At 41.0% G+C, this 71,005-nt stretch overlaps 5 protein-coding genes, 1 non-coding gene and 2 gene segments (V, D, J or C); 5 read left to right on the top strand and 3 right to left on the bottom strand.

The window, feature by feature from the left end:
- Positions 1 to 5,713: 5,713 nt before the first annotated feature.
- LOC112542682 (U6 spliceosomal RNA) lies at positions 5,714 to 5,819 on the bottom strand. Its single transcript, XR_003086335.2, has one exon. It is a non-coding gene; the product is annotated as a U6 spliceosomal RNA (small nuclear RNA).
- Positions 5,820 to 20,884: 15,065 nt separating this feature from the next.
- On the top strand, positions 20,885 to 28,633 carry LOC103064170 (vomeronasal type-2 receptor 26-like). Its single transcript, XM_088141969.1, has 4 exons — positions 20,885 to 21,175; positions 26,686 to 26,913; positions 27,102 to 27,228; positions 27,726 to 28,633. The coding sequence occupies exons 1-4, from the start codon at positions 20,885 to 20,887 to the stop codon at positions 28,631 to 28,633; spliced, it is 1,554 nt and encodes a 517-aa protein (XP_087998095.1).
- On the top strand, positions 21,621 to 22,424 carry LOC148215863 (vomeronasal type-2 receptor 116-like). Its single transcript, XM_088141957.1, has one exon. The coding sequence runs from the start codon at positions 21,621 to 21,623 to the stop codon at positions 22,422 to 22,424; it is 804 nt and encodes a 267-aa protein (XP_087998083.1).
- Positions 28,634 to 37,108: 8,475 nt separating the features above from the next.
- LOC148215864 (vomeronasal type-2 receptor 26-like) lies at positions 37,109 to 38,771 on the top strand. Its single transcript, XM_088141970.1, has 2 exons — positions 37,109 to 37,856; positions 38,746 to 38,771. The coding sequence occupies exons 1-2, from the start codon at positions 37,109 to 37,111 to the stop codon at positions 38,769 to 38,771; spliced, it is 774 nt and encodes a 257-aa protein (XP_087998096.1).
- Positions 38,772 to 40,182: 1,411 nt separating this feature from the next.
- Positions 40,183 to 42,294, top strand: LOC103063923 (vomeronasal type-2 receptor 26-like). Its single transcript, XM_025176102.2, has 3 exons — positions 40,183 to 40,314; positions 40,503 to 40,629; positions 41,393 to 42,294. The coding sequence occupies exons 1-3, from the start codon at positions 40,183 to 40,185 to the stop codon at positions 42,292 to 42,294; spliced, it is 1,161 nt and encodes a 386-aa protein (XP_025031870.2).
- A 9,118-nt stretch (positions 42,295 to 51,412) lies between these two features.
- LOC103052937 (vomeronasal type-2 receptor 26-like) lies at positions 51,413 to 56,871 on the top strand. The gene is made up of 4 exons (XM_007437628.2): positions 51,413 to 51,703; positions 54,504 to 54,731; positions 55,398 to 55,524; positions 55,967 to 56,871. The coding sequence occupies exons 1-4, from the start codon at positions 51,413 to 51,415 to the stop codon at positions 56,869 to 56,871; spliced, it is 1,551 nt and encodes a 516-aa protein (XP_007437690.2).
- Positions 56,872 to 63,564: 6,693 nt separating this feature from the next.
- Positions 63,565 to 66,252, bottom strand: LOC103050337 (immunoglobulin heavy variable 3-30-3-like). The segment is given in 2 exon segments: positions 63,565 to 63,887; positions 66,249 to 66,252. Coding segments are annotated over 2 exon segments (327 nt in total).
- Positions 66,253 to 66,489: 237 nt separating this feature from the next.
- LOC103050090 (Ig heavy chain V region 3-like) lies at positions 66,490 to 66,804 on the bottom strand. The segment is given in 1 exon segment: positions 66,490 to 66,804. A coding segment is annotated over 1 exon segment (315 nt).
- Between the last annotated feature and the right edge of the window lie 4,201 nt (positions 66,805 to 71,005).

Here is a 71,005-nt window from a genome sequence, read left to right on the forward strand (position 1 = left end):
CTGGTGGGATTTTTTCCTAGTTAATCCAATTCCTATAGTTTTGCTACTTAACATACGAAGAATTTAGGGGGGGAAAAATAAGCAGATGATAACACTCAGTAATGTTTAAGTAATGTGTGGGCCACTTTTCAGGATATTGAATTAGGAAAGAAAACTAGGTGCATGTTCATTAAACTCCTTGGGTTGTTTAGGCATCAAGCTAAGCCAATATCCATCAAGCATCATATACATAATCTCATTTCCCCATATGGGATCCTTTTGGATAGTTTGCTGAATCTTCTTATCACAGGCTTTTGATATATGCTGGTGTACATGGTAAAAATTGTGTGTGTGTGTGTAATTTTTTTTTTAAACAAAGGTAAAAGATAAACATGAAAAAAAATACAGATGAAAAATAGGAAAGGAAGAGCAAGAAAGAAAAAAAGGTTGAAAACAATAGAATAGACAACAGAACAATAGAATCAACAAATAATAGAAAGCAAAGGAAAAGGAGAAGAAAAGACACTTCTGATCTTCTTTACAGCGGTCATAGACATGCCGGATATCATTTTCACCCTTCAGAATTACATCACATAATTATGGGTCTTCTCCCCATATATAGCCCTTTTTAACTGGTAGATCCAGAAATCACCAGTTCATTTTTATCCATGTTCAGCACAAAGTCCATAAAAGGTTTCTTGTCTTTTATAAAAGGAGTTGTTGTTCCTTCCCTAATCAAACAAGTCAATTTAACAATTTTTGCAAGTTCTACCATCTTCACCGTCCACTCCTGTTGTGGGATAAAAATTATATTTCTGAAATCAATTCATCTCTTTTTACATGGCCCCAATAGCTCTTGTTTCATTGTGCTGAGTCAGGAACAGAAATACACAGATGAGTCAGCAGCTGTCACAGAGTTCAGCTGGAGGTAGAACTCATTTTTCGACTCATCTGCAGAAATGGTGGCACAGCTTTTTACAGAAGCAGCGTACCATTTGCCTCCACTGTTGACATTTATTGCTGAGACCCATTCAAGACCCTTCCCAAGTGGCTGTCTCATCCAATGCCATTCGTTAGGTACAGAGATGGAGAAACCTCTGACTTTACAAACTAAGTTGAGAAGATCTCCAGGTCTCACCACTGCTGGTCCAGATTCAGTCAGCTGAATATCTGATAAGACCCCTTGAAAAAGAGAATGGTGTTTATAAACATTGCAGATTAGCAGAAGCACAAAAAGGGGAAAGTTAGAAACCAAACAGCCTTCTTCTCTTCTCTTCTCTTCTCTTCTCTTCTCTTCTCTTCTCTTCTCTTCTCTTCTCTTCTCTTCTCTTCTCTTCTCTTGTTGTCACCTATTTTGCTTTGCCAATTTTCTCTTTTTCTCAACATGCAGAAACAATAATAAGTAACTATACAGTGGAAACCTTAGTATTAAGTATTCAGCTTAAGACAGAAACCTTTACTGTACAACAAATCTTTTGATGTAGTTTTCAGTTGTTTATTAATGTTATATTCAGCTTTGGATGTAAACTATAAACAATCACATGTTTTGTTAACATCGACATTTCAAATCATAGTTAACACTGGAATAATAGCTTTTCTTTTTTTCCCCGTCTTTAAGGGTCTAGGTTATCTAACCATTAGAGTGTTAATAATCTCTAGTCAATACTGTATAAATACCAGTGTATCAGAATAATAAAATGTATTGTGTATGTCTTATAATAATGTAATAAAATAAATTAAAGGAAAAAAGAAAAAGAACAATTTTCAACCAAGAGATCACATCGTTAACCCAACAAAGATGTCTTTATTTCCCACAATGAATGCATTGCTTACATCTTGGAAGGACTGTGAAAGAAAATTCAAAGAACCCTAACAGCATAATGTCAGTATAAGAGAGGCCTTTAAACTCAAGATGAAAAGCCCTCCTCTTGGATGGGCTTCTATTTCAGGTGGAACATTTCTAGTGATTCTGTAGGAATTCACATGAGCTCCTCCTCCAGTGGTTGATGGGAAGTAAAATAACTCTTAAAGCTTGTTAAAGGATTTGCTCATGGATCTCTTTCTCTCTCTGTCTCTGTGTCTTTCTCTTAAATCAGTGATAGGTGATTAAAGGTTCCAGTTCCAAACACGGATTTAGCTCCACTTGGAATGCATGCAGTAGGTGGGCAAGGAGCTGCATGCATTCCAAGTGGAGGAAAGGTGGTCTACCTGTCCTAAGTGACTCTTTATGGATAAAGGAGTGGAATGGTTGATAACAGCTCTCACTTCATTTCTGGTTCTCACATTTTTAACACAAGAAAGGTGAATCAGAGTGGATACAATGTAGGTCAGCTCTGAAACATTTTGGCCAGTATTTTATTTTTTAATTTATTTCAGCAATTTATATGGCCACCCAACTCATTCACAGTGACTTTGGACAGCTTACAGGAGTAGAAATCCCAAATACAAAACCCACTACACCCACCCACCCCCCTTGGTGACAACAACACATTTACACTAGCCATTTGATGGGGTCTGGATCAACCTGCAATCCCCAGGCCCGCTGGCAAAACCATGTCTTCAGGGCCTTGCGGAAGAGCATCAAGATGGAAACCAGTCTTATCTTGCAAGACAGAGCAGCAGTCATAGGTCAATATGGGGAGAACTAGAACCAGTAAAGTTAGCAGGGAAAATCTAGGGTAGTCATATCAAGATGTAATATTTCTTTTCAGTCCTGTTTTTACTCAGTTTTATCATTTAGATCCTTAGTTTTCCTTCTTTTTCTCTCTGTTTATCCCTTTGCTCAGATTAATGATTGCAATCTTTTGTATGCAATCTTCAGTCTCAGCTAACTTGATGCAGCTAATCTATAGTCTAAGTGTTGTTCCCCCCCCCAGCCCCTTTGTTGCCTTTCTTTAAATAATAAATTTTTTAAAATCCTTTATTATTTCTCACACCACAGTTGGATTGCTTTTCCTAGTTCTGTACATTTCAGGCAGGGACATCCATGGAAGGCCCCAAAAGAGAAGAAGTTATGGCTGTCCTCTTGACATTTTTGATGCCCCTGATTTAAAAACTGCTTGGAATTGGTAATGGTGCATATTAAGGAAAAGTGGGGAAGACTGGAGCTATTATTTAAAAGCTTATTTCTAGCAGATTTCCTCTTTACTGAGTTTATATGCTACTCCAGTTGTTGACTTGAGTGGTTTACATACCCAACTTTCTGAAATAAAAACAATGCACAAGAAAAATGTATGTCTGCATTTATGATTTATAATCCTTATGTCATTATCATTATAATCATTATATAAATAATTGCCACAGGCCACCCATTACACTGCTTAGCCAAGAAACAATAAAATGTTTATGACAAATACATCATCATTCCAAGAGGAAACATCCTCATAAGTTATCCAGCTGTATGTGAAGTTTTATCCTAGAAGGATGTGACCTTGCTGTCTAGCTCAAGTTGTGAGATAGGACAACGTTATGCTTGTTTGTTGAAAATCGAATACTATATAATTTTGCTTGGGGTCTTCAGTACAAAACCCTTCCTTTATTAATAAATAAATGGCAACACGATGCCTTCAGTCAAAACGCTTATTGAAGGAAAATACTGTCATATGCAAGTAATTTATATAGTATACAGGCATCCATTCATTCTTAAACATAATGAGTTTCCCCATTCGTCTTCCTTCTTGGCTTCTCACCCTGCTTGACTCTCTAAGATCTTGACAACTTGTCCTTGTCTGTCACCCTCATCCAGCTGCAGAGGCAGCAGGAATGGACTGTGGGCCTCCAGCTTCTGCTCCGAAGAGTCCTCTGAGGTTTTTGTACAAGTAGGAAGGCAGATGCTCTCACTGTGTCTCTCGTACAAAAATAGACAGCAGAGTCTTCAAGCTTTAACTCGTTCAACTGCAGACTGGTTGTAGCTTTAGCATTATCTCTAGTTTGGACAAATCTTCCTGCAATGGCGGGGTTATACCAGGGGTTAGGTACACTAGGAATTCGGCACAGCCATTCCAGTCCCTTGTCTGGCTGTTTACGAACCCAACTCATATAATAGTTTCTAAAGTCAAATCCAGAACCCTTGCAGGTGATCGTGAGTGAGCCTCCAGGCACCTGTAGTCCCCCTCCAGATTGTAGCAGCTGAATTTCAGAGTGGCAGCCTGAAAACGAGAAACTTAATGAGCATCAGGGGAAACCTGGACAGAAAACAGAGCACATTCTGTATCTGTATGTATGTATGTATGCATGTAAGTATTCTGGAAAAAGATTCTACCTGAGAAAGCAGCAGAGAGCAGGAGAAGCTTCATCCAAAAAGTCATCTCCCTGATTGCGTTGGAAGGAATACTGTTGGGTTTCATTTGTTCACTTTTCCAGGTCTGGAGGCTTTATGGTTTTGGCGACTGCAAGGTTGGATTGGGAACTTCATCCTTTAAATAAGGCGAAGTGGTTCAACTGATTTGCATAGGCTCCTTTTTATAAGGACACCATCTAGGCTTTGCTTTTGGATTCTTACTTTACCGTAATTGTGTCTTTATCAAAAGAAAAAAAGCTCTAGAGAACATCTTCACTATGTGGCAGTCAGACTCCTGGTGTGACAATGCACCAGTGTAAAATTATACCTATATTAAAATTGCTGCATTAGTTGTCAGTAGGTTTCCAGGCCCAATTCAAGATAGTACTTATTGCCTATAAAGCCATATATGGCCCAACACCGGGATATCAGGTAATGCCTTGAAAATCTGAACCTGTTCATCTGCTCCAGTCATCTAGGGAAGATCTGCTCTACTTCCTCCCTCCTTGCAAGGTACGTGGGGGGTGGTAGGATGGCAGGCCCATTCTGTGGTGGTGCCACCCTATGGAATACTTTTCTTCTAGAAATACAGTTCCCACTTTGTTGATGTTTTTCAATCAACTTAAGACAGTTTTATTTCAACAAGCCTTTGGTCCCAACTGATCGATTGTGGGTGCCTATCATGGATTTTATTTTATTTTATTTTATTTTATTTTATTTTATTTTATTTTATTTTATTTATTTTATTTATTTTATTTTATTTTATTTTATTTTATTTTATTTTATTTTATTTTATTTTATTAGGTTTCATTCTGACCTTGCTTCTCATGCTTCTCCTTCTCCTTCCTTCATTTGTATCTGTTGATGTCCAATAGCCAGAGTCATTCAGCATTGGAGCAGGTTATAAGTACCATTAAATTAAAAAATAATAATAATAATCAAGGATTGATATTCTCAGGTTTTATAAGGTCTTCATAGATTCTCGATTTCCAGGAAAGTCATCTTAATATCCTAGAAGGAATAAAGCTATTATGTACTGCATGAGTGAAGAAAATGTCTGTTGGTACAATGAGATGAAGATAAAACTCACTTATTGATTAAACTCACTTATTGATTTCACCCATATTAGACGGATTCTGAGCAAAGAATTTGTTCTCATGAATGGAACAAAACACATTTTCTCAGTGAACTTGCATCATAATGGATCCTCCATTTTTATTTCACAGCAGAAGGGGGAAAATATTGCTACAAAACTAATGGGGTAGTCTGGCTGAAGGATGCAAGTACGAATGTTACTTTTGCCTCTCCCTGTGAGCTTATGCCAAATTTCTTAGCCTGCCTCACTAAATAGGCTTGTCTTGAAGATAAGCCATCATCAAAGCAGAACTTGCAGGAAAGCAAGAGGACCACCCATTGAACATAGCCAGGGCTGGTGGGAAGCAATGAAGGTTTTATAGAAACATGGAACACTTCGTGAATGTTCATATCATCTTTAAGCAACAGCCACAATAATCTTCTCTATACCTTTCCAATTTTAGTATTTGTGCTACCAAATGTGGATGCTAATGCTAACATGGGTCCTCCATTGTGTCTAATTTGCATGAGGAGATTGTTCGCTGCAGAGATCGGAGGATTTCAGATCCATCAAAACTTTCCAAATATTTGGTCTTGAAAATGTTGGAAATAGGAAGAGAGACACAGATCTGATCTAAGAACATCAGAAATGTTAATATTTATTGATTTATCTCCTATGTTGTTGTTGTTATTGTTATTTTGCCTAATAAAATTGTTACTAAATCCCTATCTAGTATGGTGGTTGAATTTTTAATGGGTAATCCCTTTTTTATCACTTTCACATTTGTACTATTCATTATCGAAGCGAAAAGACTAGGCATACTTCCATTATAATTCAAGGATATTGACTCAGAAGAGTTGTGGATTAAGAGAAAAACATTACCAGAAAAACACTAAGAAGAAAGTTGTTGTTGTTTTTTAACTGTAAAAAAAAAGGCATCACAGGATCCCTCCTGAGGAGAAATTGGCTTTGTTCTTTTGAGTATGTCTCCTGGTTTTATGTTATTATAATGAATGATTTTGCTTTTAATTTTGATTTATATTGTTTTGAATCCCAATTAAACATTGGGGAGCTGTAAACCACTCAGAGCTGGATGATTGGAGTGGACTGCAAGCCTTGTAAGCAAACAGATTAGAAAGTAAATAAATATTGAGTTTATTACTTCAATGAAACCATTTGCATGTCCGTCTCTGGATTTATCTTCTTCTTCTCACTTCCTTACATAATTCCTGAGGATCATTCAGACTTCATTAGTTGGCATTAGTTTAACTGATTTGGAATGGGAACCTTTTGTTAAACATTTGATCAATAGTCTTGGATCTATCATTGGTTAGACAACCTTTAATTTTTCCCCATTGTATCATGAGTCTGTTAGACCTCCAAAAGAGTTAACGGTGTCTGTGGCGAGAAGCTTCAAATAAATTATGTGCTTTTATAAGAAACCACTGCAAGATACATCAGAGTAGATGTTCAGTCTTTACATTTTATGATTCTATATTCTACTTCAAGTAAAAATATACTCTTGTACCTCTGAATTCCCTCCTGCTCAGGCTATAAAGAAAATACAAGCAGAAGCAGTCATTCACTACTTTTATATCAGCATCTGGGAGCCTCTTAGAGAAAATAGATGGTGTACCTGCTTCTGATCACTGTGGTCATTCAAGAATTTGGGTTGTTCAAGAATTTGGGTTGTTCAAGAATTGGTTAATTTATGCAGACACTAATCTGATGAAAGTGGGCCTCATCTCCATGGAGCATAAGATTAGCTTTAAATAGTCTTCTGTTTACATTGTCTTAATAGCATACACTGTCTTGCTGAGCAAGAAACACACCACCAAGTTAGCAGCTGTCAGAGAATTCCGCTGGAGAGAAAACTAATTCTTGGAGGTTCTTAAAGAAATGGTGATATGTCCGTGAAGGAAGGGGCATATATTTGATCTTGTAGACATGTATGTGGATGCAACCCAGTCCAAACCTGTCCCTTGAGACTAATAGATCCACTGTCAAGGATCACGTTGAACAGAGATTATTTCACACAGAAGCAAACAAATGGATCATTGATCAAATCAACCCAGAGTTTTCACTAGAGGCACAGATGACCGGGCTCAAATCATCCTACTTCAGACACATTATGCAAAAACTCTGCTTACCGAGGCATTAGAGGGATATCTGAAGGACAGTGAAGAAGTTGCATGAAGGCTTACTGAATACTGAAGAGACCAGACTAACCTTCAAGAAAAACCAAATGAAGGATAGAAAAGAGACATGGCAAGACAACGTATTACATGGCCAGTACAAAACAAAAAACAGAACACTGGTATGCAAAACAAGACCTGGCAATGGCTAAGAGCAGGAAAGTTGAAGAAAGAGACGGAGGGGCTAATTCTGGCTGCACAAGACCAAGCCTTAAGGACAAATGCCTACAAAGCCAGACTTGAGAAGACAGCAACAGACAGCAAATGCTGCCTCTGCAAAGAAGCTGAAGAAACAGTGGGCCACCTAGTTAGCTGCTGCAAAAGATTGCACAGAATGACAACAAACAATGGCATGACAAATTTGCAACAATGGTTCATTGGAATATCTGCAATGATATTGGCCTCCAAGCAAGAACAAAACAGACAAAGTAAGTGAAAAGGAAGAAGCTACAGTGCTCTGGGACTTCAGAATTCAAACAGACAAGCACTTGTCACACAACACCCCAGACTTAGTAATTGTTGATAAGAAAGACAGGTCTGGATAGTGGACACTGCAATACCTGGAGACAGCAGAAAAGAAGAAAAGGAACTGAAGAAAATCACAAAATATAAAGACCTGCAAATAGAAGTAGAATGACTGTGGCAAAAGAAAGCAAAGATCGGACCAATAGTTATAGGTGCCTTAGGTGAAATCCCAAAATATCTGGAGGACCACTTGAAGACCATTGGCATTGAAAATACGTGGAATAAAGGATTAAAGTTCACTCTTAATTATACATTAAAAGAAAAAAAATGTAAAATGATGTACCATTGGCATTTGACACCAGATAAATTGTCAAAGATGTATAAAGGAATTTCAACTGTTTGTTGGAAATGCAATCAATGTCAAGGTACATTTTATCACTTATGGTGGACTTGTGAAAAGGCTAAGAAATAGTGGAATATGATATGCATTTTGATTCAAAAAGATTTTGAAATTAGACCTGCAATTGAAACCAGAGACTTTTCTTTTAGACATGATGGATATGTAAGGTTTGCCCCGTTCGACAGAGAAACTCTCGTGACACGTGTGGTTCACAAAGAAAATTACTCATGCGTAACGTAGTAGTCACAAGCAAAGCCAGGACTGGCTTGGTACAATTGCATCACTTGTTATATTCCCCCCTTCCCGCGCTTTTTTCCCGCCCCGCGATCACGTTGCAGCTGCGGATTATGGGCCCCCAATAATCCCCCTTGATTGTTCATGATGGCAGGATCGGTCAGGGTCTATTGTCCTTGATTGCCAGTCCCCCTCCGGCTGGGTTGGTTCCTCCCCGTTACGTGCAAGCCCGCGGGTTCTGTGCTGCGTTGCGATCTTGTTTCGCTGCCTGCGGCCCCGTTCATTGCTGGCTCGCGCCGTTATCAGTTTATAGTTAAAAGCTTCCGCTGCGGTTTTCCGGTCTGGCTGGGCGCAGGTGGCCCGTTAATTAGCGGCGCTTTCAGTTCCTCTTTTCCCCGCTAGCTACCGTCGGTGGATTCCGCGTGGTCTGGCTGCGAGCTTCCCTGAAGCCCCGTGCTTCCCTGAAGCCCCGTGCTGACCGAACCTGACATACCGCCCCCCTGAAGACAATTCCCCCCCCCCGGCTCTATTTTGGCTTCCCGGGGTATTTCTTGTAAAAGTCCCGCACTAGGTCTGGTGCCCTTATGTGGGTTTTACTCACCCATTCGCTGTGGGACTTGGGAAAATGTTTCCATTGCACTAGGAGCTGGGTCTGCCCCTTGTGCCTCCGGGCGTCCAGTATCTGGTTGATCTCGAAATGCTGCTCCCCCCCGACCATGATGGGTGGTGGCACTCCCTCTGTCTTGTGCCAGGCGTTCCCCGGCTGGTGCAGCTTTAGCAGGCTGCAATGAAACACCGGGTGGATCTTTCCGAGGCTTTTCGGGAGCGTCAGCCTGACGGTTACTGGATTGATGACCTCTGCAATGGGGAACGGCCCCACAAACCTCAGGCTGAGTTTTTTCGATGCCTGGTGCGTTTTTAGGTTTTTGGTTGACAGATACACCTGGTCCCCCACTTTCCACTGCTCCTCGGGGAGCCTCTTGTGGTCCGCGTGTTTCTTGTAGTCGGCTTTGGCTCTTTGCAATGCCGCGTGCGCCGCTCGCCGGGTCGCGTCGATTTGGGCGAACCAGGCATCCAGGGAGTTGATCTGGGATTCCGGCTGAGGCAACTCCGGCATGGGGACAAAGTCTCTCCCGGTGGCTACTTTGAACGGAGAGAACCCGGTACTCTTGTGGACGGTGTTGTTGTATGCCACTTCCACGAATGGTAGTAGCTCTGCCCAATCGTCCCGTTGGTGCCCCACGTAGCAGCGCAGGTACTGTTCGAGCCCCCCGTTCAGGCGTTCCGTGGCTCCGTCCATCTGCGGATGCGCCGCGGAAGAAAGGGCTTGTTTCATCCCCACCCGCTTCTGGAACTCCCTCCAGAACCGCGCGATGAAGTTGCCGCCCCGATCGCTGACGACCCGTCGGGGTGCGCCGTGGAGCCGGTAAACATGTTGCACGAACAGTCTCGCCAACCCCTCTACCGTGGGGCCTCGCCGGCACGCTACAAAGTGCGCTTGTTTAGAGAATAAGTCCGTAACCACCCAAATGGCGGTCTTCCCCTTACTCTCCAGGAGCTCTACTATGAAGTCCATGGCGACCTCTTGCCATGGGCCGTCGGGTTCCGCTACCGACTGGAGTAGCCCTCTAGGTTTGCCTTTGGCCCCTTTCGCCGTCGCGCACACCGGGCAACCCCCCGAGTACGCCTCCACGTCCTTACAGAGCGTGGGCCACCAAAATTGCCGCCGGATTAAGTGGAGCGTCTTTACGAAGCCATAATGCCCCGTGCTCCGGCTGTCGTGGGCTCTTTCCATGACCTCCCGTCGGCAACCCTCGGGCACGTACAGCTTTCCTTCGTGCCACCACAACCCCTCTTGGCTGGTTAGCGCCTCTCGGTTCTGCTTGAGCCAAGCATCCCGCTCCGCCGCCTCCGCGAACCCTTGCCTTACTTCAGGCACCGCGTCCCGTCGCTCCCCCTTGGTCTGGCTTCGGGTCACCGCCTTTGCAGCCAGTCTGCTGGCAGGGATGATGGAGTCCACGATCTCCTCCCGTAGGCTGGCGTGCTGGGGCATGCGAGACAGTCCATCTGCTAGGAAGTTGCGCTTCCCGGGGATGTGTTTTAGTGTGAACCTGAACCTCCCGAAGTACTGGGACCACCGCGCCTGTTTGGGGGATAGCTTATGCGGGGTCTTCAGGGCCTCGAGGTTCTTATGGTCCGTCCACACCTCGAACGGTTCAGCTGCCCCCTCCAGTAGATGCCTCCACATGGCCAGTGCCCACTTGACTGCGTACGCCTCTTTCTCCCACACCATCCACCTTCTCTCCGTCTCGGTGAATTTGCGGGAGGCGTAGGCGCATGGGTGGATGGCCCCCTCCGGGCTGGGCTGGAGCAGGACTGCCCCCGTTGCCATGTCTGACGCATCTACTTGGATTATAAACCGCCGATCTGGGTCAGGATGGCGCAGGATCGGCTCTGCTGTGAACCGCCGTTTTAGCTCCTCAAACGCCCCCTGGCATTCTGCAGTCCACGCAAGTGCCATGCTGGGCTTGGGGGGTTTCCCAGTGCCCTTGGTCTTCAGTAGGTTGGTTAGGGGAAGGGCGATTTCGGCGAAGTTCGGGATAAACTGTCTATAGAAGTTCGCAAACCCTAGGAAGCTTTGGAGTTGCCTCCGGGTTCGCGGCGCTTCCCAGCCCAGGACATCCTTCACTTTCGCCGGGTCCATCTCAATTCCCCGGCTGGATATTCGGTAGCCGAGGTAGACTAGTTGCTCTCGATGGAACTTGCATTTCGATAGCTTCGCGTACAGCTGTGCCTTCAGCAGTCTCTGGAGCACCGTGCGCACCAGGCTCATGTGCTCCGCCAGGGTTTCGGTGTAGATGAGGATGTCGTCCAGGTAGACCAGGACGCCCCGATAGAGTAGGTCGTGCAGCACCTCATTTATTAGCTGCATAAATACCCCCGGGGCCCCTTTTAATCCGAACGGCATCACGGAAAACTGGTAGCTTCCAAGCGGCGTGTTGAACGCCGTCTTCCACTCATCTTTTGCGCGGATCCTGACTCTGAAGTAAGCTTCGCGCAAGTCCAGTTTTGTGAACACCCTCCCCTTAGACAGATGCGACATCAAGTCCTTCATCAGGGGGAGGGGGTATTTGTACTCCGTGCTGATTGCGTTCAGCCCCCGGTAGTCCACGCACATTCGAAGTGAGCCATCCTTCTTCTCCCGGAATAGTACCGGGGCCGCTAATGGCGACTTCGCGGGTTGGATGAATCCCCGCGCCAGGTTTTTGTCTATGAACTCCCGCAGAGCCCCCATTTCTCTCCTTGACAGGGAGTACATTTTCGGCTTAGGCAGGGTCACCCCTGGCTCTAACTCGATGGCGCAATCACTGGGCCAGTGTGGTGGGAGCTGGTCGGACTCCTTCTCCCCGAACGCTGCCGCCAGGTCTCGATACTGCATCGGGATTCCGCCGCCCGTCGTGGGTTCCCCAGGCCCGGCCTCTCTCTTTGCGGTTGTCTCGCCAGTCGCCGCTGCCTCCCCACGCCTCGGGATCGTTGCGGGTCTCCGGGGTCCCGGCGCTGCTGCTGCTGCTGCTGCCGGCCGGGTCTCAGGCTCCATCTGCTCTCGCTCCATCTCCCAGTGTCCCGGACCCTCCACTTGCCCGTCTGTGGTTGCGGCCGCACCCGTCTCCACGGCTCGGTCCCCTCGGCTCCCACACTTCGCCGGCCTGTCGACCCCGAACCGCACTGCCTCCGCCGTCCAGTCGACCCGTGGGTTCCGTCGTCGCAGCCACGCCAAGCCGAGTACCACCGCGTAGTCGGCCACCGGGACCACCACAAATCTCAGTTCTTCCCGGTGACTCCCGATCGTCATCTGGACCGGCTTGGTGTAATACTGAGCTGGCCCCCCCCTGCCAGCGTGCCGTCTAGCTGGCTGAATGCAATGGGCTCCCGGAGGCGCCTCAGCTGTAGTCCGAGCCCCGAGACCACAGCTGGGTGCATCAAGCAGTGGGTGCAGCCTGAATCCAGTAGCGCCCGCAGCTGTGCCTCCCCTCCGGATCTCACCCCCCGGATGTGTATTCTCACCCGGAACGGAGGGCAGTCCTCATCTCCTATTGGGTCCGCGCGCCTCGACTCCTCTGCTCGCACTGGGACGCCGTTCAGTGCGAGCGCGCCTCGTTTCCCGCTGGCTCTGAGTCCTCTCCGGAGGACGCCGTCTCCGGGGTCGACCACCCCCCGCGTCCTTTCTCGGTCACCGCTGCCACTGCCCCCTTCCGCGGTCGGTCGCCGGCCCTTTTCCCGGTCGCACGCGGGGGCTTGACTTCAGGCCGTGGTGGGGCTCCTTCCTGCTCCGTCGGGCACTGCGCCGCTCGGTGGCCTCTGCCTCCGCATCGGAAGCACAGGTTCAGGGCTCTGGTCGCCTCTCGCACCCCGGTGGACTGCCGCCGACTGCTCCGCCTTTCCTCGGGGGTTCTCTCCCTCGGCTGGTCCCTCGTCTGGTCCCGTCGCCTCGCGCTCTGTTGGATCTGCCGCCACGCCGATTCCGCCGTTCCGGCCAGCCAGATCCAATCTTTCACTGTGGACGGGTCGTCCCGCCCCAGTGCCCGCTCCAGGATCTCTGGATTGAGCCCCCTCTTAAAATACTTCACCCTCAGGGACTCCGGCCAGTCCGTGAGCTTCTCTGCCAGTCTCCGGAACTCCAGGGCGTACTCTGATACCGACTTGCCCCGCTGTCTGAACTGCAGGATGTCGTCCTCCGCCCGCTTGGCGCTCAATGTGTCCTCGAATCTGTCCCGGAGCACCTGCATGAAGTCCGGGAAACTCCGTAGTTCCGCCGCGTTGGCATCGTATAGTCCGATCACCCAGCTAGCTGCTTGACCATCTAGCAGCTCGGCCACGTAGGATACTCTATCCTCATCCCTAGCGAATAGGTGACCACCCCTCTGCATGAACCCCCTAACGTGCGTCAAAAAGTGCGGCAGCTGTTCAGGGTCCCCTGAGAACTTCCCAGTGATACCTCGAAGTATCAGGGCGTCTGCCGCCCATCGGTCCACCGATCGGGGCGTCGTGGGCGGTGCCGGCTGAGGTGCCGGACCGCCACCCCTGTTGCTCGCCCCCTCGCTCACCGCAGGTGGTCCCACTCTCTGTAGCAGGGTCTGGAGCATCGCCTCCATGGCGTCTAGGCGCCACTCGACTCTCTCCTCTAGTCGGGCGAACTTCTCGTCCCACTCGCGGTTCCGGGACCCTGAACCTCGGGTCATCATGACGCCTGAACCGTCTGGCCCTTGGTTCACGCCCATCGACCACCGCTCGGCTGGAGGGCGCCCGGTCCTGGCCGCTGTCCCGTCGCTCCCGGGTGGCTCCGACCGTCCCTCCTCGAGCCTGGGTTCCTCGTGCTCCAGCTGACCCACGGATTCCTCGTCGCTGGTCATGCCTGTATTGGAAAAGGAAACGCTCCTCGGTGGTACCGGGTAGCGCTAACGGTGAGTCCTGGCTTTATGTAAGGTTTGCCCCGTTCGACAGAGAAACTCTCGTGACACGTGTGGTTCACAAAGAAGGTTTACTCATGTGTAACGTAGTAGTCACAAGCAAAGCCAGGACTGGCTTGGTACAATTGCATCACTTGTTATATTCCCCCCTTCCCGCGCTTTTTCCCGCCCCGCGATCACGTTGCAGCTGCGGATTATGGGCCCCCAATAATCCCCCTTGATTGTTCATGATGGCAGGATCGGTCAGGGTCTATTGTCCTTGATTGCCAGTCCCCCTCCGGCTGGGTTGGTTCCTCCCCGTTACGTGCAAGCCCGCGGGTTCTGTGCTGCGTTGCGATCTTGTTTCGCTGCCTGCGGCCCCGTTCATTGCTGGCTCGCGCCGTTATCAGTTTATAGTTAAAAGCTTCCGCTGCGGTTTTCCGGTCTGGCTGGGCGCAGGTGGCCCGTTAATTAGCGGCGCTTTCAGTTCCTCTTTTCCCCGCTAGCTACTGTCGGTGGATTCCGCGTGGTCTGGCTGCGAGCTTCCCTGAAGCCCCGTGCTGACCGAACCTGACAGGATAAACAGATAGAAAGACAATGTATTTCTTTATATGACAACTGTGGTGAGACTTTTATATGCACAAAAATGGAAGGACTCACAAATATCTACAGTTAAAGAATGGGTATTGAAATTAATGGAATTGGTGGAGATGGTGAAACTGACTCCTTTGCTCAAAGAGAGGGCACTGTCTAGCTTTGTTTCTAATTGGAAACCACTCTTAGATTTTTTGTTGATGCTCAAAAAATGTAATTTTGATCTTGGGATTTGATCATTGATGTTATAGAAATACCTTGTACAAATTATATGTATTATTGAAATAGATTGATTTTAGGACTTTCTTGAATACTAGATTAAAAACTATTTTTATTACGTAAACTTTTAGATATTAGAGTAAGAGGCAAATATATTTTACATTTATACCTGTACCAAGGAAAGTTGGAAGCTACTCTTTCTTTTCTATGTCTTTTTTCTTTTCTTTCTTTTTCTTTCCTTTTTCTTGATTTTTCTGTATTTTAACTCTTTTTGAAAATATAATAACAATTAAAAAACAAACAAACCAGACCATCGGCATTGACAAAATCACCGTGAGTCAATTGCAAAAGGCAGCTTTACTTGGAACAGCTTCCATCCTGCAACGATACCTTTAACACCATCAAACAACAACATCTGCCTATCCCAGGTCCTTGGGAAGGACTCGATAGGTGGACCAAAATGCCAAATCCAGTCTAAACATCTGGCTAACTGTGCGACTAACAATAAAAATGTATTAAAAGTATATGCTACCTGATTTCCAACAACTCTGGATGGTTTACAAATTGTTAAAAATATTTAAAAAGAAACACACACACACACACACACACACACACACACACACAAAAATAGAAAAGAACAGAGATAGCAGAAATGAGAAAAGCATATAGGAACAAAGAAAAAAAGTTCCTGGCATACTTGGGAAGGCCAGGTCTTCAGGTTTTCAGGACCCTTCAAAACACCAGTAGAAATCAAAGAATCCTGCATTCAGTGATTAGCTAACACCAGCAGCTTCATTACCTTGATACAGCTAGAAAAGTTATTTCATGGCAAAGAGAGAATCATATCGATATACTGTATATATCAACAGGTGATTTGTCTACTGCAGAACATTGGAATCCATCTCTCTGTCTGTCTCTCTCTCTCTGTCTCTCTCAATCATCTATGTATCATCTATCTATCTACATCATCTATGTGATGATCATCATGTATCTTTCATCTATAGATAGATATAATCAGAGGTCCCTAAATCCTAGGCCCCTGTCCTTGCATTTATTTAAGCTAAAGGACTTTTGACTGCTCTTTTCCTTTGCTTCATACTGGAGTCATCCTTTTTATATTTACTGAATGGTTCTACCTGCCTGCCTGCCTGCCTGAGAATCCCTGGTTCCCTCTTCACCAGCTCCACACCTTATGCTTTATAGATGATGCTGAATGTTGGGTTAGAGCATTTTCATACAGAGCTAAGCTACCTACTCAAAGCAGGATTTTTTGCTTGGCTTCCACTTCCCTTCTTCTCACTGTGTATCTCTGGTACAGTAATATATCGCTGTGTCCTCAGCTTTCAGGCTGTTCATTTGCAGAAACATCAGGCTATTGGAATCATCTCTGGAGATGGTGAATCGTCCCTTCACTTTATCCGAGTAGTAAATGGGACTTGATTGGGTACTTATATAAGCCACCCACTCCAAAGGTTTTCCAGGACTTTGTCTCACCCAGTACAAATAGCTGCTACTGAAGGTGAATCCTGAACCTCGGCAGGAGAGACGGATGGACTCTCCAGGTCTTTTCACACCCCCTCCAGACTCCACCAGCTGGACCTCAGATTGGGCACCTGTAAAGAAATACTGTTTAATATGAGCCAATGTACATTAGCAGTTGAAATATAACAGCATCCTTGGATGGAAAGAAGTACATAAATCATCTGTAAAGAGGGCAAAAAAGAAAACAAATGGCAACCAAAATATCATTTTCTCCTCTTACTCTGGAAGAGATTCACTTGAAATGATTCCTGGAGGTGGAAGGAATGAGGACTGGGCGTAGTGATTTAAAGAGGAAATTGCATCTACATTTGCATAACCCTCAGAATAAAAGAGAAACAGAGTCCATACAACCATATCCAAAAATCTCCTGGATCAGGCCAAGCACACATTATAATAGGCAAGCATAGATCACAGTCAATCTGTCTTGATAGGATGTTCACATTTGTGATGTGGCTAAGGGTTAAAGAAGAGTCATCCTACACTGATTGGAGATTTCACTTCAATGTAAGAAGGGAAACTTTCTTAATTTCTTGTTGGAGTGTGTGTGTGTGTGGGGGGGATTCTCAATGGATGAGAAAAGTGTTAATTGTCAAGAAGACATCTCGGGAAGCAACACTCAACATAAATACAGCTACAAACTTCAATCTTGATCTGTCTACTTCATTTTTCCCCATGGACAACAGACATTTCTTTTTCTACAACACTGCTGCCCCCTTGTGAAAGAAAAAAATAGAATGAAAATAATTTTAAGGCCTCTTTTTGCATGTAAAACTCTTTGCATGTAAAATAAGGAAACAGTGGCTTCTAAGATAGACAGTAATTTTGCTATATCAAGGAAAAGATGGTAAGTCAAATCCCCCCTTTTTAACCACTAGATCTTGAGTGCATCCATGTTCTTCTGTTTGATTATTAGTGTCCCAGTTTGTGGCTAGAAGAATCCAGTCTAATTTGCTGGTTCTAACTGAATGGGAAGACAGGCATGCAGAGAATATAAACATGTATGTGTCATCAAAATATACATGGAGGAGTAGAGATAAGAGAAACACTCAAAAAGAGTTTAAAAGGTTTGAGATTCTGGCTTGTTCAATAACTATTGACTCACTTTTATTTAACTTTATTTTATTTATTTACCTTTATTTACCTTTCCTGAAATCCGGTAGAGATTGAAAATCTAGCCATCTTTCTCCTTGTCTCAAAAGAAGAATCTCTCAGAGACTTGCCTCAGAACCTCGGATATGTGAGGAAAGTTCCATGGTTTTCCTAAGGTGGCAGTCCTGATATAGGTATTGAAGTCCCTTGAATTGCTGAACCAGTGCTATACCAGAAAAACTCACAATCTGCTTGGTGTGTCAAAGAACTCATCCATATGAATCTGACTCTGTTAACTAACCCCTTCCCTCCAGGAGCATGTCACCAGGTTAATTAAATAATCAATCATTAAAAAAAAAAGCAATAATTTGTCTTTGCACTTATTGCTTCTGAAGAGTCCAAATGAGGAGACGTCTTTAGATGGCAACTTGATCATTCAGCTCCCCATTCCTTTTACGACTTTGCCCAGATGATTCATACAAGTTGACAAGAGTCTCCAGGAGGCTATTAATCAGAGCTGGGACTTTGAGGAGGCACAAAGAATTGGTGGCCCTCAAGAATCCCCAGAGAAGCCTGTAGTATACATGGATCTTCATTGTTACTTATTGTATGTCAATGATTTCTTCTTCTGTTGGACACAGTGGATGGTTCTCAATTTTTTCTATCTTCCTTCCCACCAATCTTTCCAAGAACTTGGAAGTCTTAGTGGCATACAAACAAAAAGCCACTTTTTCCAAGAAAGGTTTTTTTTTTAAGGTTTATTGGCTTTCTGTTATTATATTGATTGATTATGATCTTTTATTCAGCTCACCTAGACTGCTTACACATTGCACAAGTTCGGAACTGCAAAGTAAGAGAAGTTAAAAAAAAATAAAAGCTGTTGCCACAGGAAATGTATTAAAAATACATTTGTATGAAAATACATTTGTAGTTCTGTGTCGTTATGGGATAAAGTCATCAGGTTTAAATGTATTAGTAACAATACATTTGGAAAGTATTGAATTAGGCCTGAATTTTTTTAGGTTGCAACTAACTTAATTCCTGGAACTAGGGAACTGATTTATATAATCAGGAACTGCAATAATTTTCTCTGTCCTTTTTTAGCAGAGGCATTTGTGGTGCTAGAAATCAGGCCTAAGGAAATCCTTATGGAATCCCTGTTCCATAGATGGCACTAGATTACTACCCCTTATATCTCCTTAAACCTGCTTATTGATCAAGAAGCTATCTCTCTATGATGATCTTGTCTTCATTCTTCCCCCCACCTTTCACCAAGTCCTAATTAAACAGAGTTTAACACCTCTTGTTTTCTCAATAACTATGGCCACAATGGATAAGACATTGAGTTAGATCAGCCTAATTTCATATTAGTTAGATCAATACTTCTATTGTTAGTCAAAATGATTAAAGAGGATGCAGATGGCAATCCAATAACTTTGGGGCTATCAATTTGCAAAGTGCTTGAGTAGAGCAATAAATACATCAACACCATTATGAACAGTTTTATTCTACTTTAAAGACATGTCTTAAAATGCATGTTTGTATTGCTTCTCTTTGGAGAAAATTATGGGAAAGAGACCCAAAGTCAATGCTCCCAATAGATATGCCATTAGATTAAAAAGTTCTGTGTCGTCATGGGATAAATTCATCAGGTTTAAAGTTGCTTGCCTTGGTCCAACTGCACCCATGGGCTATGCTATTCCGTTCATGTTTAATCAATGGGATCATCTTGGAACTCATCTCCCACTGGCTGTTCCATCAGGGACACCATCAGGGACACAAAAAAGCATATCTACTACCGATGTGTTGTTACTAATACCCGGCAGAGTTAATTGTCTCTCACTATAATTACCCCATCATTATAATCAGTTTGATCAATCAGAGCTCTACTACTTCTCTGGAAGATAATAGCAGAGAAATCAATATGCAGTTGAGAAAGAGTTTATAAAATACAGGTATTCTTCAGAACAGGATTTAGGGGAAAGAGGCAGGGCAGGGCTCTGTACATTCTGTACTGTTCTTCCCCAGCTTAAAAAGAAATGAATTCAGATCACTGAACTGTTTTGCCTAGGTTTTTGGTTTATCTGCGTGTTTGTCGTGCAATGTAATATCCAGAGACTTTGCTGCTTTGTGTCTAAACTCACAGGTGACAAAACTGGAATCAGATATAGCAGACTCTGTTCTCCAGGAAAACGCAGCTGCAAGGATGGTGAGAGTCCTGGCGCTGTTCCTTTTGCTGTCTCTTGAAGAGTGGAAAACAGCGACCAGAGAGTGTCCTCGAACCAGGTTCCTCACAGTTCCTCATGACTGGTATCAGCCAGGGACTCTCCTCATTGGTGGGATGGCTTCCCAGATCTTTTATGTATGCAACGAAATTGACTTCAAAGATTATCCTCCACAAGTCATGGGCTTTGATCTTCCAGTGTAAGGAATTCAACCCCACTTGCTAAATCAAGACTTTTTTCAAATTCTACAAATGTAAAGTATGAAAAAAAAAAAAAAGCAGAGCTACAAAAGAAATGCTTCCCTGTCTTCCACCCCACTCTTACAGCATGCATCCGGATTAGCTTATTTCTAAGTCAATTTCTGGCATTGTTTACATTGGCCTCCTCCCTTCATTTCAGCTCTAGGTTTTTGCTATTCTTCTCTCTCTTCTTCCTTAAAAAGTGTAGCTCATTGTTTTCTTAATCTTGCTGAATTTACAGCATTCTGCTAAGTGGGAGAGACTTGAAGAAGTTTTGTTAAATCTGTGAAAGCAATATCCTGGGGCTGGAAGAATCTTAAGAACTTGAAACTCACGGTCAGGCAGAATTAATTATTGTCTGCTTTTCTGTATCAAGAATGTTTTATGCAATTTAATTGGGAAAAGAGGAAGGAAGGAAGGAAGGAAGGAAGGAAGGAAGGAAGGAAGGAAGGAAGGAAGGAAGGAAGGAAGGAAGGAAGGAATTCACATTTTAGAGGGCTGTTTTCTATCATCCTAAGAAACAAGGTTTGCAGTTCAGGATGGGGAATATCCTGTACTTGAGAACTGCTGAGTCAATATGTCTGTTAGGTGAACTAAAGATTTGTAGTAACCTAATTTTTTAAAAAATAATGAATTTATTTAGACTTGGACACATTTTACCGATTTCTAAATGCCTATTTCTATTCAGTTAAATTTTACAACTGCATGTATTTCAACCGTGTGATTTCCCCTTATCCCCTCCATTATTTTCTCCCCTCTTAATCATTCATCCCTTTTGAAACATCTGATTAATCTTCATAGTGCAATCACACTGCATCTTCACAAAAGTTGGGCCACCCATAGTGGCCTTTATCCATATCATCAAATTCATATCTGAAAAGGTTTCTAACTCTATATCCAGAATGCTGACCAAATTCTACCAGAATGTTTTGGCATTGGTGTTTGCTGTAAATACAATCAACAAATCTCCTACAATTTTGCCAAATGTCACACTGGGCTTCCACATCTATGATACCTACTATGATGACGCAATGACCTATCGTAGTCTCCTGGATTTGCTCTTCAGATTACACAGATTTGTTCCCAACTATGAATGTGAAGCCCCCAAAAACCTAATTGCTGTAATTGGAGGACTTGGATCTGACGCCTCCTTTCACATGGCAGATCTTTTAGGACTCTACAAGATCCCACAGGTGAGGTTGATGCATAGCAGCAGGGAATGGATTTTGATACTTTTACTAATCTCATGACATCAGAGAAGTGATTTTGTGGTTTTGAAATAGGAAGGAGGAGCTAGGAGGTTAAGGAAATTAAGGTTTGTTCTATGTTCATGGAAGTATAAAAGATAAGGGAATAGATATAGAGAATTTGAGAAATAAGGGGTCCTGGGATGATCAGGGAGGTTCAGAAGCCTGCTTCCCAGTTCAGGTTCACCATATTTCCCCATCTCTGTTAAATAAGTAAAGGAGAAATATTTATTTTCAATGAGGATAAATAGCCAGATAAGGGTTTCCTTTCTGCAGGTATGATTCATTTATGAAAATGTCTCACTCCTATCTTTATTTTGTTTTTAAGCTCACATATGGATCGTTTGCCCCTGAAGATATTTTAACAGCTGAGATTCCGACCTTTTATCGCATGGTCCCAAATGACAGAAACCAGTACATGGGAATTATCCAATTGCTTCTGCACTTTGGCTGGACATGGGTAGGTCTTTTGACAGGAGATGATGATAGCGGAAAATATTTCTTGAAAACCATAGAAGTCTTGTTTTCCAAGTATAGAATCTGTTCAGCCTTCATTCAGGTGTTCCCACGCCATGGTCGTGTCTTTTCCCAAACTGATATGGGTAAATTTGGAAATCTCCAAGTCTCTATTATGGATCAGAGGGCCAGAGCACTTGTCATCTATGGTGATGTTATGAATCTTATGTGGTTAAATACCTTTAGTACTCTTCTAGTTTCTGAAACCACGTATTTTGGAAAGGTGTGGATCATGACAGCCCAGATGGAATTTGCAGTCACAGGTGTGACTAGACGGATGGATTATCAAATGTTCCAAGGTGCCATGTCCTTCACAATTCATTCCAATGAACCTCAGGAATTCCAGCTGTATCTTCAGAAGATAAACCCATACCAACCTCAAGGAGATGGTTTTGTCCAGTTGTTCTGGGAACATGTTTTTGAATGTTCATTTCCAAATTCTGAGGAGTTGTTGGAGGAGGATGAATTATGTACTGGGAAGGAGAACCTGGAGAAGCCTCCTCGGTCTGTTTTTGAAGTGAGGATGAGTGGACACAGCTACAGTATCTACAATGCTGTCTATGCAGTAGCCCATGCTCTCCACGCAATGCACTCATCAAAGACCAGACACAGAGCAAGAATGGGTGAGAAAAGACTTGACTTTCAAGACATGCAACCTTGGCAGGTAATATTCCCATAACAGAACGATATGCTTTGCATGATCCCGCTGCTATAAAATGAAACAGCAGACCACTTTTTCCAATAATGAATCAAATATATATTAATGATTAGAATTAATACTAGTATCCTCAGGTATTTATGTCCATAATAGCTTTCATGGGAAACCAACTGCTTAACTGTTAAAAAAGAAAATGATCATCAAATAATAATCATTGTCAACTATCACTGACTAACATTTATTGTCCAGCAGCAATATGAATGGTTAGAATAGAATGCTTAAGAGAAAATGTAGCAAAAGCAATAAAATGAAGTCATTGGAAAAAAAAAACCTTCGCAGGATTAGGAATGAAAAACCAATACAGGGAAACAGCCTTTCTGAATGGTTTAATTGTAGAAGAAATTTCAAGATTTTGGTGTAAGCATGGAAATGTGCCTTATACACTCATCTGCCACATATACAAGAACAAAATAAACCTATGATAAAAATCACTTTTTCTGATTTTTTTTTTCCAAAGTCTTTTTATATTGTGGAGTCCTTGGGGTTCTCTGAGCTTGGTTGTTTTCTTGCAAATGTTTCATTACCAGGCTAAGTAACATCTTCAGTGCTAGAATAAATGGGGTTTGCTCTCTGTTTATATACAGTAGTTGCCCTAACAGTGTTAATCGGAGTGTGGGTTTTGTTTTGTCTTGTTTTGTTTTGCTCTTTGGTAGTTCCTTGATTAGGACATTGTTTACTGCTTGATTGCTTGTTTGGTGTTAATCTCTGCTTATCTGGGTGATGCTTGCTGGTGAGGAGATGTTCTGGCCTTTGTTTCCTTTCCTTTGTCTCTTTTGAATAGTTTGTTAGAGATGTTGTTTATCTCTCTGTTCCTGTTGATGGCTGACTTGTCTGAATGCCAAGCTTCCAGGAATTCCCTCACATTTTTGGAATTAGCTTGGTCTAAGAGGCTGACAGTTTCCCAGTTGAAACTATAGTTAAATCTGTGGCTGGCGTGGGTCTTCCGGGCTGTGTGGCTGTGTTCTGGAAGTTTTGTTTCCTAATGTTTCACCAGCACCTGTGACCGGGATCTTCAGAGAGCAGGAGCACAGACAGGAGCAGTTCTGTCTGTGCCCAGGATGATGTGACCCTGTTGTGGGTATTTATAGAGATCTGGGGGGTTAGGGGTGTGTGTGGGGTGTTTGGGTTAACGAGTGGCTGCTTGTTTTGATGTCAAAATATCTGTGTATCTTCCTGGGGATTAGGCAGGGTTTTTTCTTCTCTAACAACTCAATAAAAGAAGAAAAATCCTGCCTAATCCCCAGGAAGATACACACATATTTTGACACCAAAACAAGCAGCCACTCGTTAACCCAAATCCCCCACACCCCCACACCCCCCCTAACCCCCACACCACATACCCCAATCCCCCCCCAGATCTCTATAAATACCCACAACAGGGTCACATCATCCTGGGCATAGACAGAACTGCTCCTGTCTGTGCTCCTGCCCTCTGAAGATGCCGGTCACAGATGCTGGCACAACGTTAGGAACCAAAACTTCCAGAACACGGCCACACAGCCTGGAAGACCCACACCAGCCACTGTATTCCGGCCATGAAAGCCTTCGACAATACATATGGTTAAAACTGTTTTTTTTGTTTGTTTGTTTGTTTTTGCCCAAGAGAAAAGAAAATAAAACTTTGCAGGAATGTTGGTGGATATTCCCTATCATTTTCCTCCCTCCTTCCTTCCCTTCATGATTGCTAACATTTTCTCCTAAGAATAATCAGGAATGTCACTTGCTGACCTTGGGAGCAAATTCAGGATAGGAATGCTTTATGACTAAATGATAATCTCTTGAAGCCAAGACACACAAACTCATAAACTCTTCAATGTACAGAATTTGTGAAGCAGATTCTCCTTTTACTTATGTGGAATTCTATTGCAAAACCTTGGTGAAGAGAAGAGAAGAGAAGAGAAGAGAAGAGAAGAGAAGAGAAGAGAAGAGAAGAGAAGAGAAGAGAAGAGAAGAGAAGAGAAGAGAAGAGAAGAGAAGAGGTCATTTGATATGTTTGTGGATTTAACTGTAATGTGAGTTCAACTGTACTGTAGTCCCTGGCAATCGGGAAACTGTTTCATGGCAACAGGTGTTCAAGATTCCCTGAAATCTGCACTTAGAGAAAGTAACTGACCTGAAGTCCCTTATGAGCTTCCATATGAAGGATGGACTTGAACCTGCATCTCCTCAGGGCTAGTCCAATGTTTTAAACATGCTATAGCTCTATGGTATTTCTTAAAGCAATTATAGCTTCACTACAACATGTATTTATGAGCTAGCAATGTGTGTTGGCCTGGTTTTCTAAAAATAAAGGGAGGATTATTCTGGCTCTTGGGCTGAAAGGGAGCACCTGGACCAAAGCCTGCAGTCAGCTTCCATTGGTAAAGGTGGATGTGAACCTGGTTTCTCCAGTCCAATGCTTTAACCATTTTGGTTCTACAAGAGTTCATAACACAATTATTATTGTTTCACTACATCATATATTTATTATTACAATCTGTGTCAACCTGATGTTTGAAAAACATTCTGATTGTTGGCTAAATTTCTATATAGCTTTTTGGCCAGGAGCTTAAGTTGGCATCCATAGCACAGTTTCCTCCTATCTCCAGTGAAAACCCCTGTGAGATACATTGACTTGAGAGAGAGAGAGTGCCTCTCTTGTTAATATCATAGCAGCCCACTGTTAGAACTCAACCTATCCCTCTGCTGGTGGAAACCTTTGCATGGGAATTGGGAAGCTGTAATTGTAGCTGATGGGAGAGGCTAGATGTGAATCTCTCCCAGGCTCCATGCAAGTTCTTACATCCAAAGATATTCTGCAGCTGAGTGTGAACTAGAACCTGATTTCCTCAGTGTCAGTCCTACACCTTAGTCACTTCCCTCTATCAGTGGTTTCTTGTTTTGTTTGTTTTCTTTTTTTAAAGGAGAATTTATCACTTATCCTTCCTTAAACTCATCAAGAAGGGCAACTAGAATTCATTATATTGTGCATGAGTGTTCAATACAACATTGATTTCAATCTACCAGATAACTAAGCATTCTCACTGCTTAAAGAACAACAACATTTGATCACGGTCATAGGCTGTAAATTACCCACAAAAAGCAACATCCTCTTGATCTATACTATCAAAGTTAGTCCCATTGTCAGTGCCAATTCAAGACTATACGGGGCCCTAGACCACATTGACAGATGGTGCCACCTGCTGCATGAAAAGATTTGCATTTTCAGAATGATTCAAAAGTAGGGACAGTGTCTGTGCCCCCTATGTTTGGCATTCTAGGCCAGGGCCTACTTGGCCTTAGGCTAAAGCTAGCCCTGCCCATTGTCTCATGATGATGACCTTCTGAAGGCATAGTCTTAACTCTACAGAGCAGATTTTGGCAACTCGATAGTATTTCTGGGATCTTCCTAACTGAAATGGACAATCACCTTCCAGACCTGAAGCTGAAGTGAGCTGCATTTGAGGAAAGTGTATGCTTTTTAATAAAATTGGTTAGTTGGAAAATCTGCTACCTGTCAGAGCTACTAGGTAGAGATGGCCAGAAAATTAACTCTATGGGAAGGCTTTAATTGAAATTGGCTGTAATAAAAGAATCTTGCAAGCCTGATTGTGCTGGACCACCTACTCCTTCTTAGAGTTAGTGATCAGGGAAGCTTTTATCTGAACCACTTTCCAAATGTTATCTGGCCGTTTTGGACTTTAAATAATGCTTTGGCCCCTTTTGCCATTCCATCCATCAAGGTGGAAATCTTCCATACTCTCTGCATAAACCACCCATGCTTTTGGTGTGGGACATGTATGCCAATCAATTGGTAGATTTGTAGTCTGCCCAAAGCCTCAGTAGCTTCGGGGCATCAGTGCATTTTTCACAAGTGTCCACCTGTCTACCACCCAGAGTAGGAGAAGAGGGGCAAGAGAAGATACCCATGGGTAGGGTGAGAAGCAGGGAGAGAAGGAAGAGAAGTGGATCTTCAGCTTTTTCTGCTAGGAATTCGTTCTACCCCCGCCCCTCCTTTTGCCTAGGTAACTTACAAAATATGCCTAGGTATATGCATAGTTTGGTCAAGGTCATCTTCCTTACTCCTTTAACTATCACACTGCTTCAGATTTTTTCTATGATAGACTAACACAGCTCTTCTCCTATACTATCTCCTAGATAACAATTGAACTTCAAACTTCTCATAGATTGACATTGTATTCTTAATTATACTATCCCTCTGTTGTTTTTATCTTCCTCCCAGCTACATGCATTTCTTCGTGACATTTCATTCAACAACTCAGTTGGAGAGAATATATATTTTAATGATAGAAGGGAAATGGTTGCTGCCTTGGATATCATGCACATGATTTTATTTCCAAACAACTCCTTCCATAAAGTCAGAATTGGGCAGGTGAAATCAATGGCTTCTGAAGGAAAACAAGTCTTCATAGATGATGAAATGATTCAGTGGCCCAGAACCTTTAATCAGGTATGTATTCTTAGATTTTCTTGTCAGATTTTCCCTCAGTTAGATAAGCCATCTGGGCTAACAAATTTTCATTGCTGCAAAATGTGTCAGTGTCAAGAATGTTGCAGGGCTGGGATAAATTCAGTATTGTTGCTGCTTAAATTTTCTTAACTCCTCACAACTTGGACTCTTTTGATTTTTATGGACAGGTATGTCCTATTTCTGTGTGCAGTGATTCATGCCAGCCAGGGTTTCAGAAGCAAAAGAAGGAAGGGGAGAAATTTTGTTGCTATGATTGCTTGCCCTGTCCAGAAGGAAAGATCTCCAACAAGACAGGTAGGTGACATGGAACCCTTAATGCTTTTTCTATCCTTAGGGTTCTGTAAAGTGGTGTCATTCCACATCTGAGGATTGGCTTGATCCAGACCAGGGAAGCAACCCAATTTGAGGTGTGTCAGAGTTTAGAGGTAGGCAAGATTGAAAAACAGGAACTGCTGGGACTTCTTCTTCCTGTTAAAATATTATAGCAGAATCTTGAAAGTCTGTCACAGTTTTTCTCTAGTACTACTCATGCATAACAAAATCAAGGAACAGTTATTGCTTTTTGTAGCATTCCTGGAATGGCTCTACTTACTCTGAGAGTCAGTCTGATCTTCCATCATAAGTGGTGTCTTGACTTTTAATATGAAGATGTGTAATTTGATGGCTCTTACACAATGTTGAAGTGAGCTGAATTGATTTGGCTTCTAATCCAGTCAAGCTATAATGCGACATTATTATTTCTGAGATTTCTTTTCTTTTCTTCTCATTTCTTTTCTTTCTTTTCTTTTCAGACATGGATGAATGTATCCAGTGCCTAGATGATCAATATCGAAGCCTGAGCAATGATAGCTGCTTCCCCAAAATAATCACCTTTCTTTCCTATGAAGAACCATTGGGAATGAGTTTAGTCTCAATTGTTCTTTGTTTTTCACTCATCACAGCCTTGGTGTTTACTACTTTTATTATATACAGAGACACTGCCATAGTCAAAGCAAATAACCGAGAACTCACTTATACTCTTCTTTCCTCCCTCCTGCTTTGCTTCCTCTGTTCTTTCCTATTCCTTGGACGGCCCCGCAAGGTCACCTGCCTCATCCAGCATGTTGCGTTTGGCATCATCTTCACTGTGGCAGTTTCTTGTGTGTTGGCCAAGACTGTCACTGTGATTATTGCTTTCATGGCCACCAAACCAGGATCCAATATGAGGAGATGGGTGGGAAAAAGACTGGCCAACTTCATTGTCCTTTCCTGCTCTCTCATTCAAGCTATCATTTGTGTTGTATGGCTTGCCATTGCTCCCCCATACCCAAGGTTGGACATGAAATCCCTGACGAGTGAGATAGTAGCAGAATGCAATGAAGGATCTGCCTTCATGTTTTATTTTGTCTTGGGCTACATGGGACTTCTGTCCATCATCAGCTTTGTAGTGGCTTTCCTAGCTAGAAAATTGCCAGATACTTTCAATGAAGCCAAGTTCATCACTTTCAGCATGCTCATGTTTTGCAGTGTTTGGTTGACCTTTATCCCAACCTATTTGAGCACCAAAGGCAAATACATGGTAGCCGTGGAGATCTTCTCCATTTTAGCCTCTGGGGCTGCCCTGCTTGCCTGTATCTTTTCTCCAAAATGTTATATTATTCTGTTCAGACCTGAGCTGAATAATAAGGAGGGATTAATGAGGACAAAGAATAAGCCATAATAACTGCATCCTGTTATATAATGTAGTGGTTGCCAAATTTAAGCTCTGGCACTCAACATACCATACTATTTCAGCATCTCCAAAGGTTTCACTATACGTTTCTTTATGGATATTTTTGTGAAAAAAATATAATCGTATGTTGCATAAGATTGGTGGCTGTACAACTCTTTTAAATAAGTGAATGAAATAATACATATTTCAAACACAGGACTGGATGAAAAAGTGGCAACTGCTGTTGTCTTGTTTCCACAATGAGAACTGCTGTTAAATTTCACACAAAATCAAAACTGACTCTCAACACTTTAAACTAAAGATTTAGCCTTTGTGGTGAGGTATTGATTTCCCCCCATATGACAGGAAATGACCAGGAGATTCTTGGCTTGTTCAGATATTGGACAATGAGAACCTCTAACTGGGTTCGGGTGTTTTCATTTGGTGTTTTTATTTGATGAGATCTTTCATTGTTGTGCTTTGTTTTAAGAAAGAGATAGCATGGAAAGGTCTAAATAAACAAATAAAGCCAGTAGAAATTTTTTCTGATGGTCAAGTCTATATTACTGAAACAGGGAAGAGTGCAGAAATCAACCATGCACCAAGGAGAGCTGTCACTAATCAGCCAATCCCAACAAGACATGCTCCAACTTCATTTAACCGTAGCAATTTTATTTACCTCTAAATGGTAATTAATAAAATGCAATGGTTTGGGGAAATGTGATGTCTGTGGAATGCATGAGGAAACAGCAAGGGCACTACATCCTTCAGGAAGCTCCTTGACTGCTTGGCTATTCACCGCTATTTTGCTTCATGGATGCTCAAGTCTTCTCTTTGAGATTCCACAACACAATGTGATTTTGACAATTTGGAAGGTAGAGAGGGTGGGAATAGTGCACAAACCAGGGGTCAAATATCCACCTACATCTTCACTCTATACAATTTAACTGATGTAGATTGCACCAGAAAGTCCCACATTCAGTAACTAGCTAACAGCAGCAGCAGCATCAACTTGAAACAGCTTGAAAAGTTGTTTCACTGCAAACAAGGGAGAATCAAATCTATAAATAGGAGATCTGTCTACTTCAGGAGAAAGGAGTCATGTTGTAATGTATCAATTCATCCATTTACAGTGGGGCTTAAAAGTTTGTGAACCCTTTTCAATTTTTAATATTTCTGCTTAAATATGACCTAAAACATGATCTCTTCTCACTAGAAGTCCTAAAACTAGATAAAGAAAACCCAGTTCAACCAGTGAGTCAAAAATATTATGCTCGTTCATTTATATATTGAGGAAAATGATAAAAAGTTACATATTTGTGTCTGGCAAAAGTATGTGATTCAATTCAGGGATCAATTTAGGGATGTTGGTATACCAGAATAATTATGTTAAGATATGGAATGAAATCAAGTAGGAATGGTAAGATGGGGAGAAATTACAATCGTCATTGTGGGGGGGAATGTCTGTGATAAAAATGAATGTTTTGCAAAGAATGATATTTTTGTTTCAAACAGTACCTATTATTTTTAATTAATTTTTATTAATTACAAAAAAGGAAAAAAAAACACAAAAGTGCTTTAACATAAGAGTGACTATAACAACAAAAAAGTAAATATATCAAACAATACCTATCATGACAATTGATGTACCATTTAAACAATGGCAGAAAGATTTATCTAAGTTTGTATGGCAAGGGATAGAACCAAGAGTTAAATTTAAAATACTTCAAAATGCAAAGGAACAAGTAGGATTTGGACTGCCTGATATGAAATTGCATTCCACAGCCTGCTACATAGACTGGATGAAAGAGTGGGTTTTGCTGAGAAATAAGAAGATCTTAGAATTAGAAGGCCATGATCTGAGATTCAGATGGCAGGGTTTTCGATGATATGATAAAATTAAGGTTAATGGAGAGTTTATGAATCATTATCTTAGAAGCGCCATATGGAGAATATGGAACAGATATAAATCCAGACTGTGCCCAAAAATGCCTTTATGAATCTCAGCACAAGAAGCATTTTACAGGAAAGGAACCATAGGTAAAGAGAAATAGTTAACTTATTGAGCATTGTTAGAACAGGAACATGGAGAATATAAGATGAAATCAAGAGAGAAATTGGCTGCAGAGGGATTTACGTAGTTTTTAATGGTTTTTGTAGGCATCATTAAGAGAACGATTTAAGGTAGATAATAGGACATTTGGAACTGAGCTGCAGAAGACAGAAGTTGAACTATGTACAAATGATGGAGATGTAATTGCCAAAATTTACAAACTTTTACTGAAATATGAAATGGAAGAAGAACAAGTGAAACACTCTATGATAAAATGGACTAAGAACTTTGGACACAGCATACTGATAGAACAGTGAGAAAATATGTGGTTAAAAGGATCAAAACATATATTATAACTTAAAAAATACTTTTTATAAAATGATGTACTGTTGGTATATGACTCCAGAAAAATTGTCTAGAATATATGAATGTACTTCAAATTTATGTTGGAAATATGGACATGAAGGGTCCCTATATGATGCCTGGTGGACTTGTAAAAAAGCCAGAAATTTCTGGATTCAAATACATATAACGATATAAAGAGTTTTAAAGATCAACATTCAACTGAAACCAGAACTTTTCTTGCTGGGATTAATGGACAATCAGAAAAGAGCCGTGGAAGATTATTCTTATATATAATTACTGCTGTGAAACTATTATATATGCAAAAATGGAAAGCCTCTGAAATAGCCACAACAGAGGAATGGTTGGAGAAGGTGACAGAGCTAGGAACGATGACAAAGTTAACATGTTTGATTAGAGAATGACCAACAGCTATATTTATCAGTGACTGCAAATCCCCTCATGTACCTATTGCTGAAAAGAGAAAGAAATGAAGTTGTGATTTCTGGCTTTGAAAATTAGAAAAGGTAGCTTATGGAAAGAAGGAAATTGTGATGTAACTTTAGAGAGAGAAGGTAAATTATAAATGCATTTATAACCACTGTCAAAAAGATCGGAAACCTCTTCTTTGTAATTTTTACTTTTCTTTCTTTTTCTTCCTTTCTTCCTTTCTTCCTTTCTTCCTTCCTTCCTTCCTTCCTTCCTTCCTTCCTTCCTTCCTTCCTTCCTTCCTTCCTTCCTCCCTCTCTCCCTCCCTTCCTTCCTTCCTTTGCCTTTTCTTTACCCTTTCCTTTCCTTTCCTTTCCTTTCCTTTCCTTTCCTTTCCTTTCCTTTCCTTTCCTTTCCTTTCCTTTCCTTTCCTTTCCTTTCCTTTCCTTTCCTTTCCTTTCCTTTCCTTTCCTTTCCTTTCCTTTTACTATTTTCTTTCTTACTTATTCACTATTCTTCCTTATTTGTTTCTTTTCTAATATTTTTATTGTTTTTATCTTGTTAAAACTATCTTCAATAAAAAATGCATTTAATAATTCAGGGATGTTGGTGGACTTCCTCACATGAACTGCCCACTTCAGGTCCTTCCACAATATTTCTATAGGTTTAAGGTGCAAGCTTTGATTGGCCATTCCAAGATGTTAATTTTCTTCTTCTTTAACCATTCTTTGGTATTATGACTTGTGTGTTCTTGCTTCATGAACCACTTTCTCTTGACCTTCAGTTCAAGGACATGGATCCTGATATTTTCCTGAAGAATTTGCTGTCACCATTCACAATTCATACTTCCATCAATGATGGTATGCCATCCTGGTACAGAGACAGAAAAGCAGGCCCAAGCCATGACACTGCCACCACCATATTTCACAAATGGAGAAGGTTCTCATGCTGGAATGCAGTGTTTACCTTTCACCAAACATTATGTTTTTCATTTAAGCCAAAAAAGTTCTCTTCTAGTCTCATCCATCAACAGAATATTCTTCCAATAGTCCCAGAAAAGTGGGAATTATGCATGGGTCCTCATTGTTACCCACTGTATGGCAGAGATCTCTTCTTCTGTTGGATACAGTGAATGGTTCTCAACTTTTTCTATCTTTCTTCCCACCAATATTTCCAAGAATTTAAGAGTTACTGTAACATCACAAATAGCCAAATTTTTTAGAAACTTTTCTAAAGGTTTCTGGGCTTTATGTTATTATATTGATTGATTATGATCTTTTATTAATCTCATCTAGACTGCTTACACATTGCACAAGTTGGGAAATGCAAAGGAATAGAAAATAAGTTCTTTAAAAAAAAAAAAAGACAGGAAACCTGAAGCATCTGGAAAGTATTGAATTAGCCTGAGTTTCTTGAGGTTGCAACTAACTCAATCCTTGGAACTAGGGAACTGATCTATATAATCAGAAACTGCAATAATTTTCTCTGTCCTTTTTTAGCAGAGGCATTTGTGGTGCTAGAAATCAGGCCTAAGGAAATCCTTATGGAATCCCTGTTCCATAGATGGCACTAGATTACTACCCCTTATATCTCATTAAACCTGCTTATTGATCAAGAAGCTATCTCTCTATGATGATCTTGTCTTCATTCTTCCCCCCACCTTTCACCAAGTCCTAATTAAACAGAGTTTAACACCTCTTGTTTTCTCAATAACTATGGCCACAATGGATAAGACATTGAGTTAGATCAGCCTAATTTCATATTAGTTAGATCAATACTTCTATTGTTAGTCAAAATGATTAAAGAGGATGCGGATGGCAATCCAATAACTTTGGGGCTATCAATTTGCAAAGTGCTTGAGTAGAGCAATAAATACATCAACACCATTATGAACAGTTTTATTCTACTTTAAAGACATGTCTTAAAATGCATGTTTGTATTGCTTCTCTTTGGAGAAAATTATGGGAAAGAGACCCAAAGTCAATGCTCCCAATAGATATGCCATTAGATTAAAAAGTTCTGTGTCGTCATGGGATAAATTCATCAGGTTTAAAGTTGCTTGCCTTGGTCCAACTGCACCCATGGGCTATGCTATTCCGTTCATGTTTAATCAATGGGATCATCTTGGAACTCATCTCCCACTGGCTGTTCCATCAGGGACACCATCAGGGACACAAAAAAGCATATCTACTACCGATGTGTTGTTACTAATACCTGGCAGAGTTAATTGTCTCTCACTATAATTACCCCACCATTATAATCAGTTTGATCAATCAGAGCTCTACTACTTCTCTGGAAGATAATAGCAGAGAAATCAATATGCAGTTGAGAAAGAGTTTATAAAATACAGGTATTCTTCAGAACAGGATTTAGGGGAAAGAGGCAGGGCAGGGCTCTGTACATTCTGTACTGTTCTTCCCCAGCTTAAAAAGAAATGAATTCAGATCACTGAACTGTTTTGCCTAGGTTTTTGGTTTATCTGCGTGTTTGTCGTGCAATGTAATATCCAGAGACTTTGCTGCTTTGTGTCTAAACTCACAGGTGACAAAACTGGAATCAGATATAGCAGACTCTGTTCTCCAGGAAAACGCAGCTGCAAGGATGGTGAGAGTCCTGGCGCTGTTCCTTTTGCTGTCTCTTGAAGAGTGGAAAACAGCGACCAGAGAGTGTCCTCGAACCAGGTTCCTCACAGTTCCTCATGACTGGTATCAGCCAGGGACTCTCCTCATTGGTGGGATGGCTTCTCAGGTCATTTATGTATTTAATGAAGTTGCCTTCAAAAAGATCCCTTTGCAAGATATGGGCTTTGATCTTCCAGTGTAAGAAACTCACCCCCCCCCCTTCCCAGATCAATTGTTACTACCAACAGTCAGATATGGGAAATAAAAGTGGAAAGCAAGTAACACCCACCTCACCCTTGTTACAGGGTATATTCAGATTATCTTAATTTTGTTTGTGTCAGTGTCATTTTCCAGCTTGTTTACAATCTCCTGCTATTTTGATATCAGCTAATTTTTGTTCCCTCATTTCCTTCTTGGCAAATATTAACTCGCTGTTATTTTCATCTGGCTGAACTTGCAGCATTTTGTTAAATTGCAGAGAAAGTGAGAGGTTTTGTTACATCAGAGAAAGCAATGCCCCACGGCTGGGAAGACCAGACGAATATTGATGAAAAAGACTTCAAAATTGACATAGTTGAGATTGATCAGCAGACAGAATCACCACTGCTTGCTTTTCTCTATGAAGAAATTCATTTGCAATTTAGTGAGGAATAAGGAGAGAGAGGAAGGGAGGGAGAAGAATAAAAACTGGGGGGGGGGATTTACCACTAACTGTCCCCAAATTTAATCACATTTTTGAGGACTGTTTTCTATTCACCTAATAAAAATGGGTCATGATTCAGCTCTTAGGAAGTCAGTGTCTGCAGGACTTGGAAAACCCTTTCCCTGAGAATTGCTGAGTTGATTTGTGTGTTTGGGGAAGGCTTTTAATATCACATATATTGTAGTTGGAAGCATTGTACTGATTTCTGAATATAGATTTCTATTCAGCTGCATTTCACACGTGCAAATATTTCCACCTTGCCCTCTCTCTTTATCTGCTCCACTCTGTTGACCTTCTGATTCATCTTCGTTCATCTTGGTCACGCTGCCTCATCCCAAGAGACGTGTTGACCTTTATCCATCTCATCAAATTCATACATGAAAAGACTTGTAACTCTATTTGCAGGATGCTGACCAAGTTCTATCAGAACGTGTTGGCTTTGGCGTTTGCTGTAAATTCAATCAACAAGTCTCCTACAATTTTGCCAAATGTCACGCTGGGCTTCCACATCTATGACACCTACTATGATGAGAGGATGACCTATTATAATCTTCTCAATTTGCTCTTCAAATTACACAGTTTTGTTCCCAACTATGAATGTGGAGCCCCCAAAAACCTAATTGCTGTAATTGGAGGACTTGGATCTGACACCTCCTTTCACATGGCAGATCTTTTAGGACTATACAAGATCCCACAGGTGAGATGGATGTATTGTTGTTGTTGTTTAGTCGTTAAGTCTTGTCCGACTCTTCGTGACCCCATGAACCATATTGCACCAGGCCTTCCTGTCCTTCACTGCCTCCCTGAGTTTGCTCAGTTTCATGCTCATTGCTTCAGTGATGCTATCTAACCATCTCATCCTCTGCCGTCCTCTTCTCCTTTTGCCTTCAATCTTTCCCAGCATCAGGGTCTTTTCCAAAGACTCCTCTCTTCGCATTAGGTGACCAAAGTATCTGAGCTTGAGCTTCATTATCAGTCCTTCCAATGAGCAATCAGGGTTGATTTCCTTTAAGATTGACTGGTTTGACCTCCTAGCAGTCCAGGGGACTCTTAAGAGTCTTCTCCAGCACCATAGTTCAAAGGCATCAATTCTTTGTGCTCAGCCTTCTTTATGGTCCAGCTCTCACAGCCATACATTACTACTAGAAAAACCATAGCTTTGACTATGCGGATCGTTGTCGGCAAGGTGACGTCTCTGCTTTTTAATATGCTATCTAGGCTTGTCATAGCTTTCCTCCCAAGGAGCAAGCGTCTTTTAATTTCATGGCTGCAGTCTCCGTCTGCGGTGATCTTGGAGCCCAAATAAATGAAGTCTGTTACTGCTTCCATTTCTACCCCTTCTATTTGCCAGGAATTGATGGGTCCAGATGCCATGATCTTAGTTTTTTTAATGTTGAGTTTCAAGCCAGCTTTTGCACTCTCCTCTTTCACCCTCATCAAGAGGCTCTTTAGTTCTTCTTCACTTTCTGACATTAGGGTGGTATCGTCCGCATATCTGAGGTTGTTGATGATTCTCCCTGCAATCTTAATTCCGGCTTGTGATTCTTCCAGCCTGGCATTTCTCATGATGTACTCTGCATATAGGTTAAATAAGCAGGGTGACAGTATACAGCCTTGTCGTACTCCTTTCCCTATTTTGAACCAATCGGTTGTTCCATGACCGGTTCTGACTGTTGCTTCTTGTCCCGCATACAGATTTCTCAGGAGACAGGTAAGGTGGTCTGGTACTCCCATCTCTTTAAGAATTTGCCACAGTTTGTTGTGATCCACACAATCAAAGGCTTTTGCATAGTCAATGAAGCAGAAGTAGATATTTTTCTGGAACTCTCGTGCTTTCTCCATGATCCAGCGAATGTTGGCGATTTGATCTCTAGTTCCTCTGCCTCTTCAAAACCCAGCTATAGTAACAAGGAAAGGATTTTGATACTTTTACTAATCTCACGATCGTGATGGAGATGGCTTTCCAGTTTTGAAATAGGAAGCAGACATGGTAGGAAAATGAAGTTTGCCCTGAGTTCATGGAACAACGTATGATGAGGTACAGATTTAGTGCACTTGAGAAACAAGGGCTCCTGCGATGATCGTGGAAATTCAGAAGCCTTCTTTCCAATCCAAATCAGCATATTTCCCCATGCCTATTAAATGAGTATAGGAGATTTTTAATTATTATTATTTATTTTCAACAAGGATAAATAGTCAGATAAGGGTTTCCTTTCTGCAGGTATGATTCATTTATGAAAATGTCTCACTCCTGTCTGCACTTTGTTTTTAAGCTCACATATGGATCGTTTGCCCCTGAAGAAATTTTAACAGCCGAGATTCCAACCTTTTATCACATGGTCCCAAATGACAGAAACCAGTACATGGGAATTACCCAATTGCTTCTGCACTTTGGCTGGACATGGGTAGGTCTTTTGACAGGAGATGATGATAGTGGAAAATATTTCTTGAAAAGCATAGAAGCCTTGTTTTCCAAGTATGGAATCTGTTCAGCCTTCATTCAAGTGTTCCCACGCCATGGTCGCGTCTTTACCCAAACTGATATGGGTAAATCTGGAAATCTCCAAGTCTCTATAATGGATCAGAGGGCCAGAGCACTTGTCATCTATGGTGATATTATGAATCTTATGTGGTTAAATACCTTTAGTACTCTTCTAGTTTCTGAAACCACGTATTTTGGAAAGGTGTGGATCATGACAGCCCAGATGGAATTTGCAGTCACAGGTGTGACTAGACGGATGGATTATCAAATGTTCCAAGGTGCCATGTCCTTCACAATTCATTCCAACGAACCTCAGGAATTCCAGCTGTATCTTCAGAAGATAAACCCATATCAGCCTCAAGGAGATGGTTTTGTCCAGTTGTTCTGGGAACAGGTCTTTGAATGTTCATTTCCAAATTCTGAGGAGTTGTTGGAGGAGGATGAATTATGTACTGGGAAGGAGAACCTGGAGAAGCCTCCTCAGTCTGTTTTTGAAATGAGGATGAGTGGACACAGCTACAGTATCTACAATGCTGTCTATGCAGTAGCCCAGGCTCTCCATTCAATGCACTCATCAAAGACCAGACACAGAGCAAGAATGGGTGAGAAAAGATTTGACTTTCAAGACATGCAACCTTGGCAGGTAATATTCCCATAACAGAACAATATGCTTTCCATGATCCCGCCACTATAAAATGAAATAGCAGACCACTTTTTCCAATAATGAATCAAATATATATTGATAATTGGAATCAATAATTGCATCCTCAGGTATTTATGTCCACAATAGCTTTCATGGGATGCCAAATGCTTGGCTATAGAGAGAAATAATATGATCACCAACTAATACAAGTAGTCCTCATTTAGCAACCACTATTGGGACCGGAAATTCAGCTGTTATGCCAATTGGTCACTATGCTCTTAATTCTGCTTTCCTTTGGTTTACTGACCTGTGAAGGTCATAAATATAAGGACTGGTTGCAAAGTTGCTTTTTCATCATCGTCATAAATGCAAACGGTTGCTAAACAAAGAAGGTGCTAAATGAAGATTTCCTGTAATCACTGTCAACTGATGTAGACTAATATTTATTGTCCAGCAGCAATATTTTAATGAATGGTTAGAGTATAAGGCTTACGAGAGAATCTAGTAAGAATCAAGTACCAAAATCATTAATAAAGAAAAAAAAAAATCTGGCAGGATTAGGAATGAAAAACCAATAAAAGGAAACAGCCTTTCTGAATGATCCAATAATACAAGAATTTGGTGTAAACAGTGAAAATGTCCAATCTTCTATATTCATCTGCCAAATGTACAATAACAAAATAAATTTCTGATGAAATTCATTCTCTCTCTCTCTCTCTCTCTATCGGCAGATTTTTCTCACATTACTGTTCTGTTTTGTTTTAAATCAGTCAAAGAAAATATTATAAAAATTTGCCGGAATGTTAATGGAAATTCCCTACCACTTTCCTCCCTCCCTCCCTCCCTAGTTGCCAACATTTTCTCCTACCAATGACCGAGAATGGCACATTTTCACTTTGGGAGCAAATACAGGATAGGAAAACTGTATCATTAAATCGCCATTTCTTGAATTAAACTGTGACCATCTTAAGACACATAAACTCACAGAGTCTGAACAGTACAGAATTTGAGAAGCAGATTCTATTTTACTTACATAAGTTCCATTATTTATTTGATATAGATGATAGATAGATAGATAGATAGATAGATAGATAGATAGATAGATAGATGATAGATAGTGTAGATAGATGATTCAAGATAATTTTTAATGAACAACTAATTTTTTTTTTTTTAAATGCCAATCTCTTACAGGTTTATTAAAGGAAACTGAAAATAGTTAGGTCTCCAAGAGAACATAGAGGCAATTTGTTTGAATTACAATACCCATGTTTTGAGATAGATGATAGATGGATGGATAGAAAGATAGATATGGGGAGAGAGAGAGAGCGAGAGAGAGAGGAAAGAGAATTAATGGATAACATTTCAGTCTAATTGCTGTTATCAGTCAATATTAGCTACTCTGAGTTTTGTTATTATCCCTTGGGTTATTTATTTTTTGATTGTTGTGGTTTATGTTTAGTTTTGCTAATTGTGTTTTATGTACTATGGCCTCTTATCACTACTTCTTTTACTCCTTTGATTTTATCTATATATAAGACCCAAGATGCAGACCCAAGGTGCAGACTGTGTAGAGAGTCCTCAGAGACAGTCCAACACATAGTGGAAGGGTGTTAGATGCAGGCAGGAACAGCATACACTGAATAGCACAACCAAGTAGCTGGCTTTGTGTACAGGAACATCTGCAGTGTATGGGCTGGACCCTCCCAAGACCAGATGGGAGATTCCACAGAAGGTTGTGTAGAATAACAGGGCTAACATCCTGTGGAGCTTCAGGATCCAGATGGACAGGCTGGTACTGGCCAATCAACCAGACATCGTGGTAGTAGACGAGGACCAGAAGACAGCATTGGTGATAGACAGAGCATTGATACAGCAATTCCAGATACCAAGAACAACATGTTATCATAAATTACCCACAAAATTAAATAATGTATCTTCTTCACCCATACCCAAGTAGGTATCAAAGTTAGTCCCATTGTCCCATAAGAGTGACCTTCTGACAGTGTAGCTTGATGTTAGACAGCAGAATCTGGCAACTGGATAGATGTCTTGCAAATCTTCTGATCTGATACAGACAATAACTTGCTAGAGCTCAGTTGTATTAAACTTAATTGCATGTCCAGCATGCTATGGATTGACATTCTACTCTTAATCTTCTTATGGCTTTATTGTTTTTCTCCTCCTCCCAGCTACATACATTTCTTCATGGGATTTCATTTAACAATTCCGCTGGAGAGAACATGCATTTTAATGAAAAAAGAGAAATTGTTGCTGGTTTTGATATAATGCACATGATTTTATTCCCAAACAACTCCTTCCGTAAAGTCAAAATTGGACAGGTGAAACCAATGGCTTTTGAAGGAAAACAAGTCTTCATAGATGATGAAATGATTCAGTGGCCCAGAACCTTTAACCAGGTATGTATTCTTAGATTTTCTTGTCAGATTTTCACTCAGTTAGATAAGCCATCTGGGCTAACAAATTTTCATTGCTGCAAAATGTGTCAGTGTCAAGAATATTGCAGGGCTGGGATAAATTCAGTATTGTTGCTGCTTAAATTTTCTTAACTCCTCACAACCTGGACTCTTTTGATTTTTATGGACAGGTATGTCCTATTTCTGTGTGCAGTGATTCATGCCAGCCAGGGTTTCAGAAGCAAAAGAGGGAAGGGGAGAAATTTTGTTGCTATGATTGTTCGCCCTGTCCAGAAGGAAAGATCTCCAACAAGACAGGTAGGTGACATGGAACCCTTAATGCTTTTTCTATCCTTAGGGTTCTGTAAAGTGGTGTCATTCCACATCTGAGGATTGGCTTGATCCAGACCAGGGAAGCAACCCAATTTGAGGTGTGTCAGAGTTTAGAGGTAGGCAAGATTGAAAAACAGGAACTGCTGGGACTTCTTCTTCCTGTTAAAATATTATAGCAGAATCTTGAAAGTCTGTCACAGTTTTTCTCTAGTACTACTCATGCATAACAAAATCAAGGAACAGTTATTGCTTTTTGTAGCATTCCTGGAATGGCTCTACTTACTCTGAGAGTCAGTCTGATCTTCCATCATAAGTGGTGTCTTGACTTTTAATATGAAGATGTGTAATTTGAAGGCTCTTACACTTCTTCTTCCTGTTAAAATATTATAGCAGAATCTTGAAAGTCTCTCAAGTTTCTCTCTAGTACTACTTATGCATAACAAAATCAAGGAACAGTTGTGGTGGTGGTGGTGGTGGTGGTGGTCATTATGATTATTATTATTTCTCATAGTTTTCTCTTTCCTGGGATTTTATTCTCTTTTCTGGAATGCCTCCGCATACTCTTTCCCCTCCTGATAGTCAGTCTGAACTGCCATCATAGGTGGTGGCTTGACTTTGCAAATGGAGACATGCAACTTTGATGGCTCCTACATAATGTTGAAATGAGCTGTCTTGATTTGGTTTAATGCTCTAAGCTGTCATGGGTCATTAACATATTTGAGCTTTTTTTCTTTCCTTTTCCTTTCAGACATAGATGAATGTATCCAGTGCCTAGATGATCAATATCGAAGCCAGAGCAATGACAGCTGCTTCCCCAAAATAATCACCTTTCTTTCCTATGAAGAACCATTGGGAATGAGTTTAGTCTCAATTGTTCTTTGTTTTTCACTTGTCACAGCCTTGGTGTTTACTACTTTTATTATATACAGAGACACTGTCATAGTCAAAGCGAATAACCGAGAACTCACCTACACTCTTCTTTCCTCCCTCCTGCTCTGCTTCCTCTGTTCTTTCCTGTTCCTTGGACGGCCCCACAAGGTCACCTGCCTCATCCGGCATGTTGCATTTGGCATCATCTTCACTGTGGCAGTTTCTTGTGTGTTGGCCAAGACCATCACTGTGATTATTGCTTTCATGGCTACCAAACCAGGATCCAATATGAGGAGATGGGTGGGAAAAAGACTGGCCAACTTCATTGTCCTTTCCTGCTCTCTCATCCAAGCTATCATTTGTGTTGTATGGCTTGCCATTGCTCCCCCATACCCGAGGTTGGACATGAAATCCCTGATGAGCCAGATAGTAGCAGAATGCAATGAAGGATCTGCCTTCATGTTTTATTTTGTCTTGGGCTACATGGGACTTCTGTCCATCATCAGCTTTGTAGTGGCTTTCCTGGCTAGAAAATTGCCAGATACTTTCAATGAAGCCAAGTTCATCACTTTCAGCATGCTTATGTTTTGCAGTGTTTGGTTGACCTTTATCCCAACCTATTTGAGCACCAAAGGTAAATACATGGTAGCCGTGGAGATCTTCTCCATTTTAGCCTCTGGGGCTGCCCTGCTTGCCTGTATCTTTTCTCCAAAATGTTATATTATTCTGTTCAGACCTGAGCTGAATAATAAGGAGGGATTAATGAGGCCAAAAAAGTAAACCAATGTAATTGCATCCTATTATATAATGTTGCAATTGACATGAGAGAACTCAGTGTGGGAGCTACCATATCTGCTAATCCTTTGTTATTTGAGATCAACAAATATATGAAAACATAAACACAATTAAGTACTATTCTTTAGTTATATATTTGGAAGTTCTAGCATCCAAAGAACCTCTTATTCATTATTGTTTGTAAAATTATCCATTGGTAAATTCCTCAGAAGCCATAGACTCTATGACTGGGGTAACACCAACAGAATTAAACTAATGGTTGAAAACACTGCAGTGCATTTTCTTTATCACTTGAACTGGGTAGTCAATTTTTATTTGAACCTCTGCTTTGTTTCCCCTTCATGGATCACTGCCTTGTCGTGGCGAAGGAGCTTGCGTAACTCAGTGAAGCCATGAGCTATACCGTGCAGAGCCACCCAAGATGGACAGGTCATGACAGAGAGTTCTGACAAAATGTGGTCCACTGGAGAAGGAAATGGCAACCCACTCCAGTATCCTTGCCAAGAAAACCCCATGGACAATGTTAAAAGGCTAAAAGATATGACGCCGGAAGATGAGCCCCTCAGGTCGAAAGGTGTCCAATATGCTACTGGGGAAGTGCAGAGGGCAATTCCAAGTAGCTCCAGAAAGAGTGAAGCGGCTGGGCCAAAGTCGAAAGGACGTTCAGCTGTGGATGTATCTGGAAGCGAAAAGAAGGTCCGATGCTGTAAAGAACAATATTGTATAGGTACCTGGAATGTAAGATCTATGAACCAAGGCAAGCTGGATGTGATCAAACATGAGATGACAAGACTGAACATCGACATCTTGGGAATCAGCGAACTGAAATGGACGGGAATGGGTGAATTTAATTCGGGTGACCGTTATATCTACTACTGTGGGCAAGAAACCCTTAGAAGAAATGGAGTTGCACTCTAGGTCAATAAGAGAGTGGGAAAGGCAGTAATGGGGTACAACCTCAAAAACGACAGAATGATCTCAGTGCGTATCCAAGGCAAACCATTCAATATCACAGTCATCCAAGTCTATGCCCCAACCACTGATGCTGAAGAAGCTGAGGTTGACCGCTTCTATGAAGACCTACAACATCTTCTAGAACTAGCACCAAAAAAAGATGTCCTTTTCATCATAGGGGATTGGAATGCTAAAGTAAGAAGTCAAGGAGTAATCGGAATAGCAGGGAAGTTTGGCCTTGGAGTACAAAATGAAGCAGGGCAAAGGCTAATAGAGTTCTGTCAAGAGAACAAGCTCATCATAGCAAACACTCTTTTCCAACAATACAAGAGACGACTCTACACATGGACATCACCAGATGGTCAATAACGAAACCAGATTGATTATATACTTTGCAGCCAAAGATGGAGAAGCTCTATACAGACAGCAAAAACAAGACCAGGAGCTGACTGTGGCTCAGATCATGAGCTTCTTACTGCAAAATTTAGGCTTAAATTGAAGAATGTAGGGAAAACCACTAGACCACTCAGGTATGACTTAGATCATATTCCTTGTGAGTACACAGTGAAGGTGATGAATAGATTTAGAGGATTAGATTTGGTAGACAGAGTGCCTGAAGAACTATGGACGGAGGTCCGTAACATTGTACAGGAGGCAGCAACTAAAACCATCCCAAAGAAAAAGAAATGCAAGAAAGCAAAATGGCTGTCTGATGAGGCTTTACAAATAGCTGTGGAAAGAAGGAATGCGAAAAGCAAGGGTGAAAGGGAAAGATATAAGCAACTGAATGCAGATTTCCAGAGAATAGCCAGGAGAGATAAGAAGGCCTTCTTAAATGAACAATGCAAAGAAATCGAGGAAAACAATAGAATGGGGAAGACTAGAGATCTCTACAAGAAAATTGGAGATATGAAAGGAACGTTTAGTGCAAAGATGGGCATGATAAAGGACTAAAAAGGCAGGGACCTAACAGAAGCAGAAGAGATTAAGAAGAGGTGGCAAGAATACACAGAAGAACTATACAAGAAAGATCTTAATGTCCCCGATGTCCATACTGGTGTGGTCACTGACCTTGAGCCAGACATCCTAGAGAGTGAAGTCAAGTGGGCCTTAGGAAGCATTGCTAACAACAAAGCTAGTGGAGATGACAGTATTCCAGCTGAGTTATTTAAAATACTAAAGGATGATGGTGTTAAAGTGCTGCACTCAATATGCCAGTAAGTTTGGAAAACGCAACAGTGGCCACGGGATTGGAAAAGGTCAGTTTACGTTCCAATTCCAAAGAAGGGCAATGCCAAAGAATGCTCAAACTATCGCACAATTGCACTCATTTCACATGCTAGCAAGGTTATGCTCAAAATCCTACAAGCTAGGCTTCAGCAATACATGAACCGAGAACTACCAGATGTACAAGCTGGGTTTCGAAGAGGCAGAGGAACTAGAGATCAAATCGCCAACATTCGCTGGATCATGGAGAAAGCACGAGAGTTCCAGAAAAATATCTACTTCTGCTTCATTGACTATGCAAAAGCCTTTGATTGTGTGGATCACAACAAACTGTGGCAAATTCTTAAAGAGATGGGAGTACCAGACCACCTTACCTGTCTCCTGAGAAATCTGTATGCGGGCCAAGAAGCAACAGTTAGAACCAGTCATGGAACAACCGATTGGTTCAAAATAGGGAAAGGTGTACGACAAGGCTGTATACTGTCACCCTGCTTATTTAACCTATATGCAGAGTACATCATGAGAAATGCCAGGCTGGAAGAATCACAAGCCGGAATTAAGATTGCAGGGAGAATCATTAACAACCTCAGATATGCGGACGATACCACCCTAATGTCAGAAAGTGAAGAAGAACTAAAGAGCCTCTTGATGAGGGTGAAAGAGGAGAGTGCAAAAGCTGGCTTGAAACTCAACATTAAAAAAACTAAGATCATGGCATCTGGACCCATCAATTCCTGGCAAATAGAAGGGGTAGAAATGGAAGCAGTAACAGACTTCATTTATTTGGGCTCCAAGATCACCGCAGATGGAGACTGCAGCCCTGAAATTAAAAGACGCTTGCTCCTTGGGAGGAAAGCTGTGGCAAGCCTAGATAGCATATTAAAAAGCAGAGACGTCACCTTGCCGACAAAGATCCGCATAGTCAAAGCTATGGTTTTTCCAGTAGTAATGTATGGCTGTGAGAGCTGGACCATAAAGAAGGCTGAGCGCCGAAGAATTGATGCCTTTGAACTGTGGTGCTGGAGAAGACTCTTGAGAGTCCCCTGGACTGCTAGGAGGTCAAACCAGTCAATCTTAAAGGAAATCAACCCTGATTGCTCATTGGAAGGATTGATAATGAAGCTCAAGCTCAGATACTTTGGTCACCTAATGCGAAGAGAGATCTCTTTGGAGAAGACCCTGATGCTGGGAAAGATTGAAGGCAAAAGGAGAAGAGGACGGCAGAGGATGAGATGGTTAGATCACATCACTGAAGCAATGAGCATGAAACTGAGCAAACTCAGGGAGGCAGTGAAGGACAGGAAGGCCTGGCGCAATATGGTTCATGGGGTCACGAAGAGTCAGACACGACTTAACGACTAAACAACAACAACAACTGCTTTGTTTCTGTTGGTGACAAAGTTGGACAGAAATTATAGGCATGCATATATTAATTCATTTGTTGAAATGGTTGATGATTGTTATGGTGTAGTGCTACTTATAATTAAAGCTGATTATCTTTTTGGCATTTACAAAGATGTCATCATATATATTTTTTTCATCTTTCAAAGACAGGATTTGATGGAGAAACTGATACTTGCTGCTGTCTTATTAGCAAGATGAGTACATCTGTTAAGTATCATACAACTCTAGTTATAAAAATCAAAAATAAATTTCAATACGTTAATATAAGCTTTAGTATTTTTGAAAATGCATTTGTATTTCTCCCCTAGTGAGAGAAAATGACCAAGGGAATTTTGGATTCTTCAGATCTGGGACAAGAGCAACATACCACTGATCTCACTTGCTGCTTTTATTTGGCAAGACTTAAGTTAGTTTGGGTTAAGTCTTTCACTGTAACCTGACTTAATCTATATCTTATTGATAGTGCTCTTGTATTTTATTTTTAAAGAAGAGAGGATATAGAAAAGTTATAATAAAGAAACAAATAAATAAATAGGAAAGTTTTTCATAGTCAAGTATATGATATTGAAAATTAGCAGTATTTGTATACATTTCAGGATGTGCCTCTGTGTTAAAAATGTGTAAAAAATTATTTTTGGGAACAGCACAGAAATCAATAGTTATAGTTAATTTCCAGATTTTCTTACAAATCAAGGAAAATTTGGCAGAGTTAAATAATATGCCAGTTATATAGTTATAGTTTATATAGGCTGCTGTCAGTTATAGAATTATCCATATACAGCTATTACAAATCATATTATCTCATTTCGTGAAAATGATCTTCCAGCACAAAATTTAGATTTGCCTTGAATGTGGGAGGGGAATGGTATTCAGGCTCCTTCTAATGCAGGTATTTTTTTTTTAGAATGATTGTCTTTATTCTGAAAGAATGAAGACTTCAGTCTTGGAATGGAACAAACTCTATGACCTTTACAAGTTGTAACAACAGCTGATTTGTGCGGAAACCTAGGAAAGTTAAAATACTGTGGGTCACTATGCCATCTATACCTCAACAGATAGCAGTATCTTGCTTGGGAAGGGAAACAGGGTGAGATGTCAGTAGTATTTGGGTGGAGAAAATATTAAGCTATAGGTGACACTGAGAAATCAACAAATTTTTCAGAAGAGGGCAAAAATGAAACACTTCAAGAAGAAAACTACATGGAGCTGTCCATAAAGTCACTAGGAGTTGAATTCATTCATAGGAGATTTTACTTACTTGAAGGTAAGTTTTCCCCACCCTGGGCTCCTGCTATATATCCAAGTGGCACTTTTACTCCATCATGTCATCCTGATGAATTCATCTACAGCACTGCTTTCCATAGAGATGCCCCATCACTTTCCTCAGTGTAATACATATAGAAGGACCCCCAACTTTATTGACCTCACCCATTTTGGTTCTATGGAGGAATTATGAGAAAAATATGGATAGGTAACAGTTCCCTCCTGTCTCTTGAAGGAAAATGAATGAAACACCTTTTTTCAGAGTCCCCCATTCCCTGAATATTGGTAGTGTGGTTTTTATTCATTATTTTTTCCCTCCTTTTTACCCATGTCCTGGTCTTGTTTGGAACAATGAGTTCATACATATCAGAATGTCCCTACTCCCTACTTTAAATTATTGCACAGAGAAGAAAGATTGACAGAGAAAATAGGAGAAGAAACCTACAGTTGTGACACAATAGCTTATAACTATTACTGTTTCCTCAGGATTTTGTATCTTGAGTGTCAATTAATTAAAGGAAAAAAGAATCACTATTTAAGGGCCTAGAAGGCAATTATTTCCTGAATGTAAATATATTGTATTAGGGGAAAGTGGTTGGGGGGGGGGGACTTGCTTTCTCCATTAGAAACTGTGCACAACTTGAGAAAAAATGTTTTGCTGTGATGTCAGGACAAATTATCCCATTTGAACCATTTAGCTGCAACAGTAAAACTGGGTTAACAAATCTTGAACATTTTTTTTTTTTTTAGTATCTTGCATGTTTCATTATACTCCATTTATGTCTTACCAGCATGGACATCCTTGGGGTAAAATCGGGCATTGGTTGAATTTATGACACACTGGCTGAAGTGTGCCCAAACTGACTGATAATATTCTTACCACGGACAGGAAATGTTGCATGTGGGTGAAGGCAGCTGAAGCTGGTATCTCTGTCTACACCTTTCCTATCTTACTAAAATGTTATGTGAAAGTCCCAATTGACCAAAGCCCTGATGTCAATATTAACATCATGAGTCCATTTGGTAACCCCCAAGAGGCAGGGTACCTCAAAGAGTGTCACAAAATGTTCAATTCTTTCAGCATTTTTCTAGAACAGAGAGAAGAACACTTTCAATATTCTGTGCAGGTGGGCATGGAGAGATAGAAACACTGGTTCTGTTCTTCTTTACTGCCTTTTTAATAGGGATATCCATGCATGATATACTGTAACACAAACATTTCCTGGTGCTTCTGATGATTTTTATATATTTCATTGCAGATAAGACTCCAGAATCACTTGGAAGCAGCTGAATTTTGTTTGAAAACCTGCCAAGTATAGTGTCGTTACATGGAAAATCAGAAAATGCAGGAAGATAGAAATAATTTGTCTTCCATTTTATTACTGTATATTATTTGCTTTTGCATCAATGTTATGCAATTTGATATAACCTGCAAATCTCTTATTTTGTTTTTTTAATTTGCAGCAATGTAACAAATCTTTGATACTGCTTTGTTTCTGTAAGAAAGCTTGTTGATGGACTGATATCAAAGCCATACTGTACATTGAATTATTTCTAAATAGTTTTTTGTTTTAGAATCAGAAAAAATAATGCCTAAATCAATAGTTGCTAAATGATTGTGCTCTGAACTTTTGATCTGTGAATAAAAAGATAGAGGTTGCTTCATTTTTTTCAGAGATTTGAAACTTGGGGTATCTAAACCTGCAATGTGGTTAGTGGAGCAACATTTCAAACAAACAGACAAAAGATAGCTCAAACTATAAAAATGAAAGATGAGAGAAGATGGAGTGAGGTATGTCACTTATGACCAACCATTTTTTGTGGGAAGCTAGAGGAGGACAACTTTATGGTTTGTTTGCAGTCATGCTACCAATTGCTCCACACTGACATTGTAACAAGCCATGATAATGTTAAAATGAAGACAAGCGTGTTATGGCATGTTATTATGGTGTCATAACGTCAGATGCATGTACCTGCATGTCATGTGATTTGAGTGATAACATCATTACACATATGTGATTTACCTTCCTTGCACTTCTTTACACACCCACATGGCTTCAATTCCTGTTTGCCAATTATCTGCCTGAAAACAAAGGGGGGGGGGTAGGAGAGAAGAAGGGGAAACAAATAATTTGCTATCAAGAATATTCCATGGAGGCCAAATTGTGGTCCTTGAAATGATCTATTATTACTTCTCTTTGGCAGAATGCCAAGAACTTTCTGAAAAACAAGGCAGAAAACAACATCCAAACCAACTCAACTACAGCTTTACAAATCTCTCAGGTGTTACCTTTCAGAGCCATAACCAACAGCAGAAGACAGGCAGGATTCTGTAAAACATACCATTCTCCCTTCAAATTATACTGCATCACTCATCCTGGAACTCATGCATTCTCAAGGATGTTGATATTCAAGTTCAGGTTGATGTCCTTTTCCAAGTCAGGTCTTCAAGCTGTCAGTGCACCTTGGGTGAACGTGACTGACCCAGGTGATGAGGCAGCAATGGGTACATCCAGAGAAAAGGTCTTCACGTGGGCTCTGATGCTAGTAGTGTTGCTCCTGCTGTTGCCCCAAATATCATGCTCAAAAAGCAGCATGAACTGCCCCTTGCTTGAGAAGCAGACAGTTCCTCATGAATGGCATAAATCCGGGGATCTCACCGTTGGTGGCATAGCTTCTCAGATCATTTGCTTTTTCCCTGCAGTTAGCTTCAAGCAACATCCTTATATGGATCTAGAGATTGAACTTGCAGTGTAAGGTTATATATGTGTGTGTGTATATATATATTTTTCCTTACTCATGTGAGCTTGGAATTCCAGTAATATGCAAATCCTGGAATACCAAGAATGTGTTTTGCAGGTCTTACCTTCTTAAGACTTTAAGGGGCAAAATAGAGGACCATGGAAGATGAGATGGTCAGTCTTGGTTAGGACTTAGATGGCAGAATGGCAGGGAATACAAAGGCTAAAAAGCTTAAAAAAAAAAAAAAAATCCAAAGATCTACTCCTGCATGATGCCCAGAAAACTGCATGGATAAGTCCATACCAATGATCTGAACTTGATCGAAAGACAACTATATAATGCTCCATGATCCTAATAACAACTGTATTCTAAATTTATACCATATTTTCTTCATCCACTTCCACACCTCTCATTATCACGGGTTTCAAATGTTCACCATATCCTCTTTGCTGTTCTCATTCCCTTTCTGTTTCTTCTTTGTTTCCTTTTGCATACTTCTTTTTAATATGATCCTTCTAATGTGGTCTACAATCAACTTTGTGGCCTCACTTTAAAGCAAGAAAATCATGAATGGTGACACACACAACCTCCAGCACCACCCATGATGGAGAAAGTCATGAAATGCATCAGGAATTGGGGAAGATCAACTATATGTAATTAGATTTTAATTTAAGTTACATTCCATGCCATTTTGATTCTATTCACTCCATTGTTCTTTCACTGGACACATGATGAAGTTCAACCCTCCCCATCCAACTCAAGGGCCAAATATAGCATGTTCAATTCTCAGGCGTTGGGGGTTTGGACTCCTTATTTCATTAAAGGTTATAAAAAGTTGCTTGAGCAAATATAGACTGTTTTCTATAATCAGATATCTCTGAATGGACCAGTACAGGCGTTAGATAACATGAATGGTGTTAGAATTGGTGGCTATAAGGTATACAAGTATAAGAATTGACCTGCTGGTTCTGGCCAAGCCCATCTTCATCTACCATTTTGTTTCTCACACTGGCCAACCCAGATTTCTCTGAGATGCTCACAAGTAGGAAATGGAGGCATTTCCTCTCCTGCTGTTGTTGTCTTGCAAATTTTATTGGAAATTTGCAGCTCCTAGTCGCTGTAGACCACTGAGTCATGATGATTCATCAGGATAATAACCTGTCCTCCATGAATTCCTCCAACCACCTTGAAAAGTCACCAAATTTAACAGTCATCACTAGATCATGTAATAATTTAATCTCACTGTTCAGTTACATGCTGGGTAAATGAGTGCTTTCTTTTCTCTGTTCTATGTCTTCTTCTAAACACCTTTATTGGATGAACCTTGTTCCTAGTGGTCTGAGAGTGAGTGAACAAGATCTCCCTACCTATTTTCTCCATGTCATGTATGATTTTATAGACCTCAGTCTTGTCCCCCCAAGTCACTTTTCCCCCCAAATCAATAGCCTAGAAATTCTACTGTTTTCACCTCTGAGTCTACGGCATAATTTGGCCACATATTTCTCTTTGCAGGATGGTGACCAAGTTCTACCAGCATGTCCTGACTTTGGCATTTGCCATAAGTGAGATCAATGCAAATGCAAATATCTTGCCAAATCTTACACTAGGATTCCACATTTATGATAGCTATTATGATGCACGCATGACTTACTGGACCACACTGGACCTGCTTTTCAAATCACACCAATATATCCCCAATTACAAATGTGACTCCAGGAGAAATCTTATAGCTGTCATTGGGGGAATGAGTTTGGATATCTCAACCCATGTGGCAGACTTCTTAAGTCTCTACAAGATTCCACAGGTAAAAACTAGTTCTGAAGAAGTCAGACATGGTAATGTATCTTAATTGTATTCCTTCTCCTGTCATATTGGCTCAAGGGGAGCAGGAAGAAAGGATGAACACAACACTGTCTAGCTGATTTCTAATTCGTGGCTTGATTATCCAGATATAAGTTCTGAAATAAAGTAAATGCACTGATTGACTAATGTTCCTTGATCTTTTCATCTACCTTCAAAAATATGTACATTCCTTTTTAGCTTAGTTATGGCTCATTTGCCTCAGAAGACAAAACACATCCTCTTTCCTTCTACCGCATGGTCCCAAATGAAAGCCATCAGTATAAGGGTATTATCCAGTTGCTTCTACATTTCAGATGGACATGGGTTGGGCTCCTTGCTGTGGATGATGACACGGGGGAACATTTCTTCAACACCCTGGAAAAGATGCTGCATGAAAGTGGAATCTGTTCTGCTTTCAGAAGAATGGTCCCTAAACAAGGTCTCTTTCTTCCTCTTGACGAACTTGGAGATATGGCCTCAATTATCTATAAATCCTTCATGGATAGACAAGCTAGAGCATGCATTATTTATGGGGAAAGCATGACACTTCTGTGGCTGAGCACTTTAGTGCCTCTAGCAGATCTTGAATACAAAGCAAACATATCTCTTGGAAAGGTATGGATTACAACTTTCCAGATTGATTTTACAGTAACAGCCTTCATTACTCGTAAGTATTTTAAAATTTTCCAAGGGACTATTTCCTTCTCTATTCACTCAAATAAGCTTCTAGGGTTCCAAGCATACCTTCAGAACATAATGCCTTTTAACTCAGAAGGAGATGGCTTTCTCGAGAGATTCTGGGAGCAAGCCTTTGAGTGTTCACTTACAAATCTGAAAGAGCCAGAGAAGATTGCTGGAATATGCAATGGTGGTGAGAGGTTAGGAGACCTTCCTAGCCCTGTGTTTGAGATGAGCATGACTGGTCACAGTTACAGTGTGTACAATGCAGTCTATTCCATAGCTCATGCTCTACATGCTATGTTATCGTCTAGATCTACATACAGAGAAAGAGTGGGAAGCCAAAGTCTTCAAGATCTCCAGCCTTGGCAGGTAATATTTCAGCCATAGTCCTTCGTAAAGCTATAGTTTGGTCCCACAGAACTGAAGCAGTTCAACTTGTCAAAGTGAAGCATAGTGATTTTTATTACTGAGCTATGACATCACTCCAAGGTCTAGGAGCATTCAGCAGCCAAAAGAGTGTTTGGTATATATGTTACATCTGCAAAGGAACCTCTTGTGATTTTTTCAGTAACTTATTGGAAGAGTTGGAAGTAAGACTGCTGCTTCTTGGAATTGCCCAATGAGATCTTAAAGTAACATAAAACAAAGCCACGAGTAAACTAAATGGATGTGAAATAGCATTGAGCTGGGTATTGGTTCTTGGTGACACACAAAAGTAGTTTTCCTTCTACCTGATTGTATGTCTATGATGTATTTCTAGCTCTAGCCCTACCATCTCTACCACAGCAATCTGCTAGAGAATGTAAGAGGAAGTGTAATTGTGGTAAGTGGAAGTGCAGTGTTGAGATGGGCCACTGGAGCCATCAAATCCAACCCCTTGCTCAGTGCAAAAATAGGGATCAAAGTTCCCCCAACAAATAGTGTGTGTGTGTGTTTGTGTGTGTGTGCATAAATGACATTTTATATACCTGCCCAACTCAACAAAGTGACTCTGGGAGGCATACAAAAATCAACTACAATTGCAAAAGCAATACACTACTTTAAAAGCCAACTAAAACCATAAAGTGGCAACCAGACTAAATGTACTATAACACAACAGTGGGGTCTCTACTCAATGGGGAAAGAGCCAGGCCATTACTGCCTTTCTAAAGATGTGCAGGGTTGGGGCCAACTGTATATCGGGGGGCAGATTATTCCAAAAAGTCGGTGCCATCACTGAGAAAGCACACTTCTAAGGTTCTACAAGGTGGCATTAATTCAGTGAGAGGACCTGGTGTGCATCCTCCCTATTGGAGGGCATGGGACAGGAAGCTACCATAGAGAGCTGGCAGTATTGCAAATTTGGTGGGAAGACATCCAGCAGAGTAGTGAGCCCCAAACCTTTGTAGAGAATTGGTTGTATTGTTGAACTGCTTTGACTGTGAGGAAGGGTCCCCCCCTACACACACACACACCCATGTTCAATTAGAACTGGTTTTCTTGTAACATGATTTGTACATCTCTACATTCCTATTGTCAGCTTTGGAAAGACAGAGAACATGACTTGGTCTTTCTCTGTGTGACAGCCTTGCAGATATTTCAGATGCTATACCTACATTCTTCTCCTCTCAAGGAGAGGAGAATATATAGTTTTTTCAGTTACTTTTCATAGAACGTTGATTCAAGTTCCCTGTCTGTCCTTGCTGTCCTTCTCTGAACCTGTTCTTATTTTCAGAATCCTTCTTAAAGACATAGCATTCAAGGTGGGGTCTGACCCGAGCAAAATAAAGTGGAACTCTTGATTTTTGTGATATTAAAAATACACTTTTGTGGATGCAGCTTAACTTTCATGTAAGCCACCTTGAGCTCTCAGATAAAAAGCAAGATACAAAGTTATCATCTTCACCACCACCACCACCACCATAATTTTAGGACCACCTACAGTGTCTTCTCATGCTGTGAACATGATAAGACCTGTCCCCCACTTAATAATTAGCTCTCTAACTACTGATTGAGTATTTCTATCTGAAATTCTGTATATCTGAAGCACCCTGGGAAACATCCCTTGAATTCATCACCTTCTCTTTCCCTCTTTCAACTAGCTTCACCCAGTTCTTCAATGCATAGTGTTTAACAACTCTGCTGGAGAAACAGTGTTCTTTAATGAAAATAGAGAACTGGTCGCTGGATTTGATATTATCAATCTGGTCATATTCTCCAACAACTCCTTTGTTAGAGTGAAAGTTGGAGAACTGAATCCTCATGTTCTTGAAGAACAAAAAGTCACCATCCATGAAAATAAAATTATCTGGCCACAGTATTATAATCAGGTATGAATTCTGATCTTAGAGATGGTCTTCATTATATCAAGATAGATAACCTTGGGCTTGAATGTTTCCTTTATGGTTAAACTGACTTCTTGGAGATCTTCTGTGAAACCTACTAATTTTTTATTTAGGTGGATCTTTGGGAGGGATATTTTCAGTGACTGTCTAGTATAGTCTTTTAGGCATGAAGGACATCATTCATTATTTATTATGTTATTTATAAAGTTATTATCAAACATTATTCCTCATGTTTATACCATGTACAAATAATCATATATGACATTAGCCCTCCAGACATTCTAACCAAGTTTTCCCAAGAAAGAGAAAAAAAATAATTATCACTAGAAAAGAAAGGCTGAAATCAAGTTAAATTGGTCTTCAAATCTTCTTGCACTTTAAATTAGAAAAATAGTTTCTTCTTCGGGGATTTTTTCTTAACTTCTCAAAATTCCCTGGGATTTCCTGATAATCTCCCATTCAAGATATTCAACAGATCCAATCTAGATAAGGGTTTATCAAAAAAAAAAAAAAAAAAAGAAGTTTGTTGCATTTTGATAAGTACTGCCACCTATATATAGGAAAATGGGACCATGTCTTTCTCCTATTTTGATTCCAAAATGTAATTTCCAAATGCCATTTAAGAACATTATTTTTCTTTTTTATGGTTAGATGATCCCCCTTTCTGTGTGTACAGATTCCTGTGACCCAGGTTATCATAAGAAAAAGGAGGATGGGAAGAAATTCTGCTGCTATGGCTGTGTTCAGTGCCTTGAAGGAATGATTTCAAGATGGAAAGGTGGGTTTTGAATTGATCTTCATCATAAATGGTTTGTGGGAGCAATATACATGGACGAAAAATATAAGTAACATCATAATTCAGGAAAGGCAAGAACTAAAATGTATTAGTTTTCATGGGATGAACTTCTGTTTCCTCTGAATTAACAGTTACTCTAGAAGTTCATATTACTTATTCTATTAGTAGCAACATTCCCCTAACATAGTCTTTCCTAATATGATGATCTTCAGGATGTTTAGTTTTGGCAGACTACTGAAAGTAATCTGCAGGCATTTTTAGGAAAAGAAGAAGCAGCATACTTAAACAATGCTCCAAGAGTGTTTTAGAAGGTCATCTCTGTAGTGGAAAGCAAGAGATCCAAGTCAGTATGGATAGAGACTCCCACGGAAAACACACTCATGCAATTATATATTAATTCAAGTCTGTTCATCTTTTCTTTTAGACATGGGCAATTGTTTCCACTGTCCAGAAGATCAGTATGCAAGCAAGAGTAGAGACAAATGCTTCCCTAAAGTAATAACCTTCCTTTCCTACAAAGAGCCATTAGGGATTATTCTGTCCTCAGGAGCCTTTTCCTTTTCTTTCACCACAGTCTTGGTGCTTGGAATATTTATTTCACACCAAAATACTCCCATTGTCAAAGCCAACAACCGGGATCTCACCTACATTCTCCTCCTCTCTCTCCTCCTCTGCTTCCTTTCTTCTTTGCTATTCCTTGGAGAACCCAACAAGGTGACCTGCTTTCTCCGTCAATCTGCTTTTGGCATCATCTTCTCAGTAGCTATTTCTTCTGTGTTGGCCAAAACCATCATGGTGGTTGTAGCTTTCATGACTACCAAACCAGGGTCCAACATGAGAAGGTGGCTTGGGAGAAGACTTTCTAGCTTCCCCATTCTTTTAAGCGGCCTTATCCAAGCAGGCATTTGTGTTGTGTGGATGGCAACTTCTCCCCCATACCCAGATCTGGATATGCAGTCACTACCCAAAGAGATCATAGCAAATTGCAATGAAGGTTCTAACATCATGTTTTACTTTGTCCTGGGCTACATGGGACTTCTGTCCATCATCAGCTTCACTGTGGCTTTCCTCACCAGAAAGTTGCCAGACACTTTCAATGAAGCCAAATTCATTACCTTTAGCATGTTGATGTTTTGCAGTGTTTGGATGACTTTTGTTCCAACCTATCTGAGCACTAAGGGAAAATATATGGTAACTGTGGAGATCTTCTGTATCCTAGTCTCCAGTGCTGGGCTACTTGGCTGCATCTTTTTCCCAAAATGCTACATAATCATACTGCGTCCTGAGCTGAACACCAAGGAACAGCTGATAAAGAGGAAGAAAATCTGAGATTCTGTCTTACAAATGTTGACTATGGAGAACCCATTTAGGAGGAAGAATTAGAAAGTCCACTGTCATGGCTTGTTTAGGTATGTGCAGGCAATTGTGGTCGTGTGCATCAATTTCCTGCTCTTTATAAAGTACATGCAATGAACTTACACTGTGAGTGACTTTGATCTACTCTATAGGACAACGAAGAACTAGGTTTTAGTTCGCATGCATTAACGGCTTTGGTTTGGTTTTGATGGAGATCAACAGCATTTTTATTATCACTTTGGCTGAAGAGTGGTATGTGTGATGGAATGGAATTATGAAGGCCAGGTTCAGGGAGATAAACATTTTCTTAGCTCGCCAGAAGAGTGTGGGAGGAACAAGAGGATGAGACTGGCACCTCCCTGAGGAATTCACACTGTTGTGGCTGGAGGACTTTGGGAGCTGGGGTTTGAGTCTGGGAAGATTCTTGCTAGAGGTTGTAGCTAATAAACATAGCTGGACTGAATTTGCATTGTCTCTTGGAGTTCCTTGAGCTAGGCCTGACATCAATCTTCCCAGACTCAAACCCCAGCTCCCAAAGTCAGCCAGCCACAACAGTGTGAATTCCTCAGGGAGGTGCCAGTCTCACCGCTTGTTCCTCCCATGCTCTTCTGGTGAGCTAAGAAAATGTTTATCTCTCTGAGCCTGGCCTTCATAATTCCATTCCATCACAGTATGTTAAAGATGTATGTATTTTTCTTAGCCCTTTTGCCAGTATTTGATTTTTTTCAAGATATCAAGAGTTGTGGGTTTTAAGAATGGTTCCCATGCATACAATACATCACATGGCATGGCAAATATAACTATTTACAGCCTGGCTTCTAAGGGGGCCCAAATGTTTACAAATACCATAAATGAACAGAAGCACACAAAAGGGAAGTTAGAAACCAAATAGTCTTTTTCTTTCTTTTCCTTTCTTTTTCCTTCTATTTTGCCTGTTTTTCTTTCTTTATTTTCCAGTATTCCAACTGTTGTTAAATTTGCTTTGTTTATCTTCTTTTTTCCTTTTTCAGCATGAACAAACAACATTAAGCAACAATATAGTAGAGGCCTTAATACAAAGTGCTTAAGACCAAAGCCTTTATTGTGCAACAAATACTTTAACCCAAAATGCAGCAGTTTTTTAAACATTATATTCAATGCTGGATGAAAAATCCAAATAATCTTACACTCATTAACACTGACACTTAAAATCATAATTAATATTGGTATAATATTTCTTTCCTTTTTTTTTTATCTCCAATGGTCTAAGTTACCCAAACATTAGTGTGTTAATAATCATTAATTATCATTGTACAAATATCATTTTATCAAAACAATATAATGTATTATGTAACTTTCACAACAATATAATAAAAAGAAATTGCTTAAAAAAATAAAGAATTGTGTGTTTTGAGGCATAGGAATTATTGAATCCATGCATCGGTAGAACAAGAAGTCTACAACAATAGACTTTCTTTTAAATATAAGTTGCCAATTAAATTAGGCTTGTTTTTGTTTTAGAGATGGGGCTCAGATCAATCAATATGGCCACTGTTTCTAGATTTGTTCTGTCTGTAAGATAATTTTTCAGGCCATTTTCTTCTCTGATTTTGTTTTTCTTCTAATTTTTCTCCCTTTTTGATGATGATAATGCTGAGGTTTAAAGGTATTTCATTTTATTAACACTGTTGTACTGTATGTTTAACACAATAGAAATTAAATAACAAAATATGTGGTTAGTGGATTTCAATTACTGTATGGCTGCAGTGTTGGGGAAGTTAACCAGAAGATAATTCTCACTGTTGAAGAGATTTGCAAGTTAATAATGTGAATTAAATGCAAATTTCAGTGGAAAAAGATCATTTGAGTAAAATATCTACATTCTGATATATTTCCCATTTAGGAATCACATCTGAGAACACTAAACTAAAGAAATCACCCCTTTCAGACATGCTAGTGTGTTTCTGGAAAGCATATCACAAGGAATGGTGGTTTGCAATATATTATTTAGGACCAAAATATTGAAAAAGATGATGGTCAGGCTTCAACAGACTCATTCCCCTCTCCCACACTTTATTAAGCTGAGATCCAATGCAATTCCACTGTGTTTTGTTTACTGAGCAAGAAACCTGAAGTCTTTAATAGGTTTGGTTATTTTTTTCATTTTTTAAAGAAAGATACAAAGATTTTCATTGAGGAAATTACAGAAAGGCTCTGAATTTGTAGTGCTATAGAAAGACGGCTATTGGCCTTGTCCCTGGAGATGATGAAGTACCCTTTCAGGGATTATGCATAGACTTGCTTACTTGCATCATACCAAATAGTGGCGATCCGTTCCAATCCTTTTCCCACAGCCTGTCACATCCGATGCATGCCAGCGTTGTCAAAGTCAAAACCAGAGCCTCTCCAGGAGAGGAGGGACTCTCCAGGTTTTTTCACTTCTCCTACAGGTTGTTCCAGCTGACCTTCAGATTTAATACCTAAGAATCAGAGTGCATTTCAATATTCATGTATAGAGTAGGCCATCTTCTTTTGCTAAAGAAGAAAATCACACCTTACCTCTGAAGAAGGCCGAACAGAAAAGGAACTGCAGCAAAAGAACCATTTTTCTCTTCATGTTTTCGTGGTGGTGGTAGTGGTGCAGTCGGATTGATATTGGTCCAAGTGAATGAAGTTGAGACTGTTGACAAAGGGGCACAGAGCATTTCTTTCATTTCCACAGGAATCTGTCCCACTATTTACATATCTGTCAGAATAAAAAAGGCAACATTTTCCATTAGCAGTTTTCTCAGAGGTTGACAACATGACTCAAGAAGCAGTAAATTCTGAACATCCAAGGAGAGTAGTGTCATAATGGTCACATTGGTTCAAGGTTCAAAGCAAGTAGTCAGATGTAGAGTTGGGACCTTTCCCTGCTGCTAATAACCTAAAATTACCTAGATGTTTGATCAAGTTGCTGAAGTTCTTAAGGTTACCAAGATGGTTATGCAGCTCATTATTTGTGTCCCCACTGTGGATCCATCTCCTGCTTCAGTTGCCTCTGGAGACACAATCCAGTCCCTGCCAGTCTTTGACTTCCTTCCAAGGTTATGGGGGACAAAGCATAACAGTTCTACTATGCTTTGGATAGTGTTTTGAATAAAGGGGAAACCAACACTTTAACACTAGCCCAACTAAGGAGAATGATAAAGGCAAGAACTGAACATGCTGTAGAGCCTAAGTCATTCAGTTTGCTATAGAAAGTAGACATGGAGGAAGTGTTGAGAACCTGTGGAGAAGTAGCCTTTTAATCACAAGGGATTCTATTTCCACTGGATCTCAAGTAAGTAGCAGGAGAAATAAGTCAAGCTGAAAACAGAGAATAGCATAATAACCTCTCTCTCTCTCTCTCTCTCTCTCTGTCAGTCATAGATATTAATGTTGTATGGTTGTCACACTTAGCTGCCTCACTGTGAGAACCTGAAGGAGGCCATAACACAGTTCATGTTATAGTCTCTCCAATACACAGTTGTTAATAATATATGAGTGGGCCAGTTTGGTGTAGTGGTTAAGGCAGCAGGCTAGAAACCAGGTGATTGTGAGTTCCAGTTTGCCCTAGCCACAAAGCCAGCTGGGTGACCTTGGGCCAGTCACTCTCTCTCAGCCCCAGGAAGAAGGCAATGGCAAAATACTTCTGAAAAACCTTGCCAAAAAAAAACTGTAGGGACTAGTCCAGGCAGTCACCAGCAGTTAACACTGTTTCCAAGGTATGTGTGTGTGTGCACACACACACAGGCAGGGGACTTATGGCCTGACATTGGCTTTGGGATGAGATGGCTTGGCTTTATCTTGATGAAGAACTTTGGACAAGAGGATGGGATTTTATTTTCTGAGACAATGAGGCGAAACGATTTGTCTCGGTGAGGCATTTCCTACAGCCTTGCAGCCTGTTCAACATCTCTCAGCTCCAGTAGTTTGTCAGACTCCTCACTCACAGAAATTGGAATTGGCTTCCAATAGATGATGGGAAACACGACAACAAGCCTTGCTGTTCAGGAGTCTCCTCTAGATATTGCAAGTGGCAAACCAGGTTGTGGAGGAGGCAAGCAAAACCAAAGAAATGTATCTGTGTTTGGTATCTGTGTGTGTGTGTGTGTGTGGAGGGAAATTCGCTAGGAAGAATTTTGAAATTGGTGCTTTACTTGACCCACTGGAGTTGGGCGGCCAATAAATCAACAACAACAACAACAATAGCAGCAACAACAACAACCTTTGTTGGAAGTAAACTCCGAAGATAACAGCACATCTTTACTTCTGCTGATCTTGAAAGCTAAGCAGGTCAGCCATAGTTGGTGCCTAGATGTGGACTATGAAATTCCCAAGCTGTTTGTCAGTATGGGAAGTGGAAAGGAAGGAATTAAGTGGCTTTTTTACCTCAACAAAAGATCAAATCAAAAGTTTAAGTCTCTATTCATCTCCTCTGATAACTTCCCTTCCCTTCCCTTCCCTTCCCTTCCCTTCCCTTCCCTTCCCTTCCCTTCCCTTCCCTTCCCTTCCCTTCCCTTCCCTTCCCTTCCCTTCCCTTCCCTTCCCTTCCCTTCCCTTTGAAAGCTGATTCAATATTCATAGGTGCTACAAGTGAAAGTGGATTTTTTTTTGTCAGGCTTCACTAAACTTCCTCTCACTGTGTAATTCCAACACAATAATACACACCAATGTCCTCTGGTTTCAAGCTGTTCATTTGGAGATAAAGTGTGCTGGAGACATCTTGCTGGGAGATGGTAAATGGCCATGGGGTGCTCCCACCTCCAGCACTGTCTATCCACACAATCCATTCCAGTTCTTTCCCTGGTGCCTGCCTGCCTGCCTGCCTGCCTGCCTGCCTGCCTGCCTGCCTGCCTGCCTGCCTTTTCCTTCCTTCCTTCCTTCCTTCCTTCCTTCCTTCCTTCCTTCCTTCCTTCCTTCCTTCCTTCCTTCCTTCCTTCTAGAAGATATATCATAGTCTGTACTAAGTCACCCCCATTTCTAAAGCAGGTGGAATATTGGTGTCAACTCTGATTTTCCAGAAATGTATCTCCATCCTCATTGGAAAAAGGATGGATTTCTGCGCTTGTGGACAGCTAAACAGTCCATTGAGAAAATAAGTCATTGATCCAAAGATGCTGAATGTCCAAACTGCAAATCTTCACATGTATTTAATGCAACCTTTGTGCTTCAAGGTGTAGTCTCAGATCATATGGGCCATTTAAACAGGAAACAGTCCCTGAATGTACATGTCCTTCAAAATAAAAAGTTGTCTCCCTCCTTTGTTCCTGTATATATTTTTTTAAATTCTTTGAACATGTATTGAATACATATTTTGGAGATGATTAGAGAGAGGTTAGAATGGCAAGGAGAGGAATCTTTGGTTTTATTATGCATTACAACATCCCATCAATTCAAGAAAAAGATATCTATAATCAACACTATAGCAATATAGACAAGGATTGTTTAATTTAGACACAAATAGTTAGAATCCACAAGGATGAAATCATTTGGTTCAGAAAATAATACTAAACAATGGTTTCTATAACCCTAGTTGGTGGGTGATACACAAAGACAAGAAACCATGATCTGCAAACCAGAATATCTGAGTGTCTTCCACCCACTAGTCTCAATCAGAGACAACACATGGTGGCAGAGAACTTTCTCAGAGGAGAAAGGTGAAAAATTACATTATACCCTAAAATCAGTTTAGTTTACACTACATTTAGAAGAACTAAATGCAGGAGTATTTTCAGAGAACTGTGCAATTTCGGTGAGTTTCCAAACAATAGCTGGGAAGTAATAAGCCTCCAACACTGGATCACAGGAAACTTGATCCATCAACATTTTGCTTCAGTCCTTGACCTATTTTATGAATAAACATTTGCATTTGTCAAGCAAACTGGAGATCTGCTCTGAAGAAAACCAGATTTTTTTCCTTCCTTTTAGATTTATTTCCTTTCACCCAATTAGGTATTGGTTTCTATTATATGGAATTTCCCTCCTCAGGGCTCAACGGATGAGGCATGCTCCAAAGAGCTATCTGGAAGCCCTTAGTATTTTACACACACTAACTCTAAAGCCATCAGTAACAGGGTCAGACATTTTCCATCATCATGGAAATGCTGTCATGACATCCTTGGGTTCATATCAGTTGCTATTCGTGGAGGACTCTGCAAACCACAGTAATGCCAGAGTGGTGGCGACAACTGTCCAATGGCATCATCATGAAAATACCTCCATGACTTCCTTGGATTCAAATCTGTTGCGAGAATGTAAGATGTGGTTTTGACAGAAGGAAGGGGAGATGAACATTTCATAATTTGCCCATGCTTTCCCCCAAAACAGCACACTTACCATTGATAAACAACAGGGATACAACTGAAATACCAGTAGTGAGCCTTACTCCCCTTCTTACTGCACAGAGGGAAAACATTCCCCTATTTGTGGTGACCAAGCAAACAGAAACTGGATCCTTACTGATCACTAGCTTCCAACTGGTTGAATATTGATGGCTTTTCACTTCAGCAGTGGAGAAATGAAAGGGCTCCAGCTTGACTCATCTGCATGGGAAACTTCCTTCCTTTCTTGTTTTTAATTCAGTGTGTGGAAGTTGACTCAACTTGGACAGCAGCCATGAAGGAGTGAAGGAGGGATTTTTGCGGCCTTCGGCATAACTTCGTCTCACTGTGTGTCTCTAGCACAGTAATACACAGCGGTGTCCTCCAGTTTCAAGTTGTTCATTTGGAGATAAACCATGCTGGAGGCATCTCGCCGAGAGATGGTGAAACGGCCTTTCACTGAATTGGCGTAGTATTGATTGCTCTCATCTCCATCATCATTGATCCATGCAACCCATTCCAATCCTTTCCCTGGAGCCTGTCTCACCCAGGCCATCTCATAGCTGCTGAAGGTGAAGCCTGAACCTTGGCAGGAAAGACGGAGGGATTCTCCAGGCCTTTTTATATCCCCTCCAGATTCCACCAGCTGCACCTCCATTTGGACACCTGGAAAAAAAAATATTTTTATGTTAAGTTTAACTATCCACCTTGTTCCAGTCCATTAACCTCTAGCATATAAGAGTCTTTTGGCTTCCATCTCTGAATGGAAGAACCATTACCTTGGAAGGCTGCTAAAATGGAAATGAGATGGAGGAAAAATATCATTTTTCTCTCTCAGTTTGTCAGTGAAGAAAGAAAGGCTTTCTACTCCAGGTACATCTTGAGGAGGGCAGGAGATGGTGTCATTTAAAGAGGAAGGAGGTCTCTCTATTTACATAGACTTCAGAATAAAAGAGAAGCAGGGTTGGCCGATGGCAACGTTGTGATTTTTTAAAGAATCTATCAGGGCATATAAAGGTCAAGATGGCTAAATCTATTAATTTGGCTTTATGACAGATTCCCATTTTTTCTCCAAGACCATTTTGTCTTACTTCCTATATAGTTCAATAGAAATTTCAGAGGAATTTTCCACTTCATGTATGTTTGGGCACATTTTCCTGTAGGAACACATTTTGTTAATTGCTGCATCAAAACAAAATTTCTACATTTTTTAATCCCCATGGGTTATAATTCATTTCCAACACTATCATGAATATATATGTATTTTGTACATTAATTTCCTTTATTTCTTTTTGTATAAGCATTGCAAAAATTGCCCATTCATAGGAAGCACTGATTTTACAGCTATTTTAATGTACGCACCACAGTCAGTATAGAATCATTCAAAAAGGCACAATATAAACAACGTTATACAAATGAACACAACAAGTTCAAAAAGTGGAAAAAGTTAAAAACACAATAAAATGTTAAATACTATTTTAATCCTTTGAAATCCCAGTCCCACATCGTATTTGTATCTATAGGTTGATTATTACTTTTGGATATTTTTTCACACTGAATTGAGATGAGAAATTAATGTAAATAACTTTATTGGTTTGGAAAAAAAATTCCTGTCCCATCTTCATACTTGACTTCGTAGGTGGACATTAAAAAAAAGGGAGAGGTGGGAATTTAAAAAAAAAATCAGGGATTTCTCCTGTGGCTGCAAAATATTCAACAATCTCTTTCTGTGTTAGTAGAAAATAGAAAAATGATCTTATGTTGTAATGTTAGAATAAGATTTCAATGTATTCAGTTTGCACTACATTTAGGAAAGGAGACTTGGAGTGAAGTCTTCTTTGGTATATAGAGAGAAATTGGCAATTTTTCAAGCAAAAACTGGGGAAAGAATACTCAGTACAATTTTGCAGACAAGAGCTGCCCCCTAGTGTAAAACAGGTGGAGGAGAGATGGCAGGTTGAATTTCTCCAAGGAGATGGTTGAATTCTAAATAGGGGAACTGAGCTTGGGGAGAAATGATTGAGCCCAGGAGGTCCAAACAGGTCTCCTAAGAAAAGTGAGCAAGTACCCAAATCTCATTTTGAGCTTCCTCACAGGAAATAGTGTTGATGGTTCCCTCTCCTTATCTACGATAGCTTTTTTAAGGAGAGGGAAAGGAGATTTTTGTTATCTCTTCCAAAGTTCATAGAGTTATGGAGTGTATGAGCTAATCTCACTTCTGGGGGGAGAAGATTCCACAAGATGGGTGCCACAGCAGAGAAGGCCTGCCTCCTGGAACCCACCAAATGTAATTCTCCAGCAGACGGGATCCACAGCATGCCATCTCTGCCAGATCTGATAGTACAGGAGTATGTAATCAGGGAGAAGCAGTTCCTCAGGTAACCAAATCTGAAAATTTATCTGGTATAATTTTCCAGAGGTATGCTTTTCACAATCTTAAGCTGGATATCAAAATAAAATGCACAGACAAATCCATTGACCAGAGAAAATACCCTTTAAAACACCTGCATTAGAGAAAATGTGTAGATGGGATACATCTGAATGAATTCATGATTAGCCAACTATTCCTGTGGACAGCTTATTTTAACCGATATTACCCAAAATGTCCATGGATCACAGAACACTCCAGAAGAGACTTCATGTTCGATAAAAGGACACAGTCAGTCACAATATAGGATAAACAGGAACAAAATAAGTGTAATGAAAACTGGAGATGGGGAAGCATCCCTTCACTTTCTTCAGGTAGTAGACTTCTCCTCCATCATAATGGATGTTTGCAACCCATTCCAATCTTTTCCCTGCATCTTGTCTCTCCCAATGCATCCAGTAGCTGCTGAAGGTGAAGCCAGAGTCTTGGCAGGAGAGATGGAGGGATTCTTCTGGGCTTCTCACATCCCCTCCAGATTCCAACAACTGGACCTCGGAAAGGGCACACTTACCATTAATAAACAACAAGAATACAAATGAAAGATCATATCAGAAGTGAGCCTCACTCCCCAACTGACTGCACAGAGGGAAAACATTTACCCATCTCGGTTGACCAAGCAAACAGAAACATGGTCAGTAGTGATCACTGGCTTTCAATTGGGTGAATATTACTGGCTTTTCACTTCACCAGTGGAGAAATGAAAGGGCTTCAGCTCAACTCAACTGCATGGAGAACTTCCTTTCTTTAATGATTTTTAAATCAGAGTATGGGAGTTGACTCAACTTGGACAGCAGCCATGAGTGAAGGAGGGATTTTGTCGGCCTTCAGCATAACTTCCTCTCACTGTGAGTCTCTAGCACAGTAATACACAGCAGTGTCCTCCGGTTTCAAGTTGTTCATCTGGAGGTAAACCATGCTGGAGGCATCTCGTCGGGAGATGGTGAAACGGCCCTTGACTGAATTGGCATATAATTGATTGCTGTCATCTCCATTATCATTGATCCATGCAACCCATTCCAGTCCTTTCCCTGGAGCCTGCCTCACCCAGATCATTTCATAGCTGCTGAAGGTGAAGCCTGAACCTTGGCAGGAGAGACGGAGGGATTCTCCAGGCCTTTTTATATCCCCTCCAGATTCCACCAGCTGCACCTCCATTTGGACATCTGGAAAGAAAATATTTTTATGTACACTTTATCTAGCTTGCTCCAGTTCATTAACCTCAAGCAGATAACAGACTTTTTGCTTCCATCTCTGAATGGAAGAACCATTACCTGAGAGGGCTGCTAAAATGGAAATGAGTTGGAGCAAAAGTATCATTTTTGTCTCTCAGTGTGTCAGTGAAGAAAGAAGGGCTTTGGACTCCAGCTACAGCTTGAGGAGGGCAGGAGATGGTGTCATATAAAGAGGAAGGATGTCTAAGCATTTACATACACTTCAGTATAAAAGAGAAGCAGGTTTGTCTAACAGCAGCTCTATGATATTTTGAAGAACCTATAAGAGCTTATAGAGATTAAGATGACTAAATCTATTAAGTTGGCTTTAAGACAGATTCCCATTTTTTTTCCCCCAAGACCATTTTGTCTCTCTTCTGTATATGGTTCAATAGACTTTTCAGAGGAATTATCCCCTTAATGTACACATCTTAGTGTCAGCATCAGTAAGATGCTGACACTAAGATGCTGGGAAACTGTCAACATCTTAGACCAAGCTAAATCCAAAAAATGCGAGGGAATTCTTGGAACTTGGTATTCAGACAAGGCAGCCATCAACTGGCACATAGAGATAAACAACATCTACACACTATACAAAAGAGACAATTGAAAGGAAAACAAAAGACCAGAACATCTTCTCACCAGTAATCATCACCCGGATAAGCAAAGATTAACACCAAGATTGCCACCAGACTTACAATCAAGTGTTAAAGAATACGTTAATCAAGGAACTACCAGAGGGAAAAAATCAAACAAAACAAAACCCCCACCCCCCACCAACACTGGCAGGGTATGCCACTGTATACAAACAGAGAGCAAGCCCCATTCCATTCTAGCACTGAAGATGTTACATAGCCAGGTGTGATGGAATGGAATTATGAAGGCCAAGCTCAGGGAGATAAACATTTTCTTAGCTCACCAGAACCGCGTGGGAGGAACAAGAGGATGAGACTGGCACCTCCCTGAGGAATTCACACTGTGGTGGCTGGAGGACTTTGGGAACTGGGGTTTTAGTCTGGGAAAATTCTTGCTAGAGGTTGCAGCTAATAAACATAGCTGGACTGAATTGGCATTGTCTCTTGGAGTTCCTTGGGCTAGGCCTGACACCAGGTAACGAAAAGTCTGCAAGAAAACCACCGAGCTCAGAGAACCTCAAGGACTCCACAGTTCAACTCTGAGCTACTCATATTGTCTTCTGTTGGTATTCATGAAGCTCTTTGTCCATCTCAATATCTTTGAAGGAACAGGTAAAAAAAAAAAAAAATCACATTGTTGCTGAATGGTGTCCTGGTGGGATGAGAAAGTGGAATAAACCCCACTGCATCCTAAAATCAATTCGATTTACACTACATTTAGGAACGGAGATCTGGAGTGAAGTCTTCTTCAGTTTACAGAGAGAAATGGGCAATTTTTCCAGCAAAAACTGGGGAAATAATACTCAGTACAATTTTGCAGACAAGAGCTGCCCCCTAGTGTAAAACAGGTGGAGGAGAGATGGTAGGCTTAATTTCTCCAAGGAGATGCTGGCATTCTAAATAGGGGAAGTGAGCTCGGGGAGAAATGATTGAGCCCAGGAGATCCAAACAGGTCTCCTAAGAAAGGTGAGCCTGCACCCAAATCTCATTTTGAGCTTCCTCACAGGAAATCATGTTGATGGTGAACTCTACTATAGCTTTTTCAAGGAGAGGGAAAGGAGGAGATTTTTGTTATCTCTTTGAAAGTTCATAGAGTTATGAAGTGTATGACTTGAGAAAAAAAGGGTTCAATCATCCAAAAAGACCCCAGTTCAAGGAATCCAGAAGTCACTCTGGAACAAGGACCTCTGGAATCTGTTTGAAATCCTGCAGTGAAAAAAATCTAGCAGGGTCAAGACAGAATGAAAGAAGGCTTAGCTTAGATCAGAGAAAGTGGCTTTGGCAGAAGGGCTTTGAAGCGCTTGTGAGACTAGGCTGAAGCTGCCATAACCTAAAGATGAAGCAGGCAAGTAAGCAGAGAGGACAAAAGCCAGGAAACCTATCTCTGAGATCCCTTCAGGGAAGTAGATAAGAAGGAAGCAAGTTGTTAAGGAAAAAACAAAGGACCTGAACCAGAAAAAAAAATTGGGACTGAGCACACGGAAACCCTCACCCCAATCCCATCAACTTGTAAATCAACCCAGCAAGGACTTTTGGGGATAAAGGGGGTCCCAAAGCCCACCCACTCTGAGTCATCTGGGTTATCTGAGTCATCTGAGTCACCTTTGGATCCAGACTTGGTGGCTTCCCTCCCTCTAGCTAGTGCCTGGCAGCCTAGTTGGGAAGGACATGGGTAAGTGTGGAAGAACGTTTGTGTGTGTGTATGAGAAAGAGCAAATGTACCTTGCAACCAGTAAAGTTTTGCTGTTCCTTTAAATTCACTGGGTCTCCGTGTATTACGAAGAACCTCTCGTGCCTCAGTGTTCGATGGGAAGTGATTTGTGTGTATCCCCAATTATTTCCCCACTGTTGACCAGGGCTGTGTGTCTGTCTGCTCCAGCCGCACCGATCTGGAAACCCAGGTAGAAAGCAAGGGGGGCTGACAAGATCCGCGTGCCTCAACAGGCTGTGAGTGTGTGAGTGAGTGACCATAAACTGAACCTGGGAGCAGCGTGTGTAACACACTTCTCTGTCATTAGTTTGCATTTTGTTTTCTTTTTCAGAGGAGACAAATTCATATTTGTTCACACAGGGATGGAAACATTACTCTGTCCAACTTTTCACAGAAAAAGAGTCTCTCTCCCATACTTCGGAGACCCTCTTGGTTATGTCCACTTGATTTTTCTTCTCTTATTTTCTAACCAAAAGTCTCTTCTAACCTATTAATTAAAAGGAAAGACTTTTGATGGATGGCAGGGCTGTAAATGACATGAAGATGGTGGGCATGAGGGGGCATTCGAAGCTCTGCCTTTTTAACATGCGCTAATTGCATCACATCAATCTTAAAGGAAATCAACCCTGATTGCTTATTGGAAGGATCGATAATGAAGCTCAAGCTCAGATACTTTGGTCACCTAATGCAAAGAGAGGACTCTTTGGAGAAGACCCTGATGCTGGGAAAGATTGAAGCCAAAAGGAGAAGAGGACAGCAGAGGATGAGATGGTTAGATAGCATCACTGAAGCAATGAGCATGAAACTGAGCAAACTCAGGGAGGCAGTGAAGGACAGGAAGGCCTGGCGCAATAGGGTTCATGGGGTCACGAAGAGTCGGACATGACTTAACGACTAAACAACAACAGTTGCATCACAAGCCATTGACAGTTTAATGTCATTGACACACACACTTCCCACAAAGGCTCCTGATTTTGCATAGACTGCATACAATATGGCTTCCTACTTTTGGAAATTGGATATATTTCCATATATTCTGGATCCAACCTTTTCAGGTTCGGCTGTACTGTGAATAGCCTTCCTTGTGTATTACATATAATAGTGTTCATATCACACTCCAGCACAAACACACATCCATGACAACACAAAGACACCATCAATTCAAGGATCTCTGCTGCTTCTAGTCAATTTCTAGTTCAGCTTTTGGGAAAGGAAGAGCCTCATTAATTGATACGGTTGGAGGAAAACACTGTTTTTGTTTCTTTGTTTTCTTTCTTAGAGATACTCTATGTTTATGGCTCTAATATTGTAAGTTACCAAAAGTCAAATAAGTAAGTGGCATAAAAAAGGTATAAACAAATGAAAGAAAAGATTTCGAAAGCTAAGCATTTCAATTTGCTGGAGAGAATGAAAGTTGATGTGGAGGAACACTTGGAGAATCAGAGTCTCAAAGGACCAAACTCATTTTAATCTCAAGGGGAAAAATCATCTCTGTTTAAATCTCAAGGAAGCAGCTGGATAAACTGGCAAGTTCATGGCTCCAACCACAGATCTTATTTCAGTCATGGTTCCAATTCATACCGTAAAGACTTTTCAGTGATGCCCTCTTGTAAGGGTATCTACAGATCTTCCTGTCACCATTCGTTCCAGAAGGTGTATACCTCGGCTCTTTTCATTGCCTTCAGTATCAACCAATATTTCTCAAGCAGGCTCGTGTTCCATGTTCCTCTGCTCGATTTTTGTTCTCAAGTTCTCCAATTCTTTTTCATCCTTTTCTAAGGAGAGAAACACTATCTATT

Source organism: Python bivittatus, unplaced genomic scaffold (genome assembly GCF_059951505.1).
Source record: "Python bivittatus isolate LINGU-HERP-01145 unplaced genomic scaffold, Pbiv_v1 ctg000420_np1212, whole genome shotgun sequence".
In the NCBI taxonomy this organism is placed as follows: domain Eukaryota; kingdom Metazoa; phylum Chordata; class Lepidosauria; order Squamata; family Pythonidae; genus Python; species Python bivittatus.

Coding starts and splice junctions, on each gene's coding strand:
- LOC103064170 (XM_088141969.1), top strand. CDS start 20,885: ATGCTGACCAAATTCTACCAGAATGTTTTGGCATTGGTGTTTGCTGTA. Junction 21,176..26,685: donor GACTCTACAAGATCCCACAG/GTGAGGTTGATG, acceptor TCTTCCTCCCAG/CTACATGCATTTCTTCGTGA. Junction 27,229..27,725: donor AAAGATCTCCAACAAGACAG/GTAGGTGACATG, acceptor TTTTCTTTTCAG/ACATGGATGAATGTATCCAG.
- LOC148215863 (XM_088141957.1), top strand. CDS start 21,621: ATGGTCCCAAATGACAGAAACCAGTACATGGGAATTATCCAATTGCTT.
- LOC148215864 (XM_088141970.1), top strand. CDS start 37,109: ATGGTCCCAAATGACAGAAACCAGTACATGGGAATTACCCAATTGCTT. Junction 37,857..38,745: donor CAGACACAGAGCAAGAATGG/GTGAGAAAAGAT, acceptor CTCCCTCCCTAG/TTGCCAACATTTTCTCCTAC.
- LOC103063923 (XM_025176102.2), top strand. CDS start 40,183: ATGCACATGATTTTATTCCCAAACAACTCCTTCCGTAAAGTCAAAATT. Junction 40,315..40,502: donor GGCCCAGAACCTTTAACCAG/GTATGTATTCTT, acceptor TTTTATGGACAG/GTATGTCCTATTTCTGTGTG. Junction 40,630..41,392: donor AAAGATCTCCAACAAGACAG/GTAGGTGACATG, acceptor TTTTCCTTTCAG/ACATAGATGAATGTATCCAG.
- LOC103052937 (XM_007437628.2), top strand. CDS start 51,413: ATGGTGACCAAGTTCTACCAGCATGTCCTGACTTTGGCATTTGCCATA. Junction 51,704..54,503: donor GTCTCTACAAGATTCCACAG/GTAAAAACTAGT, acceptor TCTTTCAACTAG/CTTCACCCAGTTCTTCAATG. Junction 55,525..55,966: donor AATGATTTCAAGATGGAAAG/GTGGGTTTTGAA, acceptor CTTTTCTTTTAG/ACATGGGCAATTGTTTCCAC.